The sequence below is a fragment of the Capsicum annuum genome, chromosome 10, assembly GCF_002878395.1.
Source record: "Capsicum annuum cultivar UCD-10X-F1 chromosome 10, UCD10Xv1.1, whole genome shotgun sequence".
Lineage (NCBI taxonomy): Eukaryota > Viridiplantae > Streptophyta > Magnoliopsida > Solanales > Solanaceae > Capsicum > Capsicum annuum.
This window is the reverse complement of record NC_061120.1, coordinates 218160144-218229123: the sequence shown is the minus strand read 5'-3', so window position 1 is coordinate 218229123 and position 68980 is coordinate 218160144. Positions and strand designations below refer to the sequence as shown.

General features: G+C 36.8%; 4 protein-coding genes and 1 long non-coding RNA gene across 5 annotated transcripts; 3 read left to right on the top strand and 2 right to left on the bottom strand.

The window, feature by feature from the left end:
- Nucleotides 1-2770: 2770 nt before the first annotated feature.
- LOC107845159 (probable protein phosphatase 2C 55) lies at nucleotides 2771-3643 on the bottom strand. Its single transcript, XM_016689413.2, has one exon. The coding sequence runs from the start codon at nucleotides 3641-3643 to the stop codon at nucleotides 2771-2773; it is 873 nt and encodes a 290-aa protein (XP_016544899.2).
- A 2820-nt stretch (nucleotides 3644-6463) lies between these two features.
- Nucleotides 6464-11732, bottom strand: LOC107843863 (triacylglycerol lipase SDP1). The gene is made up of 3 exons (XM_016688264.2): nucleotides 9008-11732; nucleotides 7963-8106; nucleotides 6464-7735 (listed from the first exon to the last, which is right to left on the bottom strand). The coding sequence occupies exons 1-3, from the start codon at nucleotides 10436-10438 to the stop codon at nucleotides 6704-6706; spliced, it is 2607 nt and encodes an 868-aa protein (XP_016543750.1). The 5' UTR covers nucleotides 10439-11732; the 3' UTR covers nucleotides 6464-6703.
- Nucleotides 11733-20057: 8325 nt separating this feature from the next.
- Nucleotides 20058-24795, top strand: LOC107843862. Its single transcript, XM_016688263.2, has 2 exons — nucleotides 20058-20773; nucleotides 22960-24795. The coding sequence occupies exon 2, from the start codon at nucleotides 22991-22993 to the stop codon at nucleotides 23795-23797; it is 807 nt and encodes a 268-aa protein (XP_016543749.2). The 5' UTR covers nucleotides 20058-20773; nucleotides 22960-22990; the 3' UTR covers nucleotides 23798-24795.
- A 6346-nt stretch (nucleotides 24796-31141) lies between these two features.
- On the top strand, nucleotides 31142-50846 carry LOC124887667. Its single transcript, XR_007045507.1, has 2 exons — nucleotides 31142-31892; nucleotides 50605-50846. It is a non-coding gene; the product is annotated as an uncharacterized LOC124887667 (long non-coding RNA).
- Nucleotides 50847-60337: 9491 nt separating this feature from the next.
- Nucleotides 60338-63842, top strand: LOC107843861 (calmodulin binding protein PICBP). The gene is made up of 2 exons (XM_016688262.2): nucleotides 60338-61899; nucleotides 61994-63842. Exons 1-2 carry the CDS (start codon nucleotides 60555-60557, stop codon nucleotides 63136-63138), a joined length of 2490 nt encoding a protein of 829 aa, XP_016543748.2. The 5' UTR covers nucleotides 60338-60554; the 3' UTR covers nucleotides 63139-63842.
- Nucleotides 63843-68980: the final 5138 nt, after the last annotated feature.

Below are 68980 nucleotides of genomic sequence, written 5' to 3'. Positions count from 1 at the left end.
AATAGGCAACATAACAAATACATTAATTTCAACTTTTCTGGTTCTATTTTTCTACATACATCAAAATTTAATTACTGGATATAAGCAACAATAGCAGTACATAATATCACCAACATGGATTGTGGTGCAGTGGATGGGGCTGCTCCACCCTTAACCGGAGGTCGAGGGTTCGACCCTGGGCATGGAGAAAACTCCGCTTCCCCCAGAATGGAGCCCTACGCGGCGTGAATCCGGATCAGTCGGACTCCAATGTAGGTACCGGACACCGCCGGATGGGAAACCAAAAATAAAAACAGTATATAATAGCATCAACTGTTCCTCCTCTACGTCTCGATGCTCTTGCATATGGTGTATCTGCAAATCTATCAAATGAGTTATACAACGCAACGTTTCCAATATTTTTAGCCAACTCATCTGCCTTCAACTTGTCATCATGCAATCCCTCTTCGAACAATTTCCTCAATCTCACTTTGATTCATATATCAAGCATCCCGTCTGTTCCAACAATCAAAATATCATCTTTTTCGATGTTTAATTCCATCTTCTTAGCAACACTTGGATTATCCCTACACTTCCCCAATTGATACGGGCACCCGAATAATCCCCGTTGTTGTATCGATGACTTGTATACACTATCACCAACGTTAGCAGCACATATAGTATTTTTCTCTGAGTTTAACGTTATAATACAAGCTGTAGATGAACCTTCATAATTTGTGTTATTATAAGCTTCTTGAAGAACCTTTTTAGGTTTTACATGACCTTTTCGTAGCGATAAGTGAATTTCTCATAAGCTCTCTTGCATATATTCCAGTGTCAATTCCCTTTTTCGGTGCTCAACCACCAACACCATCAGCAACACCAATAGTTTGATATGGTTCCTGGATGAAGTGTGCATCTTCACCTAATGGCTTCTTTGGGTTGTCTTTAGGCAAGTATAGAGATCCATCCACCATTTTTAGGCATGGTAATTTGTTGCTACTAAAATCATCGTAACTAAATTTGATTCTCTTGTTGTCACTATGAATATTATTTGCCAATGAATCATTATCTAAATACCTCTTATAACGCCGCAACTTCAAAAGTTCATCGAACTTGTTGGAAGAAATATTATCGATCATCGTGACCTAACGATGAAGATATGCATGCAGCCATATTTGTAATTATGTTAATTATACTGCAAATTAAACTTTGGGAAGTACGAAATTTGAGGAGGTGATGAAAGTAGTGCTGGTAGGGTTACTAATATATATTTGAGTTGTAATCCAAGTAAAATTGGTTTTGGAAAGACGATTTTAGGCGTATTAACGGTTAAATCCTTGTTAAAATTGGAACCAAAACTTTTTTTGGCCGGGCTAAGAATTGCTGATCTTGTTTGGACTTCTGTGGCTCAGCCAAGACATATAATGATCACATGGCTAGCAGTGCATGGTAGATTACTAACGAAGGCAAGATTGATGCATCTGCATATACTGAGTGTTGTTTATGTGATGGTCAAAGAATTGAAACATCTCTGCACTTATTTGCACAATGTGATTGTGAGTGGATAGACAGATTGAGGACTGATCCTGCAGTCATGGGCAGGCATCCAATTCCACAAAGGAGAGGTGAGACGTACAGGTACTGGAAGCAATCAAAAGGAAGCACTGGAAACAATTTTATAAACAAGTGGTTGCAGCTTTATGGAGTGATGCTATCATCTATCATACATGGAGGGCAAGAAATTGGAAACTCCATAGAGGCGTTACTATTGGATGTGATACTGCTATAGTACAGCTAGATTAAATCAGAATTTATAGAGAGAGTAAGGTTGTTTAGGAATGCCAAAAAGGCTCGTAGTTGTTATAATTTGATACAACATTTTTTCTTATAACTAGTCTGATTCAGTTAGAGGCCTAAAGAAGTAGCAGCCTTCCTAGAAAGGGCTATGGATTCTAGGTTCTCTGTAGGTGTATTGACTTGCTTGTTAATGGTATTTACATTTTACCCAAAACAAAAAAAAAAAAAAAAAACTTAATTGGATTGCAATTTTTGGAAACTAATTGGTTTGTCAGGCAAGTTACTTAGCTTGATCCATCTTCGGCTTCCATTCATTACGCATAAATACCATCATTGGTGGCAATTATTCTCGAGCTAATATGATCAAAAAATACATTTTAAAATATTAATCAAATTTCATACAATTAATTTAATTTTCGAAAAGCAAAATGTGACAAATCAAATTATTTAACTTTAGTAACTAAAGTAAGAGAAATAATAATATATATCACTTCAACATAATTTACTAATAAAAATAAAGAAATAACTATATTATAATTTCTTACAAATTTCTCCGTAATTTTCTTTCTACTGAACAAACTCAGCGTTTTCATGAAGTTCAAATGCAATATAACTACAAATTATTTTTATATTATGCTCATAATTATGCTCCTCCTATATATACCAATCATATCGGTTTATTTATAAATCTATAAATCAAATTAAACTTATATAAAATTGATTTTTTCGATCTTGATTTTAGTAAGTTCTTTCGATTTTTTTGATTTCCTCGATTTGTTTTAATAATTACATAGTAAATAAAAGTTAATCGGATTAAACAACTTCAAAAAAAAAAAAAAGAAAAAACATTTGAAAAATGAAAGAACTACACAAAAATCCAATACATACAAAAAAGTTCAATTGCAGATAGACCAAAAATAGGCAACGTAAAAAATACATTAATTTCAACTTTTGTGGTTCTATTTTTCTACATTTATACATCAAAATTTAATCACTGGAAATAAGCAACAATAACAGTAATATCATCAACTTTTCCTCCTTTACGTCTTGATGCTCTTGCAAATGGTGTATCTGCAAATCTATCTAATGAGTTATACAATGCAAGTTTTCCAATTTTTCTAGCCAACTCTTCTGCCTTCAACTTGTCATCGATGGCCCTTCGAACAATTTTCTCAATCTCACTTTGATTCATATTATCAAGCATCCCATCTGTTCCAACGATCAAAATATCATCTTTTTTAACGATTAATTCCATCTCCTTAGCAACAGTAGGATTATCATTACACTTTCCCAATTGATACGGACACCCAAATCCCCTTTGTTGTATCGATGACTTGTATATAATTTTCCCTTTTCTAAGTAGGAAAAATCCACTATCGCCAACGTTAGCAGCACGTATAGTATTTTTCTCTGAGTTTAACGTTATAATACAAGCTGTGGACGATCCTTCATAATTTGTATTTTTGTAAGCTTCTTCAAGAACCCTTTTAGGGTTTACATGGCCCTTTGGTTCATTATTCGTAGCGATAAGTGAATTTCTCATAAGCTCTCTTGCATATATTCCAGCGTCGATTCCCTTTTTCGCCCAACCACCAACACCATCAGCAACACCAATAGTTTGGTAATATTCATAGATGAAGTATGCATCATCACCTAGTGGCTTCTTTGGATTGTCTTTGGCCAAGTATAAAGATCCAACCACCATTTTTAGGCATGGCAATTTGATGCTATGAACATTATTTACCAATGGATCATTATTTTCGTATGAAGAAAAATCGAAATACCTCTTGCAGCGCGATTCATCGAACTTGTTGGAAGAATAGTGATCATCGTGACCTATTGATGAAGATATGCATGCAGCCATATTTGTGTTATATATGTTGATTATACTGCAAAATAATCTTTGGAAAGTAAGAAACATGAGGTGATGAAAGTAGTAGTTGAAGGGTTTACTATATATACATAAATATATGAAATTTGTAGACCTTAAAAAATTGGTTTGGTAAAAATAATTTTAGGAAGGAAATAAGATGGAGTAATGTACACGCACATTAATTAGTCCAAGTTAGAGTTCATATGTTTGGGAAACAAAATTCTTACAAAATGACCTTCCGAACACTTATACTATATCGGTTTTATACGTTGGATACTTCTACTTACATGTTTGTCATCTGGACCCCTAAATCCACTAAAAAAAACTATATTTTAAACCCTTTAACCGTTGATTTTGCCTATGTGACATTAAAATGCTGACTAGGACGAGGAGAGTGATTACAATCGCCTGCGGTGCGAGTGGGGGTTAATTTTTTGCCAATTTTATATTAAAATAATTAAAAAAAATAAAAAAAAGGATTAATTTTTTTTTCAGTTTTTAAATTTAAAAATATATAAAAAAAATAATAAATTTTAAAATAAAAAATAACCCCCACCCCCTTCCCAGTCCAGCCACTCCCCCACGCCCCACCCCCTTCCCAGTCCAGCCACTCCCCCACGCCCCACCCATCCCCGTCCTAGCCCCTCCACCCACCCAGCTTTTTTTAGTTTTTTAAATTTAAAAATATTTTTAAAAATTTAAAAAATAATATTTTTTAAAAATTTAATATTTTTCAGCTTTTTAAATTTAAAAATATTTTTAAAAACTAAAAATATATTTTAAAAAAATAAAATAAAAAAAGACCCCCCCCCCCCCCCCCAATCCCCCCCATCACCCCCCCCCCTCCCCCACCGTCCCCCACTCTATCTACCAGTCACCAACGTCCCCCACCCCATCCATCAGTCACCATCATCCCCCACCCCATCCACTAGTTACCACCATCCCCTACCCTATCCACCAGTCCACCACCATTCCCGTCCCCCATCCAACACCCTCCCCGTCCCCCACCCTCTTCTCATCTTCCACCCTCTCCTCATTCCCCCATCCTGTCTTTCACCCTCCCCCAAGTAACACAACCACCACCACACCAACATGTCATCACTCTCCCACCCTACTCCACCCCACAACATTACAAAATCCCATCAAGAACCCCAGCATTACAAAATCCCATTATAAAATTTCATTACAAAAAATTTTCTCCTCTAAGTTTATTAGCAGCGTTGGTCAACTTTTGTGTTAAATTTCAGTTTTTCGGTAAGATTTGGTCAAGACATCATGGAATTAATTAAAATCAAATACCATGTAATTAATTCAAAAAAAAAAAAAAATCTAATTTCAATTGCATTTCAATTTTATCATGAAATCATCTGCTAACAAAAAATTTTAAAATTTCACACAAATAACTAAACACAATCAATGGATCTTGAATTCATATGAATTTTTTTTTATAAAATCTAATAATTTTAACTATTTTTTTTTTTTATTAAAAGTAGAATATATTAATTGAGAAAAGAAGAAGGAGAAGAGAGAGACTAGAAGAAGAAGAAGGAGAAGAGAGAGACTAGAAGAAGAAGCAGAAGAAAGAGAGTGAAGGAGAATAAGAATCGGGGAAAGAGAAAGAAAAGGGGAAGAGAGAGGGAAAAGAGGAAAGGGGGTGGGGTGGGGGGATTGTTTTTTTTTTTTTTTTTAAATTATTTATTTATTTTAATATTTAATATTTTTTATATTTAAAAATGACGTGGAAGCTGACGTGGCGAGAGGGTATTACACTCATCGAAAAAGTGTTTAAAATATTGTTTTTTAGTGGATTCAGGATTCAGATGACAAACATATTAGTAGAAGTGTCCAACTTACAAAACCAACATAGTACAGATGTCCAAAAGGTTATTTTGCCTATTTTTCTAACTATTTTACCACCCCTTGACTTATTAAAAATCTAACAAGCAAAAAAGAAAAAGTATTCTCTCATTGCACCTTATGTTGTAATTAATCTCTTATTGATATAGAATTTTCATTATTTCCAGACACCAGTATGAGTTTGTACATAATAACAAAGATATATGATTAATTATGATTAGTGGCATAGCTAAGTAATTGAATTCCCTCGTAAAAAAAATTATATTCCGGCTTTCTGTCTTGTCCATTACTTATATGCTTCAGTTATTTGACAATTTCTAAAATCAAGAGAATTAATTATTTTTTCTTATTTTGCCCGTGAAATTAATTCTTTTTTAAAGCACTATAAATATTAAATATTGTGAAGTTCCAGAAAAATTTATTGTTAGTCTTGATATTGAAGTATTGATGGATACGACACATGCATACAGTGTATTAAAAAGATCTAAAGTGTAAATTAGTAAAATTACTCTTCCAATATACTATGTTTTATTATGTGTACCATGCATAGCAAATTGGAACTTGAATATTTTCTCCAAGACATAGCCATGAAATCAAGCTCCAATAATGTTCAAAAAACAGGTCAAAATTATTTTCTATACGTATATAAATATAGTAAATATAGTAGGTGTTGACATTTCTTTAATCCCTTTTATGTTTATTTCTTTTTAGTAAAAATTCTTATTCCGTAGCTGCCTTTGCTTATACATAGAACTCCAATAAAGTATCCTCTCAACTGCAACTGCTCGTCAAATATCGCTCGAGTAGACAATGAAGATTGCTCGAGTGGTCGGACACCTCCATCATCAATTGGTAATCGAGAATTCGAGTTGGATAAGTGAAAACACTGTTGATCCTCTTTGAGAAATAAAACAAATAGCCCGAGTAGCTCAAAAATGTAGGAAAGAGAGGAGAAAAAACCAAAGTACAGAATTTTCATTGAACTAAACTACTATGAACTAGTAGAAGAGTTATGAGTTACACTAAAAACAATTATTACAGAATTAGTACCTCATCTATTTACAATACCAATTCTGAATGTGTTAGCTCTGACAATCCATGGTAAAAACTTTCAAGAATCCATTTTGAAAGAAGCTCCATCAAGTACAAAAGAATTTGTGCAGAATAACCAAAGCTAAACGTAACTTCCCTTTCTCAAGAATCGATAACTTCCTTGTCTATAACTTGTTTATCGTCGTCGTCACCATCATCCGCGTCAACTTCATTTGTCTTACTACTTCCTTTCTCAACATCGTTCTCACCATCCTCGGATACTGAGCTAATATCCATCTCCTTTTCTGGACTTTCCATTTGCACGCACTCAGCAGTTGCGTCCTGCACAGAGCTATTGTTTTCTGAATCGAGGCTTCTGTTCGATGGGGTCAAGTCTCCTTTTCGTACCACGTTGAAGACAATACCGTTGTTCGTCCTTTCAGGCTGCAGGAGGTCGCCTTCGCTTACCATAATGCTTGCACTGCCCGCGGGGACCCTAATACTGAAATCTCTTTGATCAAATTCGGTGTCTGAAGTTCTGTCTGGTGTTGTTACCCTTGGGCTCGGGGAGAACGGGTCCCTACCAGGTGGTGTGGCTACCCTTGGGCTTGGGGAGAACGGGTCCCTACCAGGCATCTGAGGAACAATATTGTTGAGGTCAATACTCAATCCTTTGTTCAATCGTGAACCGATTTCCAAGTTTTGGACAAAGTCGATAAACTTATCAGCAGATGTTGTCCTCATCAAAGGACCACCGGATCTTGTCCAAGAGCTGAGATCCATATTTTCGGACTCACTGTCACTGCCATCGTGTGCGGTCCGATGCGTTCGCCAATTTCTAGTGGCATGTGTCCCGGAACCACTGCCTCCTTGATGATGTGAAGCAGCTACGTCCGCAAGAAAGTCTTCAAGGGAACCTGTTGAATTCTCTCGTGCAATGCAGTTCCAAGAAGGAATTCTTCTGGAAGCATTAAATCTGACTGTGCTAGACATGCCGTGGGAAGCAGCAGCCGCTCTCTCGGCACTCCTTTTCAGTCTACGCATGTGATTCAGAATCGCAACACATTCATCAAGCGCAAGCTCAATTCCACAGTTTGCTTTAATTGCCGAGAGCTTTTCCCAAGTGCACCTTCTTCCTTGATTTGCTGCCTTTTGCAACTCCAGAGTAGAAGGGTTCTGTATGATTTTCGAGTACTGCATCATAAATAAAAATCGGAGAAAAGGTCAGTTGTCAAGCCAACCTGACTTCTTTATAGTAGAACTTATTTTGAAAAAGAAGAAAAAAGTTTTCGTATAAACTTGACATGGTATGACAATTTCATCAAAACCTCACAAATTAAGAGGTGGAAAGCAACTTTTAGACATCGAAACAGCACTTGTTTCTTATTTGCAAAAAAAGAAAATGCTCGTAGAGGACATACCTGAGCTAGAGTAGCAGGCATTACAACAGTTACATCGCCCTCCCAATCTTGAGCAAAAAGCTTTGCTATTCCTCCCAAAGGAAAACCGAGTTCTAACACCTGATGGCATCTGTGCTTCACCTCCAGTTCAGCAAGCTGCGCAAGCTGCATGGACAAATACTCGATGTCACAATGTTTCTGCTTATATATTTGTCTCAACAAAGACATAACAACAACGCTACGAGCATGCAAGGATAATCTATGAACTAGCTATTCTTGGTTACAAGTTTACAACACCAACGAGGTTGATAGAGCCTAAGCAATTGGATGTCTAAACCATTGAACAGAAACTGATTATACCTTGTGAAGATGAGATCAGTTGGTCCAGTAGAACAAAGGCAATTTGGTGGGCCAGATTTATATTATATTCAAGATTTTTATATAGGTTTGACAGACTCATTCCGTTACTCTAGCGCCTAAATATAGTAGAAGAGTATCAACATGTGAATCTTGCTTGATTATATTTTCAAAACCACTTTGAGTGGCGAACTGATTACCGATGACTTACAAGAACCCTATCTCTACAAACAATGAAAATCCTACAGATATGTCCATATTGTTCCTATGGACAACTACAAAATTGTTCAGCCTATGATTCCTTCAAGTTAGTCCTTTCAACGATTTTGGTTGAACTAAAGCACTTAATTTGAATATTCAACCAAGTGAAGATTAAGAGATTATTGAATAATTTTAACGAGGAGATCAAACTAGCTCCGTATCAGCACATGCTTGAAGTCTAACTCATTATAGAAAATGACAGAATAAAGGCTTAGAAAAATTAGGCCTGAGCTATACAAATTTCAAGTTACGGAATAGTTACTTGACAACCAACTAAAGATACAACAAAGACCAAAAGCATTTTAAAGTGCTCACAACTTTTGTTGCAATGACACAAATACATGTAGAAGAGTTAGATGAAACCTCCACAGTGAGCATCGACATCAACTGAAAACCAAAGAGACCAATACCATCCAAATTAAAGAAATCGAAGTCCATATGAACATACCTTGGCAGCAAAGTTGCCTCCATAAGCTCTTACAAACTCCTTGATCCTCAGTAGTGGAGCAATATGCGGATTTGCCTGGCTCACAATGAAGTGATTGACATTGAAGAGCTCCTTTAACTGCATCATTGGCAAATCAACCTCCAAGCTACCATCCCTCCACCGACGAGAAGATGAACTAGAAGTGTCATCGGGTCCCAAGTGAAATGGTGGGTGATATGGAACAAGATCTCCACTTCTATCCTTTGCCATTAGTTCTTGAGCTTCGAAGAGACCAGGAAAAGCACAAGAAGCAGTCACAGCACTCCATATAACAACATGAGGTGAAGTCAAGTAATTCAAGCATCTAGGAGGTTCATGTTTCCTAGGGGAGCAAACGGTAATCCCCAGAACTCTACCAGTCATGTCATAGGCCTCTTGGAAAGTAAGATTGCTAGTGAGATTACGTAACATCACCTGCAGCTGCCTGATATCATGTACAGCACCCTGAGTCGTGACCCTCTTGAAAATAGTAAAAATTCCACCCAACTGATCGAAAAATTGTAAGGAGTGCCAGGAGTCTTCGAAAAAACTCTGGAGCTCAGGCCAAGATCGAGTCGCTACTATGGAGCATATAATCGATCCGACACTTGAACCAGCAATTATCCGTGGCAGCAGCTTGTGTTCTACAAGTGTTTTCACCACCCCCACATGGAAAGCTCCGAGAGAGGCACCTCCACTTAAAAGCAAAGCCGTCCTACCAAAGGCATGCCTTGTTTCATGCATGAAAGCAAGCTTTTCTTCCAACAGAAGCTCCTCTGAATCAGAGTCGCATACCATTCTCAACTGAGTTGAAACCTCATCGATATATTCCTTAATAAGTTTAGGCACATGAAGCCTTCCCTTGTGAAGTTCTGAATTGCACATATTACCAAGATTCCTTACAAGGTCAGCTCTCATACAGAATATGATATCTCTAAGAGAACCCTCTTGCCTACGATGTCGAAGCTCTTGGAGTTTATTTCGAACTAATTCTACGTCATAAAGATCTGCCTCATTCATTTTAGGGGTTTCTTTATCCAGCATCTTGGCAGCATGAGCCCACTCTTCATAAGTCAAGGCAGATCTCATCATATTCCTCCAAAACTTCCTCCTATAAGCCATCTCAGCTTTGACTTTCACATTGGTATATCGCCTCAACAAGAAGGCGAGAAGCGTTACTAATGCCAATATCCCTTGTGGATTCCGAGGGTGCAACCACGAAATCAAAGGTGTCACATAGTATGAAAATCCATTCTTAAACTTGTACAAGTAATATACCAAGAAATGAAACAAGCGATGCCTCAACTGCGAAACTGATTTACAGAACAAGACTCTAAAGGCGATTGTTCGACCCAATATCGTAGAAGGTCCAATTGCAAACAAGTCAATAGTAGCCTCATTACTTATATCCATCTCAGTGGAGAAAGGGAACTGATTCCTAAAGGTTTCTCTAGCAAAATGCTAAGACAACCAAGTATACAGATTCCTAAATAATCTAAGGCTCTAACCTATACCAATTGAAACAGGATTAGCAAAACAAAGGTTGTACTAGCACATAGTACACCAATTAAACAAGATTAGCACAACAAAGGTTGTACTAGCACAGAGTATCAAGGACAAATTAATGATACTTTGACAATAGGGGGAAAACAAGTCTTATTCACAAGATTCAAGGAATCAGATTGAACCAGAAACTAACAAGCTAAGTATGTGGCTATGCGCAAGCAATAGAGCTTACTAGATCAAAGGAAATATCTCTATTAGGAAAGTCAAAGGAAAAAAAATCCAACCTTTCCTTTTTCAGCCTTTTTCCTTTGTGCAAAATCTTTACAATTTAGCTCAAACACCAACAAGAACTGCCAAAACACAAAACTCAACACACCCCACAAATCAAGATTGAATTTTTAAGCAGCCCCACAAATCAAGATTCAATTTTTGACATCAAGATTCAATTTTTTGACATCGAGATTCAATTTTTATAAAACCCCACAAATCAAGATTCAATTTTTAAGCAACCCCACAAAACCAATGTCAAAAGGGCTTCAAAAAATCACCAAAAAAAAAAAAAACACTAAAATTTCTCAAAAAAAAAGGCCAAACCAAACCTCAGAAAAAGGAAAGAACTCAAGAACAGGATAATGTTTACTTCTTTCTCTATATGGATAAGAACACCACAAAGAGGGACCAATCAATCAACAAGTTATGAAAACAATAAATTTAATAGCACTGCAATTGGCATAAATAAATAAATTTTATATATAATAAAATCATCGGGATTCGAAAAATGGAAAAAAAATCAAACAAAAAAGTCAGAAATTTGGATTAGATAAACGATATGGGTTGTACGGTTGACGTATGATATGTATCAGCTAAGAAAGTATGGATAGACACAATTGAATATTACTCTATTATAGTATTATATTATACTATAAAATTCAATTCAATTCAATTTTGATTTTGCAGCAACAAGTAAATTGTTTCAAGTGTTTATTAAATTAATTAAAAGTTTTTTGTTGTCCTTTTCTCCTTTCTTAATGTGAAAATCGTTTTTTGATTTTGATGGAGAAAGGAGAAAGGGACACAAAAGTGTAAAAAAGAAAAAGGAATTTGTTGGTTGTTATTTCTAAGTAATTTATATGAGAAAAAATTTTTAAGATTGGTGAAGTTGTTTTTTTTAGATTGATGGTGATTAATGAGTAGAGATATATTTATGATTCGGTTGTTGTCTGTGCGTAATTTATATAAGAAAAAATTGTAAGGTTGGTGAAGTTATTTTTTTTAGATTGGTGGTGATTACTGATTAGGGGTATGTTTATGGTTCGATTTGATTCGATTTTATCATAAATAATCGCGTCAAGATATGTTGTCTATATAATACATATCACTTGGTACTATCTTTGAATGGTTGTTAGTACGATTTCATAGGTGTATTGTGTAATATTTATCTTGCTGTTGTTGTATTGTTGTATTTAAGAATAAGAGGTTGTTGTTTGTTGATTGAAAGTAATTTATTTATATGAGAAAAAATTGACAGATTCGTGAAGTTATTTTTAGGAATGTATTATGGTTTGATTTGATTTGGTTTAGTATCACTCGGATATGAATACTCGCGCCAAGATATGTTGCTTATATAATAGACGTATCATCTTATACTTTGTTTGGATGGTTATTACATATTATTTCGTAATGTATTATGTTGTATTGTATTGTTGTGTTCAAGAATAAAAAGTTGTTGTTTGTTACTCGTAAGTAATTAATGTGAGAAAAATTTGGAAGGCTGGTGAAGTTAATTTTTCTTCTTTTTTTTTAGGTTAGTGGTGATCTAGGGATGTATTTATGGTTCGATTTTATTTGACGTTATTTGATTTGGATATGGATACTTTTGTAAAGATATGTTGCCTCCAGAATATACGTATCACCTTGCATTTTATGTGATGTATTGTGTGATATAGTGTTGGTGTTATATTGTATTGTTCTGTATTCTTGGGTTCAAGTAATTTATATGAGAAAAATTTGAAAGTTTGATGAAGTTATTTTTTTAATGTCATGATTTAGAGATATATTTATAGTTCGATTTGATTTGGTTTGATTTGGCCATGAATGTTGTGCAAAATATGTTATTGGTACACATATCATTTTGCATTCTATTTGAATGATTGTTACACGTTGTTTTATATGTATCGTACTCATTGTATCATATTGTAACATTTGATGAGTATAATATTTGAATGTATTGTATTGTTTTACATCGTTGCATAATGTCATATATTAATAATTTTAAAAAACATACAAGAAAAAGTATGGTATAATTAGGCAGGGCTACTATTAAAAGTTAGGATAAAAGATAAAATAATATTACAATAAAGACAAATAATTAGGAAATTAAAAAGGTGACAATGCGACCAACATCAAATCAATCGTTATCTTTTTGAGAAAAGAAAAGTCAAAATTAAAAATGAGAAAAATAACTGGCTTGATAAAAATAAGAAAACACACTTCACAAGTGAAATTCTATATTGATCGTGTCTTCTCCACCATCCAACGCATCTTATCTTCATCCACACACTCCTACATCCACCTTCTATAATATTTATCTAGATTATAAATAAATTATTTACCTAATTTTCTCAAAAACATTTTCAAATAGAATAATAGCATGTCTAAAAAATATCTAAAAATTTGAACAAATATAATAGTTTAATAAATCTTGACTTGTGAAAATGAAAGAACAAAACTATGAGAAAGAGACACCTAAGATTAAATCTAATATTGTGTTAACTTTTCTTTACTATTTTAAGCACTTTGTAAAATACAAGTAATGAGTTGATATACTCAAAAGTATATTGTGAAAACGATATTGGAATACCTTTTAAGTATCAAATTAGAATTAGTATTACCAACTTTAATATTAATTTAGTTTAAACCACGTGTTTCGCACATATAATATTTGATTATTTAAAATTAAATAATTGTGTCTATTACAGAGATTTTTTATGAAGTGTAAAAAGTTCAAAACGCTTTTCATAGATCGTTTACACTTTAATATAATAATGTAATCATAAACATATATTTTAGTGTAAACACATATGTACGTTACCACTAAAAGTACCAAGTGATTTATGGATCATCACTTTTGCGTTTGTCATGCAGTATATTTTTCCCATACTGTCAGAGGTTAAGAAAGACGCATCAATTTGAATCATATTTGTGGTACGATTTTTTTTAATATGTAAGATTTTTCCTTATTTTTAAAGTCAGGTATTTACAAAATTATTGACTACATTCTTATTACGTATTTAAATTTTTTAAAAATTTGATAATTCTTAATTTTTTTCTTATTCTAACGCTTTTATATTTATTTTCAGATTTTTCAAATCTTCTTAAAAACAAATTTAGTTGATTTAGAATTCTTAAACAAATGAAAAAGTATTAATAGTTGTTGAGAAAAATGATGACTTCTAATAAGAAAAGATTTTATCATAAATATATTTAATTAATTTTCAATGTTTAATTATTAGAAAAAAAAATAGTGAAAAGATGATTTTGTCTAAAATAGAGACTTTTAATAAACGACAAGAAGTTCAAACAATATTTCTAATTCTAAAGTCCTTCATACTTTTATATATTTTTTATGAAGGGTAATTTCATAAATGACACTATTAATGATCCTAATAAACATGTCATAGCAAGATTGTTTATTAGTAATTTTTTTTTTCAAAATATATTATACACACTTATTCAATTTTCAATTGTCAGCATATATATATATATATATATATATATATATATATATAATTGTCATTTCATGTATATACACTTTAACCGTTATATGTATTTGAAATACACCTTACATATATGCTCGCGCATAGCATTATGTAGCCGATGCACTAGCGCAATTTGATAAACACCTAATTCTTCTAGACTATGCATTTAATGTTTTAAATAAGGACCGTTTTTAAAATGAATATAACTAAAAGAAGTTTCTATTTATATTAATTCATTACTTTTTTGGTTTTCGTAAATAGCACTATTAATGTTCCTAATAAACATATTATAGCAAGATTGTTTATTAGTAATATCACACTTATCCAATTGTCAATATAATATATATACATATCTAATTGTCATTTAATGTATACACTTTAACCGCCATATATATTTGAAATACACCTTACATATATTCTAGCGCGTAGCATTATGTAGCCGATGCGCTAGCGCAATTTGATAAACACCTAACTCTTCTAGATTATGCATTAAGGACTCGTTTGGTAGGCCGTATTAAATAAAATACTCCATGAATTAAAAGTTAGTTCAGTTATGTATAATGTTCGATTGCCCAATTTTAATTTAATCCCACCTAATACATGAATAACTAATACACCATAGAGTGTATTATCTTATCCCTAAGAAATCATGGGATTACTTATCCATGGCTTAATAATATATGGATAAGAGAATTAAATGACTCAACTACCCCTCAATTCTTTTTATTAAATTTTTCTTTAAGTTTCATTTTAAATTTAATCACTACAAATTTGGTTGTTATGTTACATTTAATTTGCCAACTTTTTTTTACTTTACGTATGCGGATCAAGTGCTTAAATATCATTTACTCCCTTATGTTGGTTGATAGTTTCGAATGTGAACTACATTTATGCTATTTTGTAATTGTTCAATTTACAAACGGATTAATTTAAATAGAAAAAATTATTGTCAAATAAATATATAATTTGAAAATCTAAAATTATATTATCAACAGTCTGTGATGTTCTTACATAGTGTACTTTACATTTTTTTAAAATTATTTCTCTATAATATGACAATTATTTATTTGTTTTAATTTTTTCTTGATTAAATAGACACAATTTTTTTTAAAGAAATAAATGATCAACTAAACGGAGTGAGAATTATTATTCATATTTTAGCTTTTTTAAGATGGCGCAAAAGGTGAGCAACTTGACTAGTTAAATGAAGTAGAAAATTTCATAAAAATTTAAAGGTATAATTATAAAAAAGATTTTGTTGAGTTTTAAAATACATGATATATCTAGTTTTTAATATAATGAACCAAACACTTGATAAAAAATAATCTTTGTATTATTAATCCCTGCATTACTAATCCCTATATTGCTAATCCCTATATTGTTAATTCATGGATAACTTCTCTTTGCACCAAACGACCCCCTTAATGTTTTAAATAAGGACCGTTTCAAAATCAATACGTATAACTAAAGGAAGTTTCTATTTATACTAGTTCATTACTTTTATTTATTTTTTAAATAAATTAAAGTCACCTTTCTTAGAAAAAAAAAAAAAAACTCTATTGCATCTGCGCTTAATTTAATATAGTCATGTTTAATCTTCGATCAGTTGACACCCCTTCGTCTGAAATTATATTATATGAATAGGTAAAAAAAGATTATGTATCACTAAAAAAAATTAAGTTACGTGCATCATCAGTATCAATGTAAGTTATATTTATCTGTTATAGCAAATAATCTAAATCTGTATTAATTTTTAAGTTCATAAATTCCACATTATACCTACAGATATATTTTGAGTGACTTGATAACCTTTTAGTGTAAATTCTAATTTTATCACTAACAAAAATTAACAAATTAATATAATAAAATCTAGGGGATAAAGTGAACACTTTATTGAGAAACAAAGCTTCGTGTGTTAGATATTGATGGCAGGTCAACAACATATAATTTCTACATAAGTCGTAATCCCAACTATATTCATCAAAAATAAAAAATATCATTCCAACACTCAACAATATATATTTCTATTATATACAAGTAAAGGTTTTATTATTATTATTATAATAATAATAATAATAATAATAATAATAATAATAATAATAATAATAATATGTTGCCGATATAATACATATCACTTGGTACTTTGTTTGAATGGTTGTTAAGTATTATTTCGTAAGTGTGATGTGTGAGATTATCTTGATGTTATATTGTATCGCTGTGTTCAAGATAAGAGGTTACGTTGTTGATTGTTGATTGTGAGTAATTTATTTATATGAGATTAAATTGAAAGGTTGGTGAAGTTATTTTTTTTATTAGTGGCGATTTAGGATTGTATTATGGTTTGATTTGATTAGGTTTAGTTTGATTTGGCCATGGATACTCGCGTCAAAATATGTTGCTTATATAATAGATGTATCACCTTGTACTTTGTTTGAATGGTTGTTATGTATTATTTCGTAACGTATTAGAGTATGTGATATTATATTGACGTATTGTATTGTTGTGTTCAAGAATAAGAGGTTAGTTTTAGTTGCTTGTAAGTAATTTATATGAGAATAATTTGAAAGGTTGGTGAAGTTAATTTTTTTTAGGTTAGTGGTGATTTAGGAATGTATTTATGGTTCGATTTGATTTGATTTTATTTGACTTGGATATGGATACTTTCGTAAAGATATGTTGCTTCCAGAATATACGTATCACTGCACTTTATGTGATGTATTGTGTGATATTGTATTGGTATTGTATTGTATTGACCTGTGCATTATTGTGTTCAAGATAAGAGGCTGTCGCTTATTGCTTGCAAGTAATTTATATGAGAAAAATTTATAAGGTTGGTGAATTTTTTTTTTATGTCGTGATTTAGAGATATAATTATGGTTCGATTTAATTTGGCCACAAATATTGTGTCAAAATATGTATTAGTATACATATCATTTTGCACTCTATTTGGATGAGTGTTACATGTTTTATATGTGTATTGTATTGTAATATTTGATGAATATAATATCTGGATGTATTATACTATTTTACATCGTTACATAATGGCATAAATCATCAGTTTGAAAAAACATACAAGAAAAGTAAGGACTAGGGCAGAGCTACAATAAAAAGATATGATAAAAGATTAAATAATATTATAATAAAGATAAATTAGGAAATTAAAAAGGCCACAACGCAATCAATATCGAATCAATCGTTATTTTTTTGTGGAAAAAAGAAGTCATTTATAAACGTAGGGAAAACAATTGATCGTGCCTTCTCCACCATCCAACACATATTATCTTAACCATTACACTCCTACACCCACCATCTACGATATTTATTTAGATTATAAATAAATTCTTTACCTAATTTTCTCAAAAGTATTTTCAAATAGAATAATAGCATGTCTAAAGAATATCTAAAAATTTGAAAAAATATACTAGCTTAATAAATCTTGACTTGTGAAAATGAAAGAGCAAAATTAAAACTAATCTTGTGTTAACTTTCCTTTACTATTTTAAGCACTTTCTAAAATACGAGTAATGAGTTGATATACTCAAAAGTATATTGTGAAAAAGAAATTGGAATATCTTTTAAGTATCAAATTAGAATTAGTATTACCAACTTTAATACTACTAATAATCTTGTTTATGGCGTGTAATAATATTCTATACTGTCAGTTAACTTGACCTGCTATTGCAGGTTACCCAAGAAAAAATTAGGTAATCTGCAATAGCAAGTCAAGTTTACCTGATAAAAAAGAGCAGTCCGGTGCACTAAAGCTACCGCTATGCGCGGTGTCCGGGGAAGGGCCCCACCGCAAGGGTGTATCGTATGCAGTCTTACCATGCATTTCTGCGAGAGGCTGTTTCCAAGGCTTGAACCCGTGACCTCCTGGTCACATGACAACAACTTTACTAGTTACTCCAAGTTTACCTGATAGTGTAAAATATTTTGTACACTAACAATACACAAAACTTAAATTCTTATAATTACTCTCGTCTCTTCTTAAAATATTTAGTTTTTATGAATGGGAATTTTCATAAATAACACTAATAATATTCCTAATAAACATATTATAGCAAGATTGTTTACTAGTAATAGCATTTTTTTCGAAATATATTACACACACTTATCAAATTGTCAGTATATATATATATATATATATATACTTTAATCGTCATACATATTTGAAATACACCTTACGTATATGCTAGCGCATAGCATTATGTAGTCAATGCGCTAGTACAATTTTGTAAAAACCTATCTCTTCTAGATTATGCATTTAATGTTTTAAATGAGGACCGTTTCAAAATTAATACGCATAACTAAAAGAAGTTTCTATTTATACTAGTTCATTACTTTTTAAATTTTTGTAAATAAATTAAAGTCACCCTTCTTAGAAAATGAACACTATTGCATCTGAGCTTAATTTAATATAGTCATGTTAAATCTCTGATCAGTTGACACCCCTTCATCGGAAATTATATTATATGTCGGTGTAAATCATCTTTATCTGTTATAGTAAATAACTGGAATTTGTATTAATTTTTTAAGTTCTTAAATTCCACATTATACCTATAGATATATCTTTTGAGTGACTTGATAATCTTTTAGTGCAAATCCTAATTTTATCAAACAATAACAACATATCCGGGTTTATTGGTCGAACTTTTAAAAAATATTGATAGGTGTGCACTGGATTCTCCCATAACAACAATAACATACCTGGTGTATTCCTACAAAGTAGGGTTTGGGGAGGATAAAATATGCGCAGTCCATACTACTACCTCAGATGAAGCAGAAAGGATATTTCCGCTAGCCCCCCGGCTCAGGACAGATAACAGTATAATCAAACAAACAAATGAAAAATATAAAAACACACAATAAAAATGAAAGACACGCTGCTAGATAATAAAGAAATAAGACGCACACATGATAATACTAAACCATTTATTTGAAAGTAAAGACATCACCGAACACCACGAACAAACAACTATAGACATAGATTAAGACAAAAAGAACTCGTACCTACTATTACGGATGAATTCCTACCCACTAACCCTCTATCCTAGCCCGCGTCCTACACACCTTCCTATCAAAGGACATGTCCTTCATGAGCTGTAACTACTCCATATCATGCTTAATCACCTCCTTCCAATATTTCTTCAGCCTACCTCAATCTCTAATATTCTTGGATTCTCCAAAAATATACTATTTTTGGAGAATCCAGCTACTATTTTTGGAAAATCCAACATGTAGACACGTAATTTCATCCCTTCACAAATTTTATCGTTTACCCCATTTTAGTACGTACCCTATCCGCGTAGTAATTTTCCCCCAAGAAAATAAATAACCCCCTCATCATTTTACTTATCTATTTATTTATTTTGTCATTATCCAACTAACAAATCATAATAATTTTTGTCTTATTTTCAACACCCTAACAACCCCTCCAATAAAATTAGGACACCACACCCGTGTGACCCCCCTCCCACTCTCCTTTTCTTGTCCACAAAGAAAGAATATACATACACACCAAGATAACAACTTGGAGGGACCCACAAAGATATACTTTCAATTTAAAATTCTTCATTTTGCTGACCATTTTCCATTTGTTTCATTTGTAAATATAATATACACAACATCACATATATCAGGGGGTCCCACGAGGAACCTTCCAGGAAATTTCAAGATATCCTACCCCTACCCTCTCACCCCACTCGCGTGCCCGATACCCCACTCATAGAAATATATATACATGCACATAGAGATTAGAAAGGGTGTGGGAGGGGGGGGGGGGTATTTGTTGGATTGTTCCTTTTTGCTTCTTCATCATCATCCTCATAGAGAAAACAGAGAAGACCAATACCATGATTTTTTTTCTTTTCTTTCTTTCTTTTCATTTCTTCTATGAAGGCACACTCACGATATATACCCAACTAGAAAGAAAAATCGAAGAGGAAGAGAGGTTGAAATAGGGAGATCGAGGAAGAGGACGAGAACAAGAATTCACTGAGTTGCTTATTTTTTAGGTGAACTTTTTTGCCGGAGGTCCGTCCAGTGTGTCGACTTATCTGACCCATCTCGAAATCAGGGAAATCTCATCGTTTTCTTACAGGCTCCGAAGTGAATCTGGCCTAGAAACATCAGAACGTGTTAGCGTCGTCTTAACCCGCTGTTTCAGCCATCATCAGAGCTCATCGGAGCTCACCGGAGCTCGGTATACATCAAGTTTCAATTTTCTATTGGGTCGTTGGGATTTTGGGTTCATCTTTTATTTTGTTCATCGTCGATATCAGATTTCGATTGGTTTCATGGTCAATCGGGTCCTCGTTCGTGATTTAAATCCTGTGTTGGGAGTTCATACTCGCTGGTCCCGAAGCTACTTGGCTATTATTCTAATATCGAGTTCGGAGCTTATTCGTCGTTGAGGTGCTATCGAGGATTCCAAACTCGGATTTTCTTAACTCATATTATCAACGAAATTCAATATCGGAAGGTTCATTTCTTAACCCGCTCTTTTTTTATTTATCCTGGTGTGTCGAATTGGTTGTGATTATGTGTGATGTTATTATGTTTGTTGGCTTTATTGTTGATGTTGATCATGATGTTTGTTGAGTTGGCTATGGTGGTTTGAGGAAAGAATTTGATCATGTGTTGATTGTTGATTGATAAAAACGAAGCTAGCGGGGGGTGGAATTGAGAACTTGATAAAAGGGGTTGAATTATATTAACGTGAGTTTATTATTATTTTTGTTAATCCGGAATAGGCATAAATATTGTGTGAACGTGAAAGAGTTATGACATTTGGAAACAAATAGGCAATGTAAGTTCGGGTAGGCAAAATTTAGGATTTAGTTTTTAGTTGAATGTTTAAATATGGAATGTTTATTGAATATTTTCTATGTTTGTCGTACTTGATTCGATTGTATCATTTGACCGGGGAATGCCCCGAAGTACTTGTATTATTTTCTCAGGGGGATTGCCCCGAAGTATTTTGTACTCGGAGGACGTCCGTGATGAAGGCCCGAGGCATCGGGTAGCATGGGAGTGTAGTTAGGATTAGGGTAGGTTAGAATAGGATTTATATTTTCGTATTTCTTTTTACTTTGGTCTGTATAATTGGACTAAACATTATTTTGGGGATTTGTTTGGGTGTGTTGTTTGGTTGATTTCCTTATGTGTTTCGTGTGGTTTATACACTCGTTGATGTCAAGTTAGCTGATACTCCCTACCAAGAGACCGTAGTCAAACCACGGGATTGAGGGGTACCTAACACCTTCCCCTCGATCAACAGAATTCCTTAACCGGAATCTCTGTTCGCAAACCAGTTTCAAGAGTCAAAATGTTTTGAAAAGGATTTTCCAAAGGTGACTTGGCACGCCAGATTATGTCAAGTGGCGACTCTAAATAAAAAATATCAATAGTCCTTTTTAAAAACAGATTTTCATCCTTTTGTCACTTTAATAATAAATACCCTTTCGAACCATAAAATCTAATCTTTTTCGTGTTGAAAAAAGGGGTGTGACAGCTCTGGCGACTTTGCTGGGGACTTTTCAGGATTTGATCTTATTTTTTTGGAGTTATATCAGCTTAGTTTGACATTATGGGTGTATAAACGTGTTTGTTTGATTGTTTGTATTGTTTTATCATTATGACATGCTTACGTGCTCTTTGTTTATAGTTTTCTTATGTGTTACTGCTTTATATCTGGCATCATGCGCATAACCCGAGTCAATTCTTTCTGCAACAAGTTCTATAGTACAGGCTATGTACACGACCTATAGTTGAGTCACCCTTATCTTAGGGGGGGAGCCGTTGGCTGGTATGGTGTAGGTGGACAGCCAAAACAGCCACTATCGACCATACGCTCCCTCAAACGACCTTGTTAGTAAACCCCAGCGTAGGTCAGCCTTTAGGTCATACTTATGTGCATCATATTGAGACCTAGTTGGGCCCATTTGGTCCTTTGTAGGAGACTCACCTCTGACGCATTCCTACGTGCTAAATGTTGCATCTTTGAGGATAATGGGGTCATTTGATGGACAGATTTGAAGAAAACATGTGTTAGAAATAAAATGTGTAGGCGATGAAAAAAGTGAGTTGAAAAAAAAAAGGAGTTAAAAAAAAGAGTTTCGTAGTTTTTAGAGTTCTTTATGGCTTTTGCTTTTCACAATCCAAAAATTCAAAAAGATTTTTTACCTTTCACACTCATTTTCTTAAAAATACCAAAAAGATTTTTCTGTCATAGTTGTTGATGTCAATGTTATGTGAAGTGTCTAATTAAAAAACCCAAAAAGATTTTATTTCTCATCGTTCGTATGTAATCACGTCTCTCCAGTCAAGTCTTAGTTCGTTTTAATCCTTAATTGTCCAATCTGGATGAACTATGCATACCTGATTCCCGTCCCTAGGGGGGCGGGATACGTAGGCAACCCTCTGTGGGTCCGGTAATCTTTATCTTTTTGCCTTTGTCTTATCCTTAGCTTAGGTCTTTTTCCTTATAATTTGGTGTTGGTAGCAAGTCTTAGCCAAGTAGGCTGATTTATTCAGTGATACTGTTTGGAAAATTGGAGTCATAAAGTGGTCTGTCCCTTCGACATATGTCCGCGTCAAGGTCCCAAGGGTTGGGAATCTTTTGAACTTATCAAATTCTTTGAGATAATGTCTCATGTGTCATTACAGGATGGATCTGTCCACAAAGTCCAAAGTCTGAATGGTTGGCAAGGTGCCCAAAAAGTTAATCAAATGGTGGGGCACATTTAACTACGTCGAGCAACAGGGGTTGGCAAAGAAGTTAGGAACTCTTACTTCCCTCCTAGATATTACGCCCCGCCCAGACCTGATCGAGGCTATATCGACTTTTTGGGATCCAAGTTGTTTGGTGTTTAGGTTTGGAAATTTTGAAATGACGCCTACTCTGGCAGATGTATCTGGTTTCTTTAAGTTGCCTTGCATTAAGAAAATAATGATTTGGGCACGGACTTATTCTCCCACACGGTTTCTTCATGGTTATGGTTTAAAGTCCAATAAACACTTGACGTGTCTTAACCAATCTTGGGTCTTCTTTGATTATTTGTATTCTCGATTTGAGCCTTCAGACGGTTTTGATTGCTTTTGGGATGAGTTCTATACAACCAAGGAGAATTGGGAGAAACGTTGTCTAGAAGTCTTCGCTCTCGCCTTGTTGGGAATTTTGGTCTTCCCATTAGAAGAAAGACGGGTTAATACTCACTTTCAGACTGTAGTGATGGCCTTATTTCATAAAAATCTAGGGGAAACATTCACACTCGTACCTATGATCTTGGCAGAAATATATAAAGGTTTAACTGAGGTTAAGGGCGGGATAAGATTCTTAGAGGGAAGCAACCTGATATTGCAATTGTGGATGATGGAGCACTTGCATGAGCCTTCTTTGATTAGGTTGGATGTGATTGATCGTTGTATGCCTGAGCAAGTGAATGCCATGAATCAGAGAATGCATTTTGATAAGTTCTCGCTGCCGATAGGGATTAATGCTTAGACTGAATTTCTTGAGTCAAGAACTGAAGACAACATTCTGTGGACCTATATCTGGTTTTGTCCAAAAATAATCTTGTGTGGTTGTCGGATGCAACCTCTTTTAGTCTTGTTATGAATCAATTGCACCAGATCGTACTCTTCTTTTAGGGTAATGTTCCAGTTGGGTAGACTGCAGGATGTTCCACCGGTAATGGACCTTCTGAAGGATGTAGAGCATTTTAAGGATCAAGCCTTAGGAGAAAGTAAATACGAAGAATTCTGAAATCACACAATAAAGCTAGGTGTGGATACTCTCAAAGTAGGTCTGGATAATCCAGGGTACACTCAAAGATATGATATCTGGCTGCAAACCATACCTCGGGGTATTAGTAGGCCATTGCCCTTGCAACTTAGAGGAAGAATACATGAAGAATGCATTATCGATGACAGTCAGGATGAAAGTGCGGGGCTCAAAGTGGAGACACTGAGAGTTCAGTTATCAGATTTGCTCAAGACTATAGAAAGGTTTCGGAACAATCTCTCCAGGTGCACTCTCCATGAGGTGGGGATACGTGCCAGAAATTTCTTCCTAAATATCAGGGTATCTTTGCAGGATATGCTACAGAGTTTGAATGGGAGAAGAAGAACTTCACAGACAGGTCCATCTCAGCCCAGGTCATCCCACAGCGCACCAATGTGAAGGGGCAACTCTTATCTTTTATTTAGTTTGAGTTCTTTATTTTTCTGTCCTTGTATTATTGTGTCTCTGTTCAGTCGGGGTCAAGTTTGTTTTAAACGTTAAGAGTCTTTACTAGGAGTATTACACATGTTATCTTATGGGTCTAGAATGTTGTTTAGTCTTTGTTGATCAATTTTTAAGCTTTCTTAAACTCGAAGTTTGTTTTAATTGTCTCTTTTATGAAATGTAGTGAAGTTGCACAATTGTTTCCTTTTGTGTGTTCTTTCTAAAAAAAAAAAATCTTCAACTTTGTGGTGTTTATGCAAGCATTGCCCGAACTACGCAAGATCTGATTCATGTATAATATGATACGTAGGCAACCTACTTTTGGGTTCGATCTAATCATTTTGTTTCTTCAATTTTTCCCAATTTTCCTCTTTTAAAGAAAAACAAAAGCCATAAAGAATGATAAAAGGAAATGAGATCGCGAGAGTAGGAAAGAAAGAAAGAGCAATAAGAGAAGAAAAGAGAAAGAGAAGAGACTGATGCAAAAGAACAGAGAAGTGAAGATGAAAAACAGAAAGCACTAGGTGTGATAATGTAATGGGGAAATCGGGATGATGTTAAAATGGCCTCATTACCCTCAAAGGCCGATAGAAATGTGCATAAACCTAGGATGTATACAATGTGATTTCTATGCTTGTTGCCTGACTTAATCCAAACGGGTTTTGTCTTTGATGAGCATGTTCTTTCAGATAAGTGGCTGGTTTGTAGCACTCTGGCTATTCATCCGTACTTCACTAGATCAAAAGTGAAGCTTTCCATGGCTAGTAGGGAGATTGAAAATTCACTCATTGACCTTGATCAGGATCCCATGGAAGAAAGTTCAGAATGCAATGATGAGGTATTGAGACTTAGATAACAATTTCTAGATATACACCGAGCATGGGCTAGTGGTCTGCCTCCTCCTCCATTTCTTAAAGATCTTGGGAATATCCCCAATTACCCACCGCTCTCTCAGGCACAATTCTCTGTTCCTATTGAGTCACCAGAGCATGCACCAGGATTCACTCCGCGACAATATTACCCTGGCACTTCTAGTGTGCCCCTGGCAGTTCCTCAACCAAGGGCCGTGACTCAGCTGGCGCCACCGGCAGCGCCTTTGTTCGTGGCTCCGCCACTACCTGAAGCTCCCACATATGCTATACGTCTGATAATGGTGCTTCCTCGGTCTTCCAGTGAGCCAGTATTGAAGGTTTCAGATAATCAGTATTATGCCCCAGAGCCTACTTCGAGAATGAATGAACCGTATGGGTACGCTCAGCCACCTGCATTTCCATTTGATATGGAGAAACCTATCGCAATAGAGGAACAGGAGGTCATAGCGCGGAAATTGAAAAGTTTGGAACAGGCTATGAGGAATCTGTAGGGAACTGGAGGTTATAAGAGTGTTTCCTATAAAGATCTTTGCATATTTCCAGACGTCAACCTTTCCCTCGATTTTAAAATGCCTAAGTTCGAGAAGTATGCTGGGCACGGTGATCTCATAGCACACTTGAGACGTTATTACAACCAGTTGAAGACTGCAGGGGGAAGGGAGGAGTTGCTTATGGCTTTCTTTGGCGAAAGTCTTTTCGATCTGGCTATAGAATAGTTTGTCGATCAAGATATCGACAAGTGGAACAACTGGAATGACTTAGCTTCTGAGTTTGTGCAACATTTTCAGTATAGCATCGACCTGATTCCCGATAAAAAATCCTTGGTCAACATGAAGAAGAAAAGCATTGAAGGCTTTGGGGATTACGCGATAAGGTGGCGTGAACAGGACGCTAAGGTAAAACCTCCAATGAAGGAGAGTAAGCTGGTAGAGGTCTTCATTCAGGCACAGGATGAGACATATTTTCAACATTTACTTTTGGTAGTGGGAAAGTTTTTTATTGAAGTCCTTAAAATGGGAGAGATGATAGAAGACAGAATCAAGACCGACCGAATAGTGAGTTTTGCCGCGTTGAAAGCCACCACACAAGCGATTCAAGGTAGATCTGGCGCGTTCAGAGGTAAAAATAAGAAAGAGGACATGACAACCATTGTAGCTAGAACCCATTCCTATCCCAAAAGACCGACTCGCCCCTATCCCCAATCCCAAGCCCAAGTCTACGCCCAAGCTCCATATATTTCTCCCCACCATTACAACCCTCCACAAAACCCATTATATTCTATTCCACCACCCTTGTACCCAATATATAGCGCAACCATAGCCCAAACCCCTTCTTACTTGCAATGGCGCGTGCAAGCTCCACAAAATCGTCCATCAGCTCCACCAAATTACCAAAACCCCTCCAGACCCGATTTCCAACCCAGGCCCGAGTACAAGAAAGAGAAGGCGGTCAAAAATCAGTTCACACCTCTTGGAGAGTCATATGCTAGTTTGTTTAATAGGTTGAGAAGGATGAAGGTATTAAGCCTAATTTAAGGAAGGTTTTTGAATCTACCTCTGAGAAATCTTGATTATTCGTTAAGATGTGCATATTGTTCTGACATACCGGGGCACGATATCGAGAAATACTGGCATTTGAAGAGAGCTATCCAAGATTTAATTAATGCAAATCAAATTATGGTCCAGGGCCCGAAAGTTCCAAACATTAACCAAAATTCGTTGCCAACCCATGCTGAAACCAATATGTTAGAACTGATATATGATGGGAAAGAGTCGTCAAGGTGTTATAAGCCTATTGTCAGAATACAAACTAATGAGGACAAATCAGTAAATGTGGCAGATTTGTTGAAAGCAATGTCATTAATCCAGGAAGGAATAGGAGAAGATAAAGCCCAAGAAAGCACAAAGAAACCCGTGATCACAGTGCAACGTGCCAGAAGATATATTGTTTTAAGTCAGGGAAAACCTAAGTTGATGGTGGTAGGAGCTCCAGGTAAGCCTATCTTGACGATGAAAGGAGCACTGGCAGCGCCTATTGTTCTCAAACCGGTGACCCAACCTTTGATAGTTGATATGAAAAAGGTTCCCTGGAACTATAAGCAAACTGTGATGACCTATCAGATGAAAAAAGTAGTGGAAGATGTAGATGAGGTAGGGGGTTTAACTCGGTCAGGAAGATGCTTCGTGCCTGAAAGTTTAAGGAAGTCAAAGCCAATTGTGAATGGACCTTCATCTATCAAAAAGCCTGTCACCGAAGAAGAAGATGAGGAATTTTTAAAAAATATGAAGTTGCTAGAGTATTCAATACTAGATTAGTTGAAGAAAAACCCTACTCAAATTTACCTCTTATCTTTGTTGTTGCATTTCAAGGAACATCATGATATTATATTAAAGGTATTAAATAAAGCATATGTTATTAGGGAGATTACAGTAAATCATCTTAAGAAAATGGTTGGAAAAATCTTTGAGGTCAATAAATTACCTGTTGAAGGTACGGGGCATAACCGGGGTCTTTACATTACGATAAAGTATGAATATTTCTACGTCACTCATGTCATGATTGATGGAGGTTCAGGTTCAAATATCTGCCCTCTTTCTACTCTGCAAAAGTTGAATATTGGTGTTGAGAGGATCAGGCCCAGCAATGTATGTGTCAGGGCTTTCGATGGTGCAAAATCAAACTCCATTGGTAAAATAGAACTAATGTTGATTATAGGGCCTGTTGAGTTCGCCATAGAGTTTCAAGTATTGAATATAGACTCCTCTTATAATCTGTTGTTGGGAAGGCCATGGATCCACAAGGCCAAGGTGGTTGCATCTACATTGCACCAAATGATCAAGTTTGAGCATGACAGGCAAGAAGTGGTTATTCATGGTGAAGGGAATTTTTCCGCCTATGAAGATTCTCCCTTGTCCCTTATTGAAGCAAATAATGTAGAGGAGACATTTTTTTATCAAAATTTTGATACAGTGTCGATGAATTATATCGTTGAAGGGTAGGTTATTCCGAGACTACAATGGTCTTCCGCTTCTACCATGACGGTGAGTGAGCTTTTGAAATATGGATTTGTGCTAGGGAAGGGTTTGGGAGTGTCTCTGCACTGTATCGTTCATCCTATATGTCCGAGAGAAAACACGGGCGCTTTTGGTCTGGGATTTGAACCTACAGCTAAAGATTTAAAGAAGGCCAAGGGAAGGAAAAAGAAACATGGTCACTCCCTCGCCCAATGCCGCTACTTAGTGAATCATTTATCAAGAGCGATGCCACGAAGCCTGTAGAATTTGAAGCTAAATTGGTTGATGACTTCCAGAACCTGCTGATGGATATTGACATGGTTGAAGCAGGAGAGGGTACTAGTAAGGCAGGCATGCAGTTCATAGGTCCTGAGGTCCAGGTCAATAATTGGGAAGTCACTCCTCTCCCCGTCAGGAGGGAGTTTTGGTAGTTCATTTTGTTTTTCTTTCTATTTATCCGAGTTATTCTAGAGTTGTAATTTAGAATTTGGCTTGTTTACATTCTATTTTCATTTGTGTTTAAACCCTCCTATCTTTCCCTTTTAATGAAATGCAATGTTCCCTTATTTTGTGTCTAATATATTTTGATTTTGTCTTTTTATTTATACAGTTCTCTTTATGCTGATTCTAATGACATGACATGCATGCAGAATTTTTAGCCTGATCTTAAAATCCAAACTAATCAAGATATACTGAAGCAGAGGGGGAATATGATGAAGAAGAGGCACTAGAGGAAATAAGCAAAGAGTTGGAACAGTTTGAAGACAAGCCGAGTCCTAATTTGAATGAAACTGAGCCAATCAATCTAGGGAATCAAAAAGATGTTAGAGAAACTAAAATCAGTGTACATGCTTTTCCGCAGCTAAAAGATGGAATGATTCAAGCATTAATTGATTATAAGGATGTTTTTTGCATGGCCTTATGATGATATGCCTGGTTTAAACACTGAATTAGTGGCTCATAAATTGCCAACTGATCCCACATTCCCCCTTCACAGAAGTTGAGGAAGTTTAAAACTGATGTAAGCATTAAAATCAAAGAGGAAATCACGAAACAACTTGAAGCCAAAGTCATTTGAGTGGCTTGTTATCCTACGTGGTTATTCAATGTTGTTCCTGTCCCAAAGAAAAATGGAAAAATTCGAGTATCTGTTGATTACCGTGATTTGAATAGAGCAAGTCCAAAAGATGATTTTTCGCTGCTCAACATCCATATTTTGCTGGACAACTACGCTAAACATGAGGTTGCCTCTTTTGTGGATTGCTATGCCGGATACCACCAGATCACTATGGATGATGAAGACGCGGAGAAGACATCTTTTAACACAACATGGGGGACATATTGTTATCAAGTGATGCCGTTCAGTTTGAAGAATGCTGGAGCAACATACATGAGAACCATGACCACTATGTTTCATGATATGATGCATAAGGAGATTGAGGTCTATGTAGATGATGTAATTATTAAGTCAAAAAGTTAGGCTGACCATGTTAAAGATTTAAGAAAGTTATTTGAAAGGCTTCGCAGGTATAATCTCAAGCTTAATCCGGCAAAATTTGTATTTGGAGTTTCGTCTGGAAAGCTGTTGGGGTTTGTAGTTAGTCATCGAGGAATTGAATTGGATCCCTCGAAAATCAAAGTCATTCAGGATTTGCCCCTGCCCAAGAATAAGACAGAGGTGATGAGTTTACTTGGTAGATTGAACTACATCAGCAGGTTTATTGCTCAACTCACAACCACTTGTGAGCCCATATTTAAGTTGCTGAAAAAGAGTGTTGTGGTAGAATAGACTGAAGAATGTTAGGAAACATTCGATAGAATCAAAAGATACTTATCAAATCTGCCCGTGCTTGTTGACACCTAATTTTTGCCCTCCGCAATCCAATTTAATTTCGAGTTTCTTCAATTTTAAAATAAAATCACAACAATTATTTTGTTCAAATAGATACTAGTTTAAATTACTTATTTAATTCAATTTTATCATTTAATTAACGATTATACATTTTTCGCATACGAGGGTGTATAAATTTTGTTATTTAAGTGATCTTTTTCATTAAAATAAGATTTTTATTGATTAAACTTGAAAATTAATTCAAATGGATAAAACTTGGTTTTAAATATGATTTGCTCTCAAAATATTTTTATTTTAGAGAAATATTTTTTGGATTTTTATCAAATTAAGAAACTCGAGGTTAATTTGTTACTTGATTCGTGCCAGATTGCGATTCAATTTAGCGAACGAATTAAATATGACCTCAGTTGAAATCAAATTGGCCCCAATCGTAATGCAATTGACCAACAGATATACAATTTGGTTATAATTTAAATAAGTTATTTGAATTGTAATCCAATCTTAATCTCCAAAAAATTACTATTTCCTAATTGGGATCATTTTGATAGAATCAAATTTAATTAGGTTATTAAATAACCCCAACCTTGAGCCAATTAATTTAAACTCAATTTCAGCCTTTACTCCTTTTTAGTTGGGCCGTTAGCCCAGAACTTCAGACAACCCAACAATTTTCCAATTAAATCCAAGCCCAACTTCACTTCCCTGCTCCCTTTTTACCCGCCCCCAACAACCCAATAGACCATACCCCCAACATTGACCCAACTCACTTAATAACATCAACCCAAAACTAATCCAATATCAGCCCAACCAAAACCCCTGACCCGGCCCACATCAATAATTCCCTTTTATCCCTCCTTCTTCACCAAAACACTTGATGCTCAACATTAACGATAGCAACTAATCAATCCAAAATTTGAACCCTTCTCGACCAGACCTGAATCAACCCGCAACTAGCTCATCTTAATTCTCTCCACGCGTCCTACGCGATGTTATACCCTGGGAGATCCGAGAATCTGCTAGAAAGAGCGTGAGTTGGCTCGTATAGTGGCTATATTCCACGATTTTAGGATTTTGGTATGGATTAGGTACGTACTTGGGCGTCTTTCATTGGTTGGAAAAGGGGATTCAGTATCCCACATTTTATAGTTGCCATTTTGGGGAAAAATCCAAAGAATTTGGTACAAAGGGGGTACGGACTGTTGGAGGGTAGCGGGATCCGGGTGGAAATTTGGAGTTTCTCCCTCTTTTTGAAATCCCTAGGGAAACCCTAATTCGACTCCTATAAAAGGGTTCTTGGGGTCACTGTTGAGGGGTTTTTTTTTTCTCTTCTTGGAAGGGTCCGAAGTTTTGGTAGAGAAAATTCTAGGGTCTTATTTCAGGAGGGATAACTTGGGTTAGAGACGAAGTTTTTGAAAGAAATCAAGAAAGAAATTTTAGGCTGGTTAGAAAAGTTGTTTTTAAAAATTTGGGTTGGGCACTCTGAAATTAAGGAGTTTATTGTCGCGAAGAATTTCTCATCCACTATGTCTGGGAAAGCTAGTCGATCAATGGGAAGTTTCCCGAGGCAACAACATTAGCTCCCAGTGGGGATAGTTTTGCTGATAGCTCGAGTCCCGTTTGCTGCTCCTTGAAAGGTAACCTCCTATCCCTTTGAGTTCTCGAGTGCTCTGTCTTCATCTTGACCTTCTATAGCTTCGAGTAAATTTTCAGTAACGTTGTACGCTAGATTTGTTTGTTGATGGATGGCTTTGGTAGCGGTAGGTTTTGTTCATGATAGACATCGCTCTGGTGATATTTGAGTAAATATAATTCATGCTGCTGCTTGGTACTTTTAAAGGCATGCTTCTTCGTCAAAAGTGTCCTAAAATCTACTAACTTTATCTATGAATAGTCCTTTCTAGCCTGTTTTGTGGTTGAAATAATGTTGTGAATTAAGTTCTGATCTAATATTCTCACTCTATATGCTGGTTAAGACTCGAGTGATGAGTCTGTTAAATGGTTTCAGGATAATGACGCATCACCATAGCTATCCCTATAGTAAAGTTGCTTGTCTCGATCTTGTTTTAGACTATTAGTATCATGCTAAGGCCGGTTTAAATTTTTAAAGTTTCATACTTTGATTTTTGATTAGTAGTTTCAGGCTACTTGTATCTTGTTACACCGGATTTCATAATTAAATTTTCGTGCTTTGATTTTCTTCAATAGTTTTCGGGTTTATGGTGTCTTGTCTATGTTCAGTGACTTGACGTAGTTTTGCTCGCTGCCATTAGTTTGATGTGGTTGAGTTGGTAGGGTCATTAGTAGGACCGCCTCTTGAATTCTTCGGCTTCTCAAATGACAAAAGAATAATGATGTTACGATTAATAAAAATTAGCAAATTCCATGATTCCTCAATGATCATTTATACCCGGTATAATATATGAGAGGAGAGGTAGAACGAATTTGTTTTGGCTCCTCTGTAGCGTAAATTTGTTTATGCCTTTCTTTAGTAATTATTTAAGGCAAGGGGTGATTGCTCGCATAGTGAATTTGTTTGGAAAGTGCTTTGTTCTGGTTGAGTGCTTCGATGGCCTGTAAATAAAACTTTCTTTCTTAGTTTTAGTATACCCTTTTTCATTGGTGGGCACTTAAGGCTACTTGTTTAAACCGTTCGCGATTTACTATTAATGCAAGATTCTCCAACATGTTGCAGCATCTCCATACTGTAGTGAATAAATGCCATGTACTCTCTTTGAACTTTACATAAGATTAAGAAGTGACTCTTTTTACTAGTGCCCTTCCATGCATATGTTTACTTTCGTGCCAAAGTCTAGCATAACATGATGTGCTCTTTTCTATCTCTATGTTAAAAATTAAAAACCAATTAGACACAGTTGCATGTCGTAGGTATCACCAATTTAGTGGCTAAGTTTTTTTTATGTTTATTGAAGTAGTGATTTTTCTTGAAAACCTAGAACTTCCTGAATTTTCTTTATTATTAAAATAATTCACATTTTTATGAATACGTATTAATTCATATATCTTTTCTTTGCATGAACCCGCCTTTGAGTCCAAATGGACTCTTTCCCGTAATTGCATTATCAATGTGAGCCATTGAGGCTCCTTCCTTCTGATTCGATCTCGAAGATGATCTCGTAACACAAATGCAAGGACTCGACAGAAGAAAGTATGGGCTAAACCCTATTGTTTGAAGCGGCAAGGAGGAGTTGAAAGCTATCATTTTTATTTATTTACATTGTCGCCTTTAGTTATTTATTGATTTGTTTGTTTATTTCCTTATTTCATTCATTTGGGGCCTCGAAGTCAAAGTTGTATTTAATACAGGTGAAGCGAGATTCAAGCCAAATGCTCGAAAACTAGGTTAGGATAGGTGAAAATGGGTCGAAAGCCCAATTAGACTAGGACAGGTCTCATTGATTTGGGCCCAATGGCCTAAATCACTACTTCTCCACTTTCCCTTTTTCCTTTTGCTTACTTGTTTTACGTGTTTTCTTGCGAAGCTAGTAAAATCCGTAACTAAGTCACTAAAACACTGATTTTGCAAAAACTCTTTCCTTAATCAACTATTTTTCCAACAAATTGATTTTCCAAAGTTAATCAAAAGAATATTTTCAAACAGATCGGATAACCGCAAGTTAGCAGACGTTTTAGGTGGCTAACACCTTTCTAAAACGTTAATAGGAACCACTTACTCAGAATCTCTTAACTTAAATGATTTTCCTATTTTGAATTATTTGAAGTGACTCTCTAAAGGTTTCTTAATTCCTTTTCAAAATTAAGTGACGACTCTCAAAAGTCAAAATTTCCGCAAAACAGAAATGGTGACTCTGCTGGAGATCTCTAACTAGGTTCTAACCAAATGTTTAATTTCGTCTTTTGATTAACTGTTTATGTGTTTTCATTATGTAGAGTTTAATTATCGCATCTCCTGGAATATTCCTACATTATTTAAACTGTTTTGGGGTTTCGTAGGTATCTCGGCCCTTATTGATCAATTCCAAAAATGTGTTGGATATACAAATAGTTTATTAGCACGTGAGTCGTCTGATGGCTGTTTGTATTTTCAAAATCAAGTTGTCTGCTTGAGAACCAGTGTTTAAACCCACTCTAGATAACTAGGATAGAGCAAAACCAAAACCCTATTTCAGGCATGATCCTAGGATGACCTAATACCCGAGCGGGGTATTGGGCCCATTAGAAAATCTGCCCTACGTCTATTGACCCCGAGTCAATTACAGACGAATTATATTTATGTGTTGAAGAAATATATGCTTATCTTATTCAATCCATTACCCTTTGGGGGATGGGGGAAGGCTTATCTTTGTTTGCTTTCGTGTAGGTATGGCTCAATTGCATTCCCACGAGAAGTTCAAGATGGTTACAAAACCCGATGATTACCTGAAACTATGGTGGGACTATATGAGTGCAGAAGAGAGAAAAATTATTAGAACACACATCGGATACCTGCCTTCATTGATCGAAATGGATGCTTGGCCCGAAATGATCCACGTGCTTACCACTTTTTGGGATGATTAGAATATGGTGTTTCGCTTCGGGGATGTGGAATTAACTCCTACCATCAAAGAAGTGTTAATTTTCTATGAGAGTATTGAAATATGTTTCAAGAGAAAGGAAAAACCTGATAAGAACATTTTAGTTCCTACCGTGTGGGACCATCAAACAATCAAAGAGGCATTTTTAACCACGACGACACCTGGATAGGGGAACGTGATGGAGAAAATATCACTTTTAAGAAGTTGTATCATCGGTTTGAAAGATTTAATGCCTTTCATAAATTTGGACGTAAATTTGAGTCCGAGGCAAAATAGAAGGAGATGAGAGCCTTTCATAAGTGGATTACGATTCTAACAAGGTATTCCACAATTTATCTCCCATGATTGTCGCTGACATATATCGAGCCTTGGGAAGGTGTCAAGTCGAAAATCATTTCTTTCAAGGTTGCAACCTCATATTACAATGGTGGATGATGAAGCATTTGGTAAAGAATTCAAGAACGATACAACCAGATCATAAAACAAGGGTGGATATGATGGCTTCACACGACATGTGATTGCTTCTACACAAGTTCAAAAAGGAAAGCATCTTATGAATTTTGGTTTAAGACTTTTGGGGAATTAAGAGATGCCGATGTGCAATGGTCTATTAACTCTCTTCATTCAGGGAAATACACCATTCAAGGGGGCAAGTGGCCTTTCCTAGTTCTTCCCGGTTTCAGAGGGACCCGTCCCTACAATCCTGGCAGAGTTCTTAGGCAATTCGAGATCAAGCAGGAGGTACCACAAATAGATTCCATGCTTAGGTTTTTCACCGAATAAGATGAAAGTGAGTCTCCGCTCAAAGACAGCATGATAAATGGATAGAGAAGAAAAAGGTGGATGGAAGTGACCTTTCGTATAGAGCATGACCCTGAAGTCAGCGATACTTACAAGGAGTGGTTGAAAAAGAGTCTCGCTGGAGCATTGATTCTGGGACCAAATGTGCCCACTCGGGTTGTGGATGTAGAATCCAAGCATCAAATTCGGCTCCACAGGCTACAAGATGAGTTCTAGAAAAGTGAAATCGTGCACCGGCAAGTACACATGGAGGACGCTTTAACAATACGTATGTTAAGGAAAAGGTGAAAAGAGCTAGGCAAGAAGCTTATGATGTCATGCAATGTCTAATCGATTTGGATGATAGCATGGCCTCCCAACTCGATAGTATAGGGAAAATGACTTACGACTGCAAGACACAATTATGCGAGAGTCACCTTATCATCAATAGGTATCAAATAGCACAGGAGGTAAACAAGGCAAAGAGGGCAAAGGCAGACAAAGGAGCCTCCAGTAGCTAGTTTTTCTATTTCCCCTGTGCGGGAACTTATCTTCTTTCATGTTATTTCCCTAAAGATTGTATCCCTTTTTCTTTATATTTTGTAGGCATTATGCCCTTTTTCGTGTCTATATAAGTTGGGGGTTAATGGATTGACTTCGAGGAAGCATATATTTTCTTCAAAAATCGTTAGGACTGAACCCTTGGCTCAAAAAGGGTCACCCTAGCTAGGATACGCGTTATTATAATGGTTTTGTGTGATATAACTGTTTTATGTGCTTATGTGCGTTTGTTTGGATCAAAGGCAAGTTTATCCACTATGTCCTATGGATGAATTTGGCTATGACTCAAGCAACTCTATGTGGTTTTTTTTTGTCAAATATTTTGCATTACTTATCATATACGGAAACTAACACATCTGCCTTTGCGTTATTTTACTTTATAGATAATAGAAATTACTCCGTGTTGATATAAGCTGGCAGAACATCCGTACTTTACCTGATCGAAAGCGAAAAAAATCCCATCCTCTGACCATCATTCAAAAATGACAGGAAATGACGAAGAAAGCGCACTGACTATCCAGACAATATGGTAGCGGAATAGAATGAAATAATTGCGGAACATGCAAGAAAGTTAGAAATGCTTCAGGAGGAAATAAATCGCACTCGTGATTTGGATAACTTAGCCATCACCGTCAATGCCCCCGCTCTAGGAGGACACAGGACTCCACTCCATATCTCTCCCCTCAGCACACCTACTCTCGGGGATTAGCCAAATAATGTATCATCCATCTCTGCTCCTCCATTTTTCAAAAATACTAATCGTGAAAATAAACTAGACACCTACCATCCACAAAATCCATCTGTAACCCCACAGAACCCATCTCCGAATCTATTCCCAAATCCTCAAAAGCACATTTTCAATTCAATAAAATACATTCCCAAATCTGCAAGATTCACTCTCAAACCCACAAAATACGTCAAACCTACCTTTGAATCCACCAAATTCACTTCCAAATCCGCAAAATCCTTCTCATATTCCACCAAACTACTCACAAAGTCCACAGAACCTTTCCAAATTCCAAAATATCCTCCCCACTTACCAACCAAGTTCCTTTCTTCTACAAAATCAAGCCTCCTTTCCAAACCCCCCTTAAGCCATCATATCCCCTGATATTTATGAACCCCTTTCTAACCCCGAGATGGACCAGGAGAAGGAGAAAGAGTGGAGGACCCAGCATAAAAGGAATTTACTAGCTATGAAGGAGGAGATCATGAGGATAAACGAGTCTCATGGAGCCAGGGACCACGACGGTTTGGGGTATGATGATTTTGTGTTCACCTAGGAGTAGACCTACCAGATGGGTACAAAGTCCCTAAGTTTGAGATATTTGACGATACCAAAAATCCAATGGCCCAACTGAGAAGGTACTGTGAGCAACTGGTAGGGATAGGGAAAAATAAGGCATTGGTGATGCGCCTATTCAGTCGAAGTTTAAGTGGTGAAGCCTTAGAATGGTTCATGTCTCAGGAGCCGAAAAGATGGATTGGTTAAAAAACATTGGGCAAGGGTTTCCTTGACCAGTTTGTATTCAACATTTAAATAGTACCTGATCGATATTCACTAGGTCGGATCAAACAGAGAAATGTTAAGAGTTTTCAAGACTAATTTTTTCGTTGAAGGAAAGAAGCCACCAAAGTGCAACCCCCCATGTTCGATGAGGAAATGGTATCCGTGTTCTCTCGTGCTCAAGAAGGAGAATATTATACCAGGATGGTGTCCGTTGTTAGGGCAACTTTTGCAGATTTGGTAAAAATAAAAGAATTATTGGAAGAAGGTATTTGGACAGGGAAAATTACCAAAACCCCGACGTCGTCTGGGACTGTCATGTTCTCGAAGAAGAAAAAGGAAGATGTAGGTATGATTTCTGCTAATCCTGTTGCTAAAACGAAAAAAGAGGTTCAACTCTAGAAATGTTTTATCTTTTTCACCGTCACCCAACCTTCAGCACGTGTTCTACGCCCACTCCCAATACCTAGCTCCACTCTCAAATGCCCAACCTCAGTACCAAAATCCACTCCCAAACCTCCAATCCTCATACCAAGCTCCACAGCCAAATATCTTTCCCCAATACCTAGTTCCACATCCAAATTATCAGTCTCATTTCCAATCCACTCCTCCAAATAATCAAACAAATTTCCAAGCACCTCCAAATTATCACCAAGTACCTCCTCCTACAAATCAAAGCCAGTACAACCCCCAACGTCCAAACAACAAAAAGAAACCTCCTCGAAACTTCACCCCACTAGCTAAAAGTCGCACCCAATTGTTTGAAAGATTGAAAAATATTAGTCATTTGCAACCAATACAACCAAGGCATGTCAATCCCAACTCTCAATTTTTTAATGCAAGTCAACATTATGCCTATCATTCAGGAGCAGCGGAGCACAGTACAGAGGATTGTGGCTACCTGAAATATAGGATCTAGGATTTAATCGATCAAAAGGTCATCACACTCCAGGCACCTACACCAAATATTAACAGTAATTCATTGCCTAACCATGAGGGATCTACATTTAACATGATTGAAATAGAGGGTGAATGGGCATCTGGCAAGACCATTACCCAGGTGAACTACGAAAAGTGCAAAAGAGTAGAAGAGATAGGAAAGATAGAGAAGGTTGTAGATGCCTTGAGTATCAATGAGAAAGTCCCATTTATAGTGATGACTGCACTGACTCAAGTGTACGCTCCCCCACCAAGTAAAGAATTTATTGTGTTGACCGCTGCTGCCCAAGGGATGACGCGATCGGGACGATGCTACATCCCTGAGGAATTGACCAACAAAAGGGATTCACAGAAAAGGCCAATCACTGAAGGAGAGGCTGAAGAATTTTAGAGGTGTATGCAACCCAAAGATTATTCAATTATCAAACATTTAGAGAATACACCAGCTCAAATCTCTATCTTGGCAATATTAATGAGTTCGTAATACCACCGACAAGCTTTATCGAAGGTCTTGGATGAATTATATGTTCCCGCAAGGACGAGTGTTAAGAATCTGGCTGCGATAATAGGAAACATTATGGGGAATCATCGCATATCATTTAGTGATGAAGAGCTTCCATTTGAAGGAGCAATGCACAACAAAGCCCTACAGTCACTATCATTTTTTGAGATTATGCGATTAATCAGGTATTAATAGACGACAGATCTGGTGTGAATATTTTCCCCCCTCTACGTTGGTTTAAATGGGCTATGATCTGGGAAAAATTCATAAAAGCCACGTAAATATGAGCATTCGATGGAGGGCAGAGAGATACCATAGAAGAAATTGATTTGTACATCCAAATGGGACCTGCTGAGTTTAAAACTAAGTTTCATGTTATGTATATCCATCCTAGCTACAACTTTCTCTTGTTAAGACCATGGATACATGATGCAAAGGCAATTTCGTCACCCCTTCATCAATTATTGAAGTTCATTTGGGAGGATCATGAAGTAGTCATCCAAGGAGAGAAAAGTCGAGCGGATCGCCCCAATGGTTATGTGCCGGTGATTGAAGATGTTCCAAAAGGTAGCAGTTTCTATACAGTGGAAATTGTAAATATTGTGGACAAAGATTCAATATCCAAAGTGCCAATGCCTTCTGTCTACAAAATGATTGCGACGGTGATGTTAAGAAATAGGTTCGAACCTGGTCGAGGTTTAGTAAGGATCTACAAGGAATTATCGAGCTTATTGCGATCCCAGAGAATGGCTCTAAGTATGGTTAGGATATTAGCCTACCAAGAAGGATAGGGTTGAGGATGAGTCAGAGAAGAGTCTGTTTAGGCCCTTGCCACTCCTGTTCAAGTCATTTCCTGTATGAGAGGTGTCAGGTGATGATAGTCTTGGGGATGGGATAGGATATTTGTTCGAGGGATGCAATGTTGTACCAGAAGATTTCCCAAATTCCAGCGAAGTGAAGCAGATTGCACCAGGGGAGGCCTTACAAATCCACTCCACTCATAACCCGTCACCCGTCGTGGTAGATGAAAGGAAAATTACTAATAGTTTTTAAAATTGGTGATGATATGGAGGAGACCCCGTGATCCACCTTTTATATCTCAAAACTTTCTTTTCGTATTTTACTGCTTTTAAAAAGGCATGGACTTATAGTTACATAAGTCACAAGCCATGGTTTTAGAAAAGGCCTTCATTTATTTAGAAAATTCTATTATTTCTAAAACACTCCTAATCATATGTTTTGTTATTTTGTTATCATCTAACTTGGTTTGTTTGTCCCTTATAGTAACAACAACTTAAAATCTGCCAATGTCATGTTATGTCAAAGTGTAAACAAACAAAATGAAGGGAACAATGATGATTGGAAGGACGTCGATAAGGAACAATTAGTTAAAGATATGGAGGAGTTTGTGAATCAGGGAAAACCCAACCTTGAGGAAACTGAAACAGTCAACCTGGGAGATCACGATGAAATCAAGGAAACAAGTGTCAGTGTCCACCTGGTGGAAGCACAAAAAAGAGAGCTTATTCACCTGTTACGGGAATATATTGACGTGTTTGCTTAGTCCTATGATGATATGCCGGGATTGAGCACTAGTATTGTGTCGCATAAGTTGCCAATCAATTCCGAGTTTAATCCAGTCAAGTAAACAATACGGAAATTCAAGCCAGATTTAAGTCTAAAGATCAAGGAAGAAGTGATAAAACAAATCCAATCTAAGGTTGTGGAGGTCACAAAATATGCGACGTGGTTGGCCAACATCGTCCCTGTGCCGAAGAAAGACGGCAAGATTCAAATTTGTGTTGACTATAGAAACTTGAATAGAGCCAGTCCTAAAGATAATTTTTCGTTGCCCAACATCCACATACTCATCAATAACTGTGCAAAGTATGAAATGCAGTCATTTGTTGATTGTTTTGGTGGGTATCATTAGATATTGATGGATGAGGAAGATGCAGAAAAAATGGCCTTGATTACGCCCTGGGGTGTTTATCATTACAGGGTGATGCCGTTTGGTCTCAAGAACGCGGGTGCAACATATATGAGGGCTATGAAGACTATTTTCCATGATATGATACATAAAGAGATTGAGGTGTACGTGGATGATGTAATTGTCAAATCTCATGAGAGTTCGGATCATCTGACTCATCTGGACAAATTCTTCAACAGATTAAAAAAGTACAGTTTGAAGTTAAATCCTGCTAAGTGTGCTTTTGGTGTTCCATCAAGGAAGTTTTTGGGGTTCATAGTCAGCAGAAGAGGCATCGAGCTAGATCCATCCAAAGGCAAGACAATTCAGGACTTGCCACCGCCAAGGACCAAGAAGGAAGTTATGAGTTTCATGGGTCGTTTGAATTATTTTGGCAGATTCATCGCTCAATCGACAGTCATATGCGAGCCAATTCTCAAGATGTTGAAGAAGAATCCATTGAATGAGTAGATAGAAGAATATCAGAGAGCTTTTAGCCGTATCAAGGAATACCTGTCTGCACCGCCGATATTAGTGCCGCCAAGAGAAGGAATACCATTGTTGCTTTACCTGTTAGTCTCAAAAAATGCTTTTGGATGTGTCCTCGGGCAACATGATGAGACCAGTAGGAAAGAGAAATCTATTTACTACTTGAGTAAAAAGTTCACACCATATGAATCCCATTACACTCTTGTAGAAAGAACATGTTGTGCTTTGACTTAGGCAGCACAAAAGTTGAGGCATTATCTATTGTCCTACACAACATACCTCATCTCGAGAATGGATCCATTAAAGTATATATTTCAGAAGGCCATGCCTACAGGAAATCTAGCCAAGTGGCAAATATTGCTGAGTGAGTTTGACATTGTGTATGTAACCCAAAAAGCAATCAAGGGGCAAGCCTTAGCAGATCATTTGGTAGAGAATCCGGTTGATGAGGAATATGAGCCACTTCGAACTTACTTTCTAGATGAGGAAGTCTTGTTCGTAGGAGAAGACATTACGGAGATTTACCCCAGATAGAGGCTATTTTTTTATGGGGCATCAACTTTAAAGGTTCAGGAATCAGAGTAATTTTGGTGTCAGAAACGGGCCAGCATTATTCGATAACTGCTAAGTTACGTTTCCCGTGCACCAACATGGCTGAATATGAGGCTTGCATCCTGGGTCTTAAATTGGCACTTGATATAGGTGTTCGTGAATTATTAGTCATCGGAGATTCAGATTTGCTGATTCACCAGGTACGAGGAGGATGGGCAGTAAAAAATCCCAAGATTACTCCTTATATGGAGCTAGTGCAAGAATTATGCGAAAGATTCAAAGAAGTTGATTTTAGACATATCCCACGGATATAAAATGAGTTTTCTGACACTTTGTCCACCATATCTTCCATGATTCAGCAACCAGAGTTACATTGATCCTTTGGAAATAAGCTTGAAGGAGCAACCCGCACATTGTGCGTATGTGGAAGAGGAGCCTGATGGAAAGCATTGGTACTATGTCATTAAGAGGTATTTGGAATTTGGAGTATATCCTGAAGAGGCCATTAACAACCAAAAGAAGACAATTCGGTGTTTGGCAAAGAACTACTTTCCAAGTGGGGAATTTCTTTTTAGGAGGACTCCTGATTTGGGATTCCTAAATGCGTCGATGCTGCGGAAGCCAATAAATTGATAAAAGAGGTACATGCTGGAGTTTGTGAGCCCCACATGAACGGGCTTGCCCTTGCCAGAAAGATCCTGAGAACTGGTTACTTCTGGATGGCTATGGAAAATGATTGTAGTAAGTATGTACAGAAATGTCCAAAATGTCAGATACATAGAGATCTGATTCACATGCCTCGACATGAGCTTTATGCGATAAGTTCCCCTTGGCCTTTCTTAGCTTGGGGTATGGATGTTATCGGGACAATAGAACCATCAGCATCGAATGGGCATAGGTTTATTTTGGTTGCCATCAATTACTTTACTAAATGGGTTAAAGCTACTTCATACAAAGCCGTCACTAAGAAAATGGTTGCAGATTTCATCAAGAATAACCTGATTTGCTGATTTGGGGTGCCAGAATCAATCATTACGGATAATGGGGCTAACTTGAATAGTCACTTGATGAATGAAATTTATGATCAGTTCAAAATCATGCATCGCAACTCGACTGCATACCGTCCTTAAATGAATGAAGCCATGGAAGCTGCCAACAAGAATATTAAGAAGATCCTGAGAAAGATGGTTGAAAATGATAGATCATGGCACGAGATATTACCTTACACCTTGCTAGGGTATCGCACGATAGTTTGAACCTCCACCGAGGCAACCCCATATCTATTGGTTTATGGCAATAAAGCGGTGATACCTGCTGAAGTTGAAATACCTTCCCTAAGGATTATCCAAGAAGCCAGACTAATTAACGAAGAATGGATTCATTCTCGCTATGAACAACTCATGTTGATTGATGAAAAGAGAATGGTCACTGTATGCCATTGTCAGCTGTATCAACACAGGATGATTCGCGCCTTTAACAAGAAGGTGAGAGTTTAAACATTTGAAGTGGGGAAACTGGTTCTGCAATGAATATTCCCTCACCAAGAGGAGTACAAGGACAAGTTCGCTCCAAACTGGCAAGGGCCATACATAGTTCGCAAGGTACTATCTGGAGGAGCTCTGATTTTATCTGAGATGGATGGCACAGAGTGGACCAAATTAATCAATTCTGATGCGGTAAAGAGATATTATGTTTGAAGGACGTTCTAGTTTTCATGTTTCTTTAGTTAATTTACTTGTAATCGCATTCGTAGTAATATTTTTTCTAGTATATAATTGCCTAGAATCCTTTCCCTCTATGTACAAACTATGTTTGACGTGAATTCCCAAGAAAGAGATACATAGGCAGCCTATGTCGGCTTCGGTCAACCCCTTAGTAAATTTTATCCTTTCTCTTTATGTACGAACTACATTTGACTTGAATTCCTAAGGGATACGTAGGCGGGCTATGTCGGCTTCGGTCAACCCATTAGATTTTTTTCTATATATATCCCTAGCGTAGTTCTGAACTATGTTTGACCTGATTTCTGCTTCAACGAGATATGTAGGCGCCCCAACGGCTCGGTCATGTAACCCCAGGAAATGGAAACTGGGGCAGAATTTTCGAGAAGGAATCTTGAAAATTCACAAGAGAAGATCGACATCCAACAAAGAGAATGAAGATTAACAAAGACTTCAGATCCAGTCGGATGGGTATCATCTCAAACAACTTTAAACTGGGGCAGAAATTTTGAGGTAGACCTCAAAATTTCCACCAAATGCCGGAACATATTCCAAATTCCCTAGCACCAGAGGTTAAAGTCAAGCTTTGTAAGCCACCAACTGTAACAAAGTATGGGTAGACTCAATTTTTGGCTATGATAGAACTACTTGAAAAAACCCCCCAACAATGATCATGAGTTTTGGAAACCATCCGTCGGATATAGTCAAAACCACAAGGAAGACGTTCGTTGAGCTAGTACATAACATGACTGGCAGATATTTTCTAAAGTTTTACAGAAGTTTTTGAAATTATTTTCAAAAAATTTAAGACTATTTTCAAAAATCTTACGACTCACTTATTTAGTACTTGCCGACATCATTTGGGATGGAGTGTCAGGGTGGAAGTCCCGATATGGTGGATGCCCAAGAGATGGCAAGGAGCAAATCAAGGATCGAAGAAGATCAACACAAAGTAATTTCATTTAAACTAATCATTTTTCTGTGGATGCAGGGTTCAATATACAAAATGAGGGTCTCTTTTAAAAATTTCCGAGCAAAGTGGGAGCCACAATAGAGCATTAATACCCAAGAACAGTATTTTAGGGTAGCCCTAAAAATAGGTTTAATGCCCATTTATTGAGGACCTTTTGATTTGTCTATTTCATTTCTTGAGATCGTAGGCGACAAGCAAAAGCTCTTTGTCTTCTTTACAAATATTGTATTTAGAAATTTCCTAAAAATAGTCGCTAGTAAAAGTGACTTTGTGTCTACTAATCGTCTACCGTGAGTACAGGTACATGTAGAAAGTAGGACACTGACGAATGAAGCCGGGTAAAATTATTTTATCATTGCCGCAAGGGCCATTGCATATCATTGCCGCAAAGGCCGTTATATATCATTGCCACAATGGCCATTACATATCATTGCCGCAAAGGCCATTGCATATCATGCGGCCATTACATATCATTGCCACAAAGATCATTATATATCATTGCCGCAAGGACCGTTGCATATCATTGCCGTAAAGGCCATTACATATCATTGCCGCAAAGGCCATTACATATCATTGCCGCCAGGGTAATCGCATATCATTACCGCAAGGGCCATTGCATATCATTGCCGCAAAGGTCATTGCATATCATTGCCGCAAAGGCTATTACATATCATTGCCACAAGGGCCATTACATATCATTGTCGCAAAGGCCATTACATATTATTGCCGCCAGGACAATCGCATATCATTATCGTAAGGGTCATTTCATATCATTACCGCAAAGGCCATCTCATACCATCGCCCCAGAAGATATTCAATATCTGTTGACGCACTAGACACAACGTTGGCGTCGAGGATATCATCGTTATTCAATATCTTTTGATGCGCTAGACACAACGCTGGTGTCGAGGATATCATCATCTTTTCATGAATCAACATCTGAATGCATCAAGAGCACACGATTTGAAGGGAAGCCTTTAAGTCACTATCTAAGGATGACTGATATATAAGGTTTCCTAGAAATTGACAATTTGAGGGTCATCTATAAGTCATATTATTTGAAATAGGATAGTGCGCCAAATCACCTATGAGTTGATAGCCTGTAGGTCATCCGTAGGCCACAACAACATCCTAATCGGATAGTGTGCAAGATCACCCAAAAATTGATAGTTCAAAGGCTATCCGTAAATCGCAACTAAATCCTTATCGGAGAATATGCAAGATTATCAAATTGATACGTTCAAGGGTTCTCTATAAGCCGCGTCATATCCAAGATCGATTATGTGCAGGATTATCCAAAGACTAACAATTTGAGAGATTATCTATAAGTTATATTGTATCCAAGATCGGATGATGTGCAGGAACACCTGAAAGCTAGAAATTGGAGGGATATTTGTAAGTCATATCTTATCCAAAGTCGGATAATATGTAGGATTACCTAAAAGCTAGCAATTCAAAGGATATCTATAAGTCGCCTCGTATCCAACGTCAAATAATGCGCAAGATTATCCAAAGATTGACAATTTAAGGAAAATTTATAAATCGATCATCGGCTATAACTAGAGAGGTTATTCTTCCACGTACAACAAGTGATATAGGTAACCAAAAGGGTTGCCACACCAGCATAAGATTACACGGTGTAGGGACCGTTCTGCATAAAGTATCGCCGGTGTCCAAAAGGGCCACCCGCTTTGAAGACATGTTCGCTCGACAAATGATCTAATTATGCAACAATCAAGAAGGTTGTAGTGTCTGTTACTGCAAGTTATTTCTTCCAAACAGGTACAAGAAGAGATGACTTCACTTTTTAGACAACAACTCACGTAGAGATATGGTAAAATACCACACACCTCTTTCATGAATTGTGCTTATTACTGATGATTTCTGTTTGAGATATTGTCGAGAGAATCTGAGAGGATGAAAATATCAAATCAAAACCACAGGTGCGGACGACTCTAAAAAGGACGCAGCATAATGTGGAACTCTTTCTTAGCAGCAAAACGGGACATAGTCTAGAGAGGGACGTCAAACTCTCTGGACGCGAGCTAAATGATGATCACCACCACCATCTAACCACACCTTTATTATAAGGCATGTGGGTATTTTGGGATGTTCTAAGTCTCAGCTTCAACTCTGGTATATTTTTTAACTCATGCCGGGGGTAACCTTCTCTTTCTTCTAAATTCGAGTGATAGGACTCCTAGAGTTTTGGAAATTACGCCCAGGTAAATTCTTACCTATGGATGTGAAGAGCTCCACGTTCATGGTTAAAAGTTTTTAAGCCTCTTTTCCGCAACTCGATCAACTTGTCACTCATCTTGAGCCAAAGATCGTCTGAAATAAAAGACTATCTTTTCTACCGATTGAGTTGAATTACAAGCAGTCTGATTCCCCGAGTCCTAGGAATATGTAAGCTGGGATCTATGTAGAAAACTCGAATGCATTCCAACCTCCCCCCAAATCCCTTTATTCCCCAACTTCTCGGTTTATCAAAAACTCTAAAACTGTGATAAACAGTGAATTTTCGTGAAAATCATGCTTAAAATCAAGATTTATGAACTACAAGGGGCCTGAATTCTCATGAAAACTAAGATATGTAGGAAACCTGATACCGAGGTTCGTCCATAACTCTATGAAACTCGTGCGAAAGCCAACCTCTTCCAGATTTGAATTTGTAGTTGGACAAAAATTAAGAATGTCAACCTCCCTTTACCTAGGGTTACTTGCATCCACCCTACCCAAGGGAGAGGACAGTTGTTGACACCTAATTTTTGCCCTCCGCAATCCAATTTAATTTCAAGTTTCTTTAATTTTAAAATAAAATCACAACAATTATTTTGTTCAAATAAATGCTAGTTTAAATTACTTATTCAATTCAATTTTATCATTTAATTAACGATTATACATTTTTCGCATATGAGGGTGTATAAATTTTTTATTTAAGTGATCTTTTAAATTAAAATTAGATTTTTATTGATTAAACTTCAAAAGTAATTCAAATGGATAAAACTTGGTTTTAAATATGATTTGCTCTTAAAATATTTTTATTTTGGAGAAATATTTGTTGGATTTTTATCAAATTAAGAAACTCGAGATTAATTTGTTACTTGATTCGTGCTAGATTGTGATTCAATTTAGCGAACTAATTAAATATGACCTCAGTTGAAATCAAATTGGCCCCAATCGTAATGCAATTGATCAACAGATATTCAATTTGGTTATAATTTAAATAAGTCGTCTGAATTGTAATCCAATCTTAATCTCCAAAAATTACTATTTCCTAATTAGGATCATTTTGATCCAATCAAATTTAATTAGGTTATTAAATAACCCCAACCTTGAGCTAATTAATTTAAACTCAATTTCAGCCTTTTCTCCTTTTTAGTTGGGCCGTTAGCCCAAAACTTCATACAACCCAACAATTTTCCAATTAAATCCAAGCCCAACTTCACTTCCCCGCTCCTTTTTACCCGCCTCCAACAGCCCAATAAACCATACCCCCCCTCCAATATTGACCCAAATCACTTAATAACATCAGCCCAAAACTAATCCAATATCAGCCCAACCAAAACCCCTGACCCGGCCTACATCAACAATTCCCTTTTATTCCCCCTTCTTCACTAAAACACTCGATGGTCAACATTAACGACAGCAACTACTCAATCCAGAATCTGAACCCTTCTCAACCATACCCAAATCGACCCGCAACTATCTCGTCTTAATCCTCTCTACGCGTCCTACGCGATGTTGTACCCTGGGAGATCCGATAATCTGCTAGAAAAAGCGTGAGTTGGCTTGTATAACAGCTATATTTAGTGATTTCAGGATTTTAGTACAGATTAGGTACGTACTTGGGCGTCTTTCATTGGTTGGAAAAGAGGATTCGGTATCCCACATTTTATTGGTCCACCAGTTGCCATTTTGGGGAAAAATCGAAAGAATTTAGTACAAGAGGAGTACGGACTGTTGGAGGGTAGCGAGATCCGGGTGGAAATTTGGAGTTTCTCCCTCTTTTTGAAATCCCTAGGGAAACCCTAATTCTACTCCTATAAAAGGGTTCCTGGGGTCACTGTTGAGGGGGTCTTTTATTTTATCTTCTTGGAAGGGTCCGAAATTCTAGTGGAGGAAATTCTAGGGTCTTCTTTTAGGAGGAAGAACTTGGGTTAGAGACAAAGTTTTCGAAAGAAATCGAGAAAGAAATTTTAGGCTGGTTAAAAAAGCTGTTTTTGAAAATTTGGGTTGGGCACTCTGAAATTAAGGAGTTTATTGTCGCGAAGAATTTCTCATCCACTATGTCTGGGAAAGCTAGTCGATCAATGGAAAGTTTCCCAAGGCGACAACATTAGCTTCCAGTGGGGACAATTTTGCTGATAGCTCGAGTCCCGTTTGCTGCTCCTAGAAAGGTAACCTCCTATCCCTTTGAGTTCTCGAGTGCTCTATCTTCATCTTGACCTTCTATAGCTTCGAGTAAATTTTTAGTAACATTGTACGCTAGATTTGTTTGTTGATAGATGGCTTTGGTAGCCGTAGGTTTTGTTCATGATAGACATCGCTATGGTGATATTTGAGTAAATATGATTTATATTGTTGCTTGGTACTTTTAAAGGCATGCTTCTTCGTCAAAACTGTCCTAAAATCCACTAACTTTATCTATGAATAGTTCTTTCTAGCCTGTTGTGTGGCCGAAATAATGTTGTGAATTAAGTTCCGATCTAATATTCTCTCTCTATATGCTGGTTAAGACTCGAGTGATGAGTCTGTTAAATGATTTCAGGCTAATGACGCATCACCATAGCTATCCCTATAGTAAAGTTTCTTGTCTCGATCTTGTTTCAGACTATTAGTATCATGCTAAGGCCGATTTAAATTTTTAAAGTTTCATACTTTGATTTTTGATTAGTAGTTTCGGGCTACTTGTATCTTGTTACACCGGATTTCATTTTCGTGCTTTGATTTTCTTCAATAGTTTTTAGGTTTATGGTGTCTTGTCTATGTTTAGTTACTTGACGTAGTTTTGCTCACTGCCATTAGTTTGATGTGGTTGAGCTGGTAGGGTCATTAGTAGGACTACCTCTTGAATTCTTCGGCTTCTCCAATGACAAAAGAATAACGATGTTACGATTAATAAAAATTAGCAAATCCCATGATTCCTCAATGATCATCTGTACTCGGTATAATATAAGAGAGGAGAGGTAGAACAAATCTATTTTGGCTCCTCTGTAGCGTAAATTTATTTATGCCTTTCTTTAGTAATTATCTTAAGGCGAGGGGTGATTGCTCGCACAGTGAAGTTGTTTGGAAAGTGCTTTGTTCTGGTTGAGTGCTTCGATGGCCCATAAATAAAAATTTCTTTCTTAGTTTTTGTATACTCTTTTTCATTGGTGGGAACTTAAGGCTACTTGTTTGAACCATTCGCGATTTACTATTAATGCAAGATTCTCCAACATGTTGCAGCATCTCCATACTGTAGTGAATAAAAGCCATGTACTCTCTTTGAACTTTACATAAGATTAAGAAGTGACTCTTTTTACTAGTGCCCTTCCATGCATATGTTTACTTCCGTGCCAAAGTCTAACATAACATGATGTGCTCTTTTCGATCTCTATGTTAAAAATTAAAAATCAATTAGACACAGTTGCATGTCGTAGGTATCACCAATTTAGTGGCTAAGTTTTTTTTATGTTTATTGATGTAGTGATTTTTATTGAAAACCTAGAACTCCCTGAATTTTCTTTATTATAAAAATAATTCACATTTTTATGAATACGTATTAATTCATATATCTTTTCTTTGCATGAAGCCGTCTTTGAGTCCAAACGGACTGTTTTCCGTAATTGCATTATCGATGTGAGCCATTGAGGCTCCTTCCTTCTGATTCGATCTCGAAGATGATCTCGTAACACAAATCCAAGGACTCGACTGAAGAAAGTATGGGCTAAACCCCATTGTTTGAAGCGGCAAAGAAGGACTTGAAAGCTATTATTTTTATTTATTTACATCGTCACCTTTAGTTATTTATTGATTTGTTTGTTTATTTCTTTATTTCATTCATTTGGGGCCTCGAAGTCAAAGTTGTATTTAATACAGGTGAAGCGAGATTCAAGCCAAACGCTCGAAAACTAGATTAGGACAGGTGAAAATGGGTCGAAAGCCTAATTAGACTAGGACAGGTCTCATTGATTTGGGCCCAATGGCCTAAATCACTACTCCACTTTTCCTTTTTCCTTTTGCTTACTTGTTTTACGTGTTCTCTAGCAAAGCTAGTTAAATCCCTAACTAAGTACCTAAAAGACTGATTTTGCAAAAACAATTTCCTTAATCAACTATTTTTCCAACAAATTGATTTTCCGAAGTTAATCAAAAGAATGTTTTCAAACGAATCGGATAACCGCAAGTTAGCGGACGTTTTAGGTGCCTAACACCTTCCTAAAACATTAATAGGAACCACCTACTCAGAATCTCTTAACTTAAACGATTTTTTTATTTGGAATCGTTTGAAGTGACTCTCTAAAGGTTTCTTAATTCCTTTTCAAAATTAAGTGGCGACTATCAGAAGTCAAAATTTCCGTAAGACAGTGTTGGTACCACCAGATCCTGTAAGCCTTTGATCTTATATTTATTGGGAATGGATAATTCTTTCGGTTGTGTCCTGGGTCAACATGATGTCACGGGAAAAAAGGAGCAGGCTATTTATTATCTTAGCATAAAGTTCACTGCATATGAGGCCAGGTACACTCTTTTTGAAAGGATGTGTTGCGCCCTAACTTGGGTAGCACAGAAGTTGAAGCATTATTTTTCATCCTACACTACTTATCTCATCTCCCGCATGGATCTTTGAAATATATCTTTCAGAAACCTATGCCGACCGGTTGTTTGGCAAAGTGGCAAATATTGCTTACCAAGTTAGACATTGTATATGTGACTCGAACCGCCATGAAAGCCCAAGCCTTGGGAGATCAGCTAGCTGAAAATCCCATTGATGAAGAGTACGAGCCATTAAAGACATATTTTCCGGATGAAGAAGTGTTGTGTGTCGATGAAGTCATTATAGATGCTGATCCAAGTTGGAAGTTGTTCTTCGATGGAGCGGTCAACATGAAAGGAGTCGGAATAGGTGCAATTCTTATCTCTGAGGCGGGGCAATATTTTCTGGTAACAACGCAACTTCAATTTTATTGTACCAATAACTTGGCAAAATATGAAGCTTGCATTCTGGGTTTGAGGCTATCTATTGATATGGGATTCCAGGAACTATTAGTGTTGGGGGATTTAGATTTGCTCGTCCATCAAATTCAAGGCGATTGGGAGACGCGAGATTTGAAGCTCATACCGTATCGACAATGCTTGTAGGAGCTATGTCAACGATTTGTGTCAATAAAATTTAGGTATGTTCCAAGGATTCATAATGAGATTGCTGATGCTTTAGCCACTCTGTCTTCAATGCTCCAACATCCGGATAAAGCCTACAGCGATCTAGTCCATATACAGAGTCATGATCAGCATACTTACTATAATGTGGTTGAAGAAGAGCTCGATGGAGAACCTTGGTTCTTTGATATCAGGCGATACATTCAGTTAGGAGAATACCTAACACATGCCACTAATGATCAAAAGAGGACTATTAGGCATGTAGCTAGTGGATTTTTCTTAAGTAAGGGAATCTTATACAAGAAAACCTCGGATCTAGGACTTTTGAGGTGTGTTGATGCAAAAGAAGCTTCGGCAATCATGGTTGAAGTTCATTCTGGAGTATGCGGGCCTCATATGAACGGTTATGTCTTGCCTAAGAAGATTCTCAGAGCAGGTTATTATTGGCTTATATGGAGAGGGATTCTATTCCATTTGTTCAAAAATGTCATCAATGTCAAGTACATAGTGATCTGATACATTCTCCTCCTGTTGAGTTGCATGCAATGTCTGCTCCATGGTCTTTCGTAGCTTGGGGAATGGACATGATTGGACCGATTGAGCTGAAAGCGTCAAATGGGCATAGATTTATTTTGGTGGCCATTGATTACTTCACCAAGTAGGTAGAAGCAATAACTTTTAAGTCAATGACAAAGAAGGTGGTGGTAGATTTCATTCATGCCAACATCATTTGTAGGTTTGGAATTCCAAAGATGATCGTTACAGACAATGCTGCCAATCTCAACAGTCATTTGATGCAAGAAGTGTGCCAATAATTTAAGATTGTACATCGAAAATCCACTCCATATCGTCCAAAAGCAAATGGTGTTGTGGAATCCACCAATAAGAATATCAAGAAGATACTGCAGAAAATGGTGCAAAGGTCTAGACTATAGCATGAGAAGTTGTCGTTTGCTTAAGTTATCGCACTACTTTTCATACTTCAATAGGGGCAACTCCATATTTATTTGTGTACGAAACAGAAGCAGTCATTCCCGTAGAAGCTGAAATTCCCTATTTTCTAGTCATTGTTGAAGCAGAGATTGATTACGATGAATGGGTCAAAAACTGACTGGAACAATTGAGTTTGATTGATAAAAAAAGATTGACATCGATATGTCATGACCAATTGTATCAGAAGAGAATGGCTCGAGCGTAAAACAAAAAGGTACGACCCAAGAATTTTTGAAGTTGGTCAGTTGGTACTAAAGTGTATCCTTCCTCATCAGGTTGAAGCGAAAGGCAAGTTCTCCCCAAATTGGCAAGGTCCCTTTATTGTAAAGAAAGTGTTGCCCAATGGAGCCTTATATTTGACAGATATTGAAGGTAAAATGGCAGAAATGACTATCAATGCAGATACAGTCAAAAGATACTATGTATGATATTTTTAATCCTTTTTGGTTCTATGGCATGATTTGTACTTGCATTTTTGAAGATTGATATGATGAAGGCATTTCATTCTGCTATCCAAATGTTGTATCATCCTTTGTTTACCCCGTTTGAGCTTAGTTTTATTTTTCTTTCATATCCCTCTTTTGGAATCAAAATAGAGTCAAAGATAAATGTCAGGAAAATAAGAATAAAAGAAAGAGTTCGAAAATAGAAAAAAAAAAAAAGAAAAAACATCAAATCAAAACAAAGAACAAGATGTTGGAACTACGTGCGACCTGATTCTCCTCTCTCAGGGGTGAGATACATAGGCTGCCCTATTCAGGGCTCGGTCCAACCAAATAAATATTTTTAGAATCACCCAGTCAACCAAACTGAGGCATGAGTTAATGTGTTGTTTGAGTCGATTTCAAAAGTTGTAAGTCCCACCCCCACTTCAAGTGTCGTTTGAGCCTCTTGCCATCCTTTTCTAACCTTATCCAAAAGACAAGTTACAACCAAAGAAGTCCTTCAGATCAATCTTTGATAATGTTAAGTCTAAGCATGCAATGGATGTGATGATACATTGTGGGGTACTACTTGTCTTCCTCAGCATAAGAAATCAAGAAAAAAATAAAAATAAGAGAGTCTTATTGGTGAAAATCCTTGTGGGCACCATAAGGCGATGGTGAGTCGAGAGAAATAAAAATGAGAGAGTCTTACTGGTGAAAACCCTCACGGGCACCATAAGACGATGGGGAGTTGAGAGAAATAAAAAGGAGAGAGTCTTATTGGTGAAAACCCTTATAGGCACCGTAAGGCGATGGTGAGTTTGAGAGAAAAGTGAAAAGAAAAGAGATTTGTTGGCAAAAGTCTTTTAAGATGTCGTAAATTGAATGAGATATATGAGTCCAATGGATTTTAAGAAGTGGCTCATCCGCAAAGGCATGAACTTAACAATAAATGAAAAGTTTGGATAGGAAGATCAGACAGCTTAATCCAAAATGCATGTCGTGCTCATTGGAGTTGGTTGTCGTATTCAGATAAGTTTTCTTTTTGAATAAGAGACATTGCCCTTTTCTTTCATTTACGTATTCATACTTTGTATTTTTATGTCATTTATCAAAATAAAAGTCACCATCATTTTTTTACATTTTAAGTCAAGTCTGTGTCAAAACAAACGAGAAAAAATTTCAAAACTTGCTGCCAGTCTTTCCAATTGTATGAGGAAAAGCCAAGGACCAGCACATGAGAGAAACATGATCATAATTCAAAACAAGGCAAAGGTAGTCTATCAACTGATAGGTTGCTGGATTCATGGGAGTATCAGATGTCAAAAGGTGCAGCTCGGAGGCATGGTAAAATAGAAGCTTGGTATTTGAGTCAAAGGCATTTCCCCGATCTGGTCTGAGTCAATGATGCGACAAGACAGGGGCAAGGGTCAGTAATTTGAAACAAAGATGAAAGGAACAACTACTGGAGCAGATGCTTGGAAAGCCAAGTGCTGCAAGCCACCACTAAGTTAACTGAATAATTTTTCTTTCTTTGATGAAACAAGGGCGAAGTTTTTGTTCAGTAAATTCAGCTATCATTCGGAATGAATATCTTGATATTTTAATTTTTGTTCAGGACCCTCCTGAAAAATGAAACTTTACTTTATTTTTAGGACCCTCCTGAAAAATAGGACTTTACTTTCTGTTCAGGATCCTCCTGAAAAATGGGACTTTACTTTCTGTTCAGGACCCTCCTGAAAATGGGATTTTACTTTCTGTTCCGGACCCTCCTGAAAAATGGAATTTTACTTTCTGTTCAAGATCCTTCTGAAAAATGGGATGTTACTTTCTGTTCAGGACCCTCCTGAAAAATAGGATTTTACTTTCTATTCAGGACCCTCTTAAAAAAAATAAGATTTTACTCTCTGTTCAGGACCCTCCTGAAAATGAGATTTTACTTTCTGTTCAAGACCTTCCTGAAAAATGGGATTTTACTCTCTATTCAGGACCCTCCTGAAAAATGAGATTTTACTCTTTGTTCAGGACCCTCCTAAAAAAATAGGATTTTACTCTTTGTTCAGGACCCTCCTGAAAAATGAGATTTTACCCTCTATTCAGGACCCTCCTAAAAAATGAGATTTTACTCTCTGTTCAGGACCCTCCTGAAAAATGGGAGTTTACTCTCTGTTCAGGACCCTCCTGAAAAATAGGATTTTATTTTCTGTTCAGGACCCTCCTGAACAATGGGACTTTACTTTTCGTTCAGGACCCTTCTGAAGAATGGAATTTTACTTTCCGTTCAGGACCCTCCTGAAGAATGGGATTTTACTTTCCGTTCAGGACCCTCCTGGAAAATGAGATTTTACTTTATGTTCAAAACCCTCCTGGAAAATAAGATTTTACTTTATGTTCAGGACCCTCCTAGAAAATGGGACATTACTTTCAGAAAAATGAAGTCTCTCTTAATCTTAATCTTTGTTGGGGATAATTTTTTTTCTAGTTTTTAGTTTGATTTCAGAAGCCCGCCTGGAGAACAGGGTGATGAATCTGTAAGTCAGGAGCTCACCTGAAGAACAGGGTAATGAAACGGGAAATTGAAGAACTGCAAGTCAGAAACCCGCCTGAAGAACAGAGTGATGAAATTGAAGGACAAAAATGGCAAGTCAGAAGCCCGCCTAGAGAGCAGGGCGAATAAATAAAAGTTGAGCAACGAATTGAAGCAACGGAAAACCAAGCAACAAGTTGAAAGAAATTGAAAGTTAGGAGCCCGCCTGAAGAATAGGGTGATAAAACTCAAGTCAAGAGTCAAGGAAAGCTGCATAGATAGGATTTTGTAATTCCATTTATGTTTTAACTTGTAATTTTCATTTTTTTATGTAATGACAGAATCCCGGATCGAAACCTCGATGGAACCTCACTCGACTCTCCAACTCGGTATAATTCATCTTTTTCCAATCCTTTGAGATACCTGCCACTTGATTCCCTCAAAACTTGGGTAGGTAGGATGTCCGCCAAGACTCGGTTGTCTTTTTTCCTTTTGTTTCTTGCTTCGAATAATGATCGGGACAAAATTCTGTCTCGTTGTCTACTTCTTTGTATGGAAACACTGAGTGTTTACATTCAAAGGGGGCATGATGTAGACACTTAATTTCGTCCCTTCACAAATTTTATCGTTTATCCCGTTTTACTACATACCCTATCCGCGTAGTAATTTTTCCTTAAGAAAATAATTAAACCCCTCGTCATTTTACTTATCTATTTATTTATTTTGTCATTATACAAATAACAAATCATAACAATTTTTGTCTTATTTTCAACACCCTAACAACCCCTCCAATAAAATTAGGACACCACACCCACGTGATCCCCCCCCTCCCCTCATTTTCTTGTCCACAAAGAAAGAATATACATACACACCAAGATAACAACCTGGAGGGACCCACAAGGATATACTTCCAATTTAGAATTTTTCATTTTGCTGACCATTTTCCATTTGTTTCATTTGTAAATATAATATACACAACATCACATATACCAGGGGGTCCCACGAGGAACCTCCCAGGAAATTTCAAGATATCCTACCCCTACCCTCTCACCCCACTCGCGTGCCCCATACCCCACTCACAGAAATATATATACACGCACATAAAGATTAGGAAAGGGGGAATATTTGTTGGATTGTTCCCTTTTGCTTCTTCATCATCATCCTCATAGAGAAAACAGAGAAGACCAATACCACAATTTTTTTTCTTTTCTTTCTTTCTTTTCATTTCTTTTATGAAGTCACACTCACGATATATACCCAGATAGAAAGAAAATTGAAGAGGAAGAGAGGTTGAAATAGGGAGATCGGGGAAAGGGACAAGAATGAGAATCCACTGAGTTGCTTATTTTTCTAGAACTTCTTTGCCGGGGTCCGTCTAATGTGTCGACTTATCTGACCCATCTCGAAATCAGAGAAATCTCATCGTTTTCTTACAGGCTCCGAAGTGAATCTGGCCTAGAAACATCAGAACGTGTCAGCATCATCTTGACCCGCTGTTTCGGCCATCATCAGAGCTCATCGAAGCTCACTGGAGCTCGGTCTACATCAGGTTTCTATTGGGTTGTTGGGATTTTGGGTTCGTCTTTTATTTTGTTCGTCGTCGATATCAGATTTCGATTGGTTTCGCGGTCAATCGGGTCCTCGTTCGTGATTTAAATCCTGCGTTAGGAGTTCTTATTCGCTGGCCTTGAAACTGCTTGGCTATTATTCTAATATTGAGTTTGGAGCTTATTCATCGTTGAGGTGCTATCAAGGATTCCAAACTCGGGTTTTTTTAACTTATATTATCAACGAAATTCGATATCGAAAGGTCCATTTCTTAACCTGCTCTCTTCTTTATTTATCTTGGTGTGTTGAATTGGTTGTGATTATGTGTGATGGTATTATGTTTGTTGGCTTTATTGTTGATGTTGATCATGACGTTTGTTGATTCAGCTATGGTGGTTTGAGGAAAGAATTTGATCATGTGTTGATTGTTGATTGATAAAAACGAAGCTAGCCGGGGGTGAAATTAAGAACTTGATAAAAGGGGTTGAATTAGATTAACGTGGGTTTATTATTATTTTTGTTAATCTGGAATAAGCATAAACATTGTGTGAACGTGAAAGAGTTATGACATGTGGAAACGGATAGGCAATGTAAGTTCGGGTCGGCAAAATTTAGGATTTAGTTTTTCGTTGAATGTTTGAATATGAAATGTTTATTGAATATTTTCTAAGTTTGTCGTACTTGATTCGATTGTATCATTTGGCCGGGGAATGCCCCGAAGTACTTGTATTATTTTCTCCTGGGAATGCCCCGAAGTATTTTGTACTCGGAGGACGTCCGTGATGAAGGCCCGAAGCATCGGGTAGATGGGAGCGTAGTTAGGATTAGGGTAGGTTAGAATAGGATTTATATTTTTGTATTTCTTTTTACTTTGGTCTGTATAATTGGACTAAACATTATTTTGGGGATTTGTTTGGGTGTGTTTGTTTGATTGATTGCCTTATGTGTTTCATGTGGTTTATACACTCGTTGATGTCAAGTTAGCCAATACTCCCTACCAAGCGACCATGGTCAAACCACGGGATCGAGGGGTGCCTAATACCCTCCCTTCGGTCAACAGAATTCCTTAGCCGGAATCTCTGTTCGCAAACCAGTTTCAAGAGTCAAAATGTTTTGATAAGGAGTTTCCAAAGGTGACTTGGCACACCGGATTATGTCAAGTGGCGACTATGAATAAAAAATGTCAATAGTCCTTTTTAAAAACAGATTTTCATCCTTTTGTCACTTTAATAATAAAAACCTTTTCGAACCATAAAATATAATCTTTTTCGTGTTGAAAAAAGGGGTGTGACACAACATAAATACGATATTAAAAATAAAAAATTCGCACGATTTACCTAATATAATTTCACAAGTAGAGTCGGGAAAAGTTGCTGTGTAAGCAAATTTTATCTTTACCTTAAATGTCGGTTACTGCTAGATTTTTTTATGTGAATAAAGAAAGGACCAATCACTTTGATCCAACATCAAGATTTGGAATCTATTGTCTTTTATTATGTCAAACATAAAGTTAAATATAATCTTAATTAGATAGCCTAACTTTCTTGACAACTACCACAACAATACAAATGAAGGGTGTCACTGTCATTCATGTATTAAAAAAATTCTCACCTCCAACACAACAGAAAAAACATTTCAACAAGAAGAATTAATTAGTTAAAGATTCTTTAAAAAATAAAATAAAAAAATCTTTTTCATAAAAAGAAAAGTCTAAGTTTTGGAGGGGCTTATGGCATTGAAAGAAACCATCTTAACCACCAAGGTATGTATACCACAATCTCAAGTTTGAGTCGCGAGAAATTGAGGATCAGTGAGTCCACTTAATGTGAATTTAAATTTGTTAGGTTAGTAAATTTCGCGAATATTTAAAAAGAAATATTATTAGCTCAAAGCTAGACATGTAGGGAGAGATATGGGACAAACACTATAAACAAACCAAACAAACTATGGATCTTTCCTTGCCTTTTCCTTTATCCATCAGCCAAAAATTAAAAACCAATAGTAACCCAAGTTTAGTTTCACCAAATTTCTCATCAACGCAGAGGCGGAGCTAGTATCCTTTAGGTTCCGCCGAACCTCTTCGAAAAATATATTATTTATATATAATTAAAATTATTTTTTATGTTGTTATAATAGGTATTGAACCCTTCAATTAAATTTTCTTTGAATATTGAACCCCCTCAGTTGAAATCCTGGCTCCGCCTTTGCATCAAAAATAACTACTTACTCCGTTCATCTTTACTTGTATGTCCATGTTAACAAAAACAGATGTCTGACAATACTTGTCCAATTTGAAAAATGATTAACATCTTGTACCCCTAAATTATGATCAAAATTTCTATGACACACTCCAACTTCACAGAGTTTCTATTACCCCTGAACTAAATTTTAACGAAGTTTTGTCATTTTTTTATGGTGATGTGATATCTTTTGTCAATCATTTTAGCTGACTTGGGTCTAAATAGGACTCTATGAAGTTGGAATGTGTGTAACAACTTTGGTCATAGTTTGAGAGGTACTGAATGCTTATCTCTTGAAAAATTAATGAATAATTTACCATTTATGTCTACTTTATCTTAGTTTTATTAACTATAATCATTATCCAATATATTTTTTAAAGTATTAAATTTATTACTAGTAAAGTCAAATTAATAGCAGACAAGTAAAGATGGAAGGGGGAATAATCAAATAGACTAATAAAGACAGAATTTTGCACCTCTCTTTCTTGTCAAAGTTATACAAGTTTCTTCCTCAAAAGTTAGATCATTTTTTCCATTTTTGCTAAATTCTCATTCAGGTGAACTACCCCTTATATGCTATTGAAAATTCATCAACCTCAAGATCATTGGTTTAACAGAATCAACAACACAACTAACCTGAAAAAACAAAATGATGACAAATTTTGGCAACACAAGGTCATCTAGGAGAAGATCAAAATCAAGAATCAATCCTGAATCTCCCTCTGATTATGCAGCAACTCCTCAGCATCCATCATCCGATTCGTCGCCTCATTATATGAAGGCAACAAGCTGTTCTGAAGGGAAAAGAAGTCATTTCCAGTCAAGTCCTCATAGTTCTGAATCTAGTTTTGATAGTAGTGATCAAAGTTGGAGTACTTTATCTAGGACCTCTAGTTTTAAAAGCGTGAAGGTTAACTCAAATTGCCAACAAGTAATAGTTAAGCCAACTTGTTGTTCCACTTTGAAAGACTCAAAGTTCCCTCAACATGTGGAACTTCATCCTGGAAAAAGTGAATCAGACAGGATTTCGAAAGTGAGAGTTTGTTCATACCATCATTGTTCACTCAATAGACGTGATAATATTAATCCATCGCGTCAAGTAAAGTGCGTATATAGAAGGAGAAGACCGGTAAAATCAGCGAAGAACATTAGACTAGAAAGTGAGTCGAGCAACCTTGACTATGAGGGTATTGAGTATGCTGATATCGTTGAGATTGTGTTTGGTGAAACTTCATTTCCGGAGAGAAGTTACCGCGAGACAATGGACTTAATGAGGAAATATTCGACACAAGATCAGGATGCGCTGGTTACTATGGAAAGAGAATGGGACGAATCCGCTTCTGTTAGTGATGATGTAGAATCAAATGATCAGAGTGTAACAACATCAGCATTTTACGAAGAAGAGGATAGAGATGCTACGCTTCTGATAAAGCCGGTAGACACTGACACCACAGTCGAGGAGGATGACAATATCTGTGAAGAAGAAGAACCGTCTAAGAATGAACCATTTGCCATAAAGAAAAGTTCAGAATCAGAAGATCTTGTCGAACCATTTGCTAGAATGGAACTCGAAGAGAGTTTGCAAGAGAAGGATGGCAAAGCTAATCCAACCGAAGATGTTGATCACAATACCTCGTCCAAGGAGTTGCACGTAGCTCAGTTGCCGAAAGAGAATCATAGGAGCATGTGGAGCCTGATTCATAGACACATGATTCCGGATGAATCTACAGAATTGGATAGCGAAGTTAGCCGTGGAGCTGATGAAGAAAATGACAAGGATGAGGGCAACAAAACTTGTCCAGCAGAAAGTTCTGATTCATTTTCTAGTTTTTCCGAAAGTGACTTGATGACTACAAATCAAGACGCAGATAACCACGAGACTGAAGCGCGTAAACTTTTAGCCATTAAGCTAGTACGAGAAGCAATCGAGAGAGTTCTTCTTCAAGAAGTTCAAGATCAGTCATCAGATAATCAATCATCAGTAACAAGTGAAGGTAAGACATGAATTTTTTCCTATCCTCTCCTTTTATAAGTTCTACAGATAAAATTTTCCGCAAGTTATTGATATGAGTTTTCACTATACAACAGTTTGTACCGATGAAGACTTCAAGGAGTCGGACACCAAGAATGAGGAACACGATAAGGCATCCAAGTCAGATGAGAGAAATATTACCGGAGAAAACACTGGCAGCCCTGAGAAACAGAAAAAGGGACATGTAACCAGCGAAGCTGAGAAGAAAGCGCCAAAGAACTGGAGCAATCTTAAAAGATGGATTCTTCTCCAACGATTCATCAAGGAATTAGAGAAGTTGAGAAAATTCAACCCAAGGAAGCCACGGTTTCTGCAGCCGGAGCCTGATCCTGAAGCAGAAAAGGTTAATCTGAAACATCAGATAGAGGATGAAAGGAAAAGTGCAGAAGAATGGATGCTTGATTTTGCACTACAGAAGGTGATAAGTAAGCTTGCTCCGACTCAGAAAAAAAAAGTGGGACTGCTTGTATCAGCTTTTGAATCGGTAGTTCCTCCCCGCGGCAGCAATATCCAAGTTACTTCTCCTAAACTGAAAACTAGAAATGAAGACAAGTTGCAGATGGCATATAGCGTTCGTTCAAAGTATTCCACGCACTTAGACAAAAGGAACAGTGTACTTTACCAGAAGTTGGATGAAGTAACAAGCACTTCGAGTGATAAGGCATCGGTTGAAGGAAAAGCTAAGCAAGAACTTAAGGAAAATGGACATACAAAGTTAGAACCCAAAGCTCAGATTGATGAAAAAGAGGCCTGTGGTGATTCAAATGATTCTCAAAAAGGAACATCTTTTGCTACCTCAAACGCGGGCAATGACAGTGACGAAACACAAGAAAATGACATGATTGTACATTCAGAAGACAACGATGGAACATACAGAAAACAAGCGAACAAACAGAAGCACGTCAGCATGTGGCAGATGATATCACAGCACATACTTTCAGATGTTGTATCAAAAGTAGGGAACGAACTACTTGACGGAATAGATGATGAGGTAAACGACATCAAAACACCAGCTGAGGCGTATACGGACAACTTACTTCAGGATTTCTCTGAAGAAAAAGATAATATAAGCCACTATCGGAGAAGTTTCAGCAGAAATGATGCTGTCAATCTCATAAGAGAAGCAGTTAACCAGATCCTAACAACACCAATTCAAGATGATTCATCCGATACACTGTGTGTCACTAGTGAACTAAGTTGATGCTGTGCAGCACATGATCACTAAGTTAACTCCTGCTAAGAGAACAAGAGTGGCTCGTGGCAGCTTTCGAAGCAGTTGTTCCACTCCCAGAAGTATGAACTCAATTGGAGTTGGAGTAAACTTAGTCAAGCAAATCCTTTGAGATCCTTTTTACGCGAATTATGAAGGTAGCAAATTAACTACTTACCCTTCCTTCCTAGGCTATCGAATTAACTGATCATGAGATTTTGATCATGATGTATGATCCAAAATCTACTACCAAGTGAATTATATATATACATCTCCCTTAACTAATGAAGATGTATATACTACTAAGTGAATTATGTACTTACAAAAATAATAAAGATTGCCAGTCTTCACTGATATCCATATTGTTCTTTCTGCCAGAGAGAGTATTATGTGTCATTGCAACAACTTATTCTATGTTTAAACAAATGCACTTCTCTCACATCATTTTTGAACAATGACTTATTCATTTTTATTAGTTTGATGAGATGGACCTGACATTGCCGAGCCTTGTAGCGTGGGCTTCTGACCTAAGTAGGGGCATCAAAGTGGGGAATGTAGGGTTGTTCTTGATGGCTGGACTCGGTGAGCTAATCTCTGGCCTGCCCTTATCCAAGCATAGAGTTGGGTCACATGATCCAAATGAAAGTATGGGCTGCTTGGCTCTTAGAGTGGGGTGGACTGCGTGAGGCTGTTTTCACAGAGCAACGAATAGCTCCCGCTGCCTAATTAAACCACCATTTTTTTCGAGCCAAGCATAGAGTTGGGTCACATGATCCAAATGAAAGTATGGGCTGCTTGGCTCTTAGAGTGGGGTGGACTGCGTGAGGCTGTTTTCACAGAGCAACGAATAGCTCCCGCTGCCTAATTAAACCACCATTTTTTTCGAGCCACCTTTGGAATTAGACGATCTTTCTGCTTGGATAGGTAACTTTTGAGGGATCGAAATGACCTTGTGCATTTATTTGACTCTATTACTCCACAAGGAGGACGCAGACAAGACTTACACCTATTATTAGAGGTGAATTGAGGACGATAAGAGATATTTTGATCATGACGTGTGATCCAAAAATCTACTTATTTCAGAACCTTGATCGTGCTTGACATTTGCCTCAGCGCGTAAATTAATAAACATAACCAGTATAGAAGGTTGCCTGTTGCCATTAGCCAAGAAACTATTGACTCATGAGTATTTGATCAATGAAAGATGTTGCTAATCACTTATCTGACGCACATCACCTACTTGTTTATAATCAGCTTATTCATCATCAAGTAGAATAAGCAAAATGCAGAATAATCATACTAACAAAATTTTTGGATTGTTACAAGAAAGTTCAATGTTGAATGACATATGACAGTCAATTCTAAGTCAGTTCAAACTATGTGCCAAATGAGCTATGCTGGAGTATTCAGGATAAAATCGATGGTTACGTTCAGAGACAGATTCAAGATTTAAATTTAATGAGTTCGACCTTTAAGATTTGTAGTGCTGAATTCATTACATTGTAAATACCACTTAAGAACAATAATGAATCCAATTACACCTTAACCCCAAATTAGTTGGAGTCAGCTATATATGAATTTTCACGAACAACAAACATCATATCTGAAAACAAAAAAGCCAGAAATTTCTCACCGCCTCATAAATTATTAGGTAGGAGCAGATTGTTAGAAGATGACACTCCTTATGGATCATCAAATAAGCAATCAGGTGTACTACGCATCTCGCGTTCACTCAAGGTCCGAAAAAGAGCCGCACCCTGAGAACATAACAGTAAAACATACACTACATAAACAATTCCAACATTAGGAATGTTCCCCCAGAAATGATATCATGGATTGACTTGATTTTATTATTTTATCCACTGGATAGAAAATTGTTTGTATCTGTGCCTGTAGTTTCTTGTTTTTAGTATTTGATGATATTTGTGATCTCGAATAAATAGTTTACGGTATTATTTTGTTGGTGTCTTGTTTCTTTATTATCTAGCAGTGTTATCCCGTTTTGTTGTTTATTTTATGTTTTTTGTTTGTTATATTGCTATCCGGGGCCTATCGGAAACAACTCATCTACTTCATCTTCATCTGTGGTAGTGGTATGGACTGTGTAAATTTTACCCTCCCTAGACCCTACTTTGTGGGAATACACTGAGAATGTTGTTGTTGTTGTAGTAGAAAACTGTTTGAAATCCTAACTAAAATCTAAGTTGCACGGACTCTTCACTTTAGTTGTCGCACCACCGTAGGATACTCCAAAAGCACAGTACTTTTGGAGAATCTAACACGCATCCATTGACATTTTTGAAGAGTTTGAGCTATATACGAATTTTAACAACAAAATTGAGTGAAAATTCAACATCATATCTGAAAATAAAAAAGACAGTTTCTCACTGCCTCATAAATTATTAGGCAGGAGCAGATTGTTAGAAGATGACACTCCTAATGGATCATCAAATTAGTAGTCAAGTGTATTAAAAATCTCGCGATCATTCAAGGTCCGGAAAAGAGCCGCACCCTGAAAACATAACAGTAACATACACTACAGAAACAATTCCAACATTAGAAATGTTCCTCCAGAAATGATATCATGGATTGACCTGATTTTATTATTTTATCCACCGGTAGAAAACTGTTTGAAATGCTAACTAAAATCTAAGTTGCGCGGGTCTCTTCACTTTTGTTGCCGCACTCCTGTCGGATACTCCAAAAACACACTATTTTTTGGAGAATCTGACACGCATCTGTTGACATTTTCAAAGAATCTGAATAACATAGACTGCAATAAAGTTATCTTCTTCCCACATCATTTATGAATAGAGAATTTTGGGACTTTATAAGTGAGAAACAAGACAGCTACAATCGCCGAGCCTTGTAACGTGGGCTTGTGACTCAAGTGGGGGCAACAATGTGGTGGAATGTTGGGTAGTTCTTGATGGCTGAGCTTTGATGGGCTATAATCTCTGGCCTGCCCTATCCAAGCGCGGAGTTGAGCCGTGTGGTCTACACGAAGGCATAGGCTGCCTGGCTCTTAGAGTGGGATGGACTGCGTGAGGCTGGTTTCACAGAGCAACGAGTAGTCCCCGGTCTGTGCAGTGGAAGGATAACAGGTTGGTGCTCTTCGAGTTCAATAAAAACCGGATAAGCTGCCTAATTAAACCACCACTTTTTTAATTCATATTTGCACCATGGTCATTTAGGGAGAAAATGCTCTCTTAACATAAATTTCACATTTCCAACAACACCCATTCAAGATGATTCATCCGATACACAAAGTGTTACTAGTGAACTAAGTTAATGCTGTGCAGCACATGATCACTAAGTTAACTCCCAGAAGTATGAACTCAATTGGAGTTGGAGTACACTTAGTCAAGCAAATCCTTTGAGAACCTTTCTACGCGAATTATGAAGGTAGCAAATTAACTACTTACACTTCCTAGGCTATCGAATTAACATATCATGAGATTTTTGATCATGATGTATGATTCAAAATCTTCTACTAAGTGAATTATATATACTTCTCCCTGTAACTAATGAGGATAAATACAAAAGTAATTTCGGAAGCTTGATCGTGTTTCACTTTGCCACAATAATAAAGATCGACTGTTTTCACTGATATCCATATTATGCTTTCTGCTACAACTGTTATATGTCATTGCAACTACTTATTCAATGTTAAAATAAAGGCATTTCTCCCACATTGTGTTTGAACAATGACTTATTCGTGTTTATTAGTTTGATGAGATGGACCTGACATTGCTGAGCCTTGTAACGTGGGCTTCTGACCTAAGTGGGGGCATTAAAGTGGGGGAATGTTGGGTTGTTCGTGATGGCTGGGCTTGGTGAGCTAATCTCCGGCCTGCCCTATCCAAGCACAGAGTTGGGTCACGTGGTCCAAACGAAAGTATGGGCTACTTGGCTCTTAGAGTGGGGTGGACTGCGTGAGGTTGGTTTTACAAAGCAACGAATAGCTCCCGCTCTGTGCAGTGGAAGAATAACGGGCTGGTGCTCTCCAAGTCCAACTAAAACCGGATGGGCTGCCTAATTAAACCACCACTTTTGGAATTAGACGATCTTTCTGCTTGGAGAGGTAACTTTTGAGGGATCGAAACAAGCTTATGCATTTATTTGACACTAGTACACCATAGGGAGGACGCGGACAAGACTTTACACCTATCATTAGAGGTTAAGTGAAGATGATAAGATTCGTAGACTTTACACCTATCATTAGAGCAGTTCTTGATGGCTGGGCTTTGATGAGCTAATCTCTGGCCTGCCCTATCCAAGCTCAGAGTTGAGCTGTGTGGTCTACACGAAGGCATAGGCTGCTTGGCTCTCTGCGGTCTACACTGCATGAGACTGGTTTCACAGAGCAACAAATAGCCCCGGTCTGTGCAGTGGAAGGATAATAGGTTTGGTGCTCTTCAAGTCCAATAAAAAACCGGATGGGCTGCCTAATTAAACCACCACATTTTTAATCCATATTTGCACCATGGTCATTTAAGGAGAAAATGAACATAAATTTCACATTTCTAAACTTGAATTTGAGACATCTATAGTTAAGATATTATTAACCATTAAGATACCATTAATGGATGGGGTTGCTCCTCATTTAACTTTTGGGATCGAACTCTGGGTACGAAAAAATTCTTATTAGAAAGTGCTACTCCCGAATGGGTCCTACCCAGCACAAATTCAGATTAGTTGGGTTTCAATGTGCGGTGCAATAGATGGGTTGCTCCTCCCTTAAACAGAGGTCTTGTTCGAACTCTGGATATAGAAAAATCCTAGTTAGGGAGCGCTATTCTCGAATGGGTCCTATCCGGCGTGAATCCGAATTAGTTAGACTCCAATGTGGGTACCGAGCATCAAATGGAAAATAAAGAAAAATTATTAAACTTTTAAAGAATACAATTGAAGTTGAATCATTGAGAGTTGACATTAGTTTTGGCCTATGTGTATGTGTTTCATGGAATATTTTTCCATTTGATAAGTGGTTGAAGTAGTATGCATATCATGACCAACTTCTGATTGTTAGAATTTTTGTCCCGATTTTTTTATCAAATTTTAAATTTTATTTTTTCTTGTAAGAAAATAAAAGTAACCATAAATACTTTTACTTTTCCTGAAAGTAAAATATAAAACTTAAAGGTCTTGAGCATCTATCTCATACCATAACACAATAGCATCCACAATGTAGTCTTTATAGAGTCTTTGTTTAGGAGGAGAATTTCTCTCTCATTAATTATTATGTTTTTAATATTAAGTTTTATATGTAGGTCAATTGGCCAAATAATATAATAATATTAAGCCCTTTAGTATTGTTTTATGTGTCTTCTGAATTGTCACCATAATGGTTTGCAACTAACAGCCTTCACATGACGCCCTCTCGATTTCGAACCCAACAAGTGGTATCAGAGCTTACGGTTCAATGGTCCAATGATATGGTAAGACGAGATTAAACAGGTTCAAAGCGGTTTCAAAATCAAGCTGCAACAATTTGGATGATAATGAAGATATACGCCTAAGAAAGTTACATGTGAAGAAAAATTTCAAACAAATGTTCAACAATCCTGCTGCTAATCTATCTTTACAATCAAAATCATTGACCACATAGATTGAATTGTAGTCTCCTATAGTATTTGGTTCATTGGTTGAACCCAAAGCAGAGTTAGTTGAACTCAATAATTTTGATCAAAATTCTCCGTCATAAGAAATTCGATCCATTTAATATGTATGAAGTATTAGTTTAGAATCCAGTAACATAAAAAGGTTAGAATCTTGAAATTTTTAGATTCAAATCTTGAACATGCCTCTATTAGTATTTATACTAAACCAT

Coding starts and splice junctions, on each gene's coding strand:
- LOC107845159 (XM_016689413.2), bottom strand. CDS start 3,643: ATGGCTGCATGCATATCTTCATCAATAGGTCACGATGATCACTATTCT.
- LOC107843863 (XM_016688264.2), bottom strand. CDS start 10,438: ATGGATATAAGTAATGAGGCTACTATTGACTTGTTTGCAATTGGACCT. Junction 8,107..9,007: donor GAGGCAACTTTGCTGCCAAG/GTATGTTCATAT, acceptor TTGTCCATGCAG/CTTGCGCAGCTTGCTGAACT. Junction 7,736..7,962: donor TGCCTGCTACTCTAGCTCAG/GTATGTCCTCTA, acceptor TTTATGATGCAG/TACTCGAAAATCATACAGAA.
- LOC107843862 (XM_016688263.2), top strand. CDS start 22,991: ATGGTTGGCAAGGTGCCCAAAAAGTTAATCAAATGGTGGGGCACATTT.
- LOC107843861 (XM_016688262.2), top strand. CDS start 60,555: ATGATGACAAATTTTGGCAACACAAGGTCATCTAGGAGAAGATCAAAA. Junction 61,900..61,993: donor ATCATCAGTAACAAGTGAAG/GTAAGACATGAA, acceptor ACTATACAACAG/TTTGTACCGATGAAGACTTC.